The sequence below is a fragment of the Oncorhynchus nerka genome, unplaced genomic scaffold (assembly GCF_034236695.1).
Source record: "Oncorhynchus nerka isolate Pitt River unplaced genomic scaffold, Oner_Uvic_2.0 unplaced_scaffold_973, whole genome shotgun sequence".
NCBI lineage: Eukaryota > Metazoa > Chordata > Actinopteri > Salmoniformes > Salmonidae > Oncorhynchus > Oncorhynchus nerka.
Window position 1 is genome coordinate 38,818 of NW_027040316.1, and position 72,089 is coordinate 110,906.

The 72,089-nt window shown below is 43.6% G+C and overlaps 1 protein-coding gene across 1 annotated transcript; it reads right to left on the reverse strand.

The window, feature by feature from the left end:
• Positions 1–17,321: 17,321 nt before the first annotated feature.
• LOC135570449 (NLR family CARD domain-containing protein 3-like) lies at positions 17,322–50,020 on the reverse strand. Its single transcript, XM_065016459.1, has 9 exons — positions 49,878–50,020; positions 28,283–28,399; positions 27,951–28,035; positions 27,593–27,821; positions 24,421–26,191; positions 23,961–24,134; positions 19,794–19,967; positions 19,566–19,612; positions 17,322–19,129 (listed from the first exon to the last, which is right to left on the reverse strand). Exons 1-9 carry the CDS (start codon positions 50,003–50,005, stop codon positions 18,576–18,578), a joined length of 3,279 nt encoding a protein of 1,092 aa, XP_064872531.1. The 5' UTR covers positions 50,006–50,020; the 3' UTR covers positions 17,322–18,575.
• Between the last annotated feature and the right edge of the window lie 22,069 nt (positions 50,021–72,089).

Below are 72,089 nucleotides of genomic sequence, written 5' to 3' on the forward strand. Positions count from 1 at the left end.
TAAACGCCACAAATCTTATGATGCCCACCTAGCGTATCAGCTGCTAGTTTTTAGCATCTTTCCTGACTATCCTGGTGACTCTCGAATTACTTTAAAAAATGTATTTTGTAATTTTTATCAACTTCTGAAAAGTGACTCAGAACACTAATGCACACATTTTCCTTCTAAAAGACAAACCATTTTCTCTCTGACCTCTTTCTCCCCTCTTTCTCCCCTCTCTCTCCAGATGAAATCTCGCGTCTTGTGACGGCCGGCCGCCCAACAACCTGCCCGCTTGACCCTATCCCCTCCTCTCTTCTCCAGACCATTTCCGGAGACCTTCTCCCTTACCTCACCTCGCTCATCAACTCTTCCCTGACCGCTGGCTACGTCCCTTCCGTCTTCCCTTCCCACATCCGTCTCACTACAAATTTAATATAATTTATGGCTGAGCCAAGGTTTTCCGGTGTAGATAAGCATTCTAGCCAGTCTGAAGATATCGTTCATTCATTCCTACCAAGGAACAGACCGTCATTGTTCTAATCCTTGATTCATTCACACACATTATATTCAGTACTGGGATCAAGAATTAAAACTCATACATATACAACAACATATTAGTATTCTGATTAGTACATATACAGTAACATAATAGTATTCGGATTAGTACATATACAGTAACATAATAGTATTTTGATTAGTCAGTCCTGATTGTAATGTATACACAATTAGTCATCATTGATAAAAAATTCCCTTAACAGGTTGGAAGCAGGGATTGATCTCTCTTCTCAGGTGGAAAGTTGTATGAGACGTACCAGGAAGTGTCACCACGACATCAAGGCTCTGCACAGGAAATCAGACACGTACCAGGGAGTGTCACCACTACACCAAGGCTCTGCACAGGAAATCAGACACATACCAGGGAGTGTCACCACTACACCAAGGCTCTGCACTGGAAATCAGACATGTACCAGGGAGTGTTACCACGACACCAAGGCTCTGCACAGGAAATCAGACACGTACCAGGGAGTGTTACCACTACACCAAGGCTCTGCACAGGAAATCAGACACGTACCAGGGAGTGTCACCACGACACCAAGGCTCTGCACAGGAAATCAGACACGTACCAGGAAGTGTCACCACTACACCAAGGCTCTGCACAGGAAATCAGACACGTACCAGGGAGTATCACCACGACACCAAGGCTCTGCACAGGAAATCAGACACGTACCAGGGAGTGTCACCACGACACCAAGGCTCTGCACAGGAAATCAGACACGTACCAGGAAGTGTCACCACGACACCAAGGCTCTGCCCTGGAAATCAGACACGTACCAGGGAGTGTCACCACGACACCAAGGCTCTGCACAGGAAATCAGACACGTACCAGGAAGTGTGTCCACGACACCAAGGCTCTGCACAGGAAATCAGACACGTACCAGGAAGTGTCTCCACGACACCAAGGCTCTGCACAGGAAATCATCATATTAATGGTTGATGGCAGTGGGGAACCAAACCGTAGAGTTCAGTCTGCTTGTCCACAGACTGCTTTCAGGTACGGACACAAACATTTCATATTTGGTCATTTGGGCGAAGTATCTGTTTAAAACAGGTCTGGAAGAAAATGCCAACCTGTTTCCCAGGTGTTTGAGGGTTGGCCTCCCCAACCTGTTTCCCAGGTGTTTGAGGGTTGGCCTCCCCAACCTGTTTCCCAGGTGTTTGAGGGTTGGCCTCCCCAACCTGTTTCCCAGGTGTTTGAGGGTTGGCCTCCCCAACCTGTTTCCCAGGTGTTTGAGGGTTGGCCTCCCCAACCTGTTTCCCAGGTGTTTGAGGGTTGGCCTCCCCAACCTGTTTCCCAGGTGTTTGAACATCTTGTTATAAATATTCATTTAGAAAAATCTGATGAATATCAATATTCAGGTGGTTTCTGTCTACTAGTTGTAGATCAATATTCAGGTGGTTTCTGTCTACTAGTTGTAGATCAATATTCAGGTGGTTTCTGTCTACTAGTTGTAGATCAATATTCAGGTGGTTTCTACCTACTAGTTGTAGATCAATATTCAGGTGGTTTCTACCTACTAGTTGTAGATCAATATTCAGGTGGTTTATGTCTATTAGTTGTAGATCAATATTCAGGTGGTTTCTACCTACTAGTTGTAGATCAATATTCAGGTGGTTTCTACCTACTAGTTGTAGATCAATATTCAGGTGGTTTCTACCTACTAGTTGTAGATCAATATTCAGGTGGTTTCTGTCTACTAGTTGTAGATCAATATTCAGGTGGTTTCTACCTACTAGTTGTAGATCAATATTCAGGTGGTTTCTGTCTACTAGTTGTAGATTAATATTCAGGTGGTTTCTGTCTACTAGTTGTAGATCAATATTCAGGTGGTTTCTGTCTACTAGTTGTAGATCAATATTCAGGTGGTTTCTACCTACTAGTTGTAGATCAATATTCAGGTGGTTTATGTCTATTAGTTGTAGATCAATATTCAGGTGGTTTCTACCTACTAGTTGTAGATCAATATTCAGGTGGTTTCTACCTACTAGTTGTAGATCAATATTCAGGTGGTTTCTACCTACTAGTTGTAGATCAATATTCAGGTGGTTTCTACCTACTAGTTGTAGATCAATATTCAGGTGGTTTCTGTCTACTAGTTGTAGATCAATATTCAGGTGGTTTCTGTCTACTAGTTGTAGATCAATATTCAGGTGGTTTCTACCTACTAGTTGTAGATCAATATTCAGGTGGTTTCTGTCTACTAGTTGTAGATCAATATCCAGGTGGTTTCTGTCTACTAGTTGTAGATCAATATTCAGGTGGTTTCTGTCTACTAGTTGTAGATCAATATTCAGGTGGTTTCTGTCTACTAGTTGTAGATCAATATTCAGGTGGTTTCTGTCTACTAGTTGTAGATCAATATTCAGGTGGTTTCTGTCTACTAGTTGTAGATCAATATTCAGGTGGTTTCTACCTACTAGTTGTAGATCAATATTCAGGTGGTTTCTACCTACTAGTTGTAGATCAATATTCAGGTGGTTTCTGTCTACTAGTTGTAGATCAATATTCAGGTGGTTTCTACCTACTAGTTGTAGATCAATATTCAGGTGGTTTCTGTCTACTAGTTGTAGATCAATATCCAGGTGGTTTCTGTCTATTAGTTGTAGATCAATATTCAGGTGGTTTCTGTCAGCTAGTTGTAGATCAATATTCAGGTGGTTTCTACCTACTAGTTGTAGATCAATATCCAGGTGGTTTCTGTCTACTAGTTGTAGATCAATATTCAGGTGGTTTCTGTCTACTAGTTGTAGATCAATATTCAGGTGGTTTCTGTCAGCTAGTTGTAGATCAATATTCAGGTGGTTTCTGTCTACTAGTTGTAGATCAATATTCAGGTGGTTTCTGTCTACTAGTTGTAGATCAATATTCAGGTGGTTTCTGTCAGCTAGTTGTAGATCAATATCCAGGTGGTTTCTGTCTACTAGTTGTAGATCAATATTCAGGTGGTTTCTGTCTACTAGTTGTAGATCAATATTCAGGTGGTTTCTGTCTACTAGTTGTAGATCAATATTCAGGTGGTTTCTGTCTACTAGTTGTAGATCAATATTCAGGTGGTTTCTGTCTACTAGTTGTAGATCAATATTCAGGTGGTTTCTACCTACTAGTTGTAGATCAATATTCAGGTGGTTTCTACCTACTAGTTGTAGATCAATATTCAGGTGGTTTCTGTCTACTAGTTGTAGATCAATATTCAGGTGGTTTCTGTCTACTAGTTGTAGATCAATATTCAGGTGGTTTCTACCTACCAGTTGTAGATCAATATTCAGGTGGTTTCTGCCTAATAGTTGTAGATCAATATTCAGGTGGTTTCTACCTACTAGTTGTAGATCAATATTCAGGTGGTTTCTGTCTACTAGTTGTAGATCAATATCCAGGTGGTTTCTGTCTACTAGTTGTAGATCAATATTCAGGTGGTTTCTACCTACTAGTTGTAGATCAATATTCAGGTGGTTTCTGTCTACTAGTTGTAGATCAATATCCAGGTGGTTTCTGTCTACTAGTTGTAGATCAATATTCAGGTGGTTTCTGTCTACTAGTTGTAGATCAATATTCAGGTGGTTTCTACCTACTAGTTGTAGATCAATATCCAGGTGGTTTCTGTCTACTAGTTGTAGATCAATATTCAGGTGGTTTCTGTCTACTAGTTGTAGATCAATATTCAGGTGGTTTCTACCTACTAGTTGTAGATTAATATTCAGGTGGTTTCTGTCTACTAGTTGTAGATCAATATTCAGGTGGTTTCTACCTACTAGTTGTAGATCAATATTCAGGTGGTTTCTACCTACTAGTTGTAGATTAATATTCAGGTGGTTTCTGTCTACTAGTTGTAGATCAATATTCAGGTGGTTTCTGTCAGCTAGTTGTAGATCAATATTCAGGTGGTTTCTGTCTACTAGTTGTAGATCAATATTCAGGTGGTTTCTGTCTACTAGTTGTAGATCAATATTCAGGTGGTTTCTGTCTACTAGTTGTAGATCAATATTCAGGTGGTTTCTACCTACTAGTTGTAGATTAATATTCAGGTGGTTTCTGTCTACTAGTTGTAGATCAATATCCAGGTGGTTTCTGTCTACTAGTTGTAGATCAATATTCAGGTGGTTTCTGTCTACTAGTTGTAGATCAATATTCAGGTGGTTTCTGTCTACTAGTTGTAGATCAATATTCAGGTGGTTTCTGTCTACTAGTTGTAGATCAATATTCAGGTGGTTTCTACCTACTAGTTGTAGATCAATATTCAGGTGGTTTCTGTCTACTAGTTGTAGATCAATATTCAGGTGGTTTCTGTCTACTAGTTGTAGATCAATATTCAGGTGGTTTCTGTCTACTAGTTGTAGATCAATATCCAGGTGGTTTCTGTCTACTAGTTGTAGATCAATATTCAGGTGGTTTCTACCTACTAGTTGTAGATCAATATTCAGGTGGTTTCTACCTACTAGTTGTAGATCAATATCCAGGTGGTTTCTGTCTACTAGTTGTAGATCAATATTCAGGTGGTTTCTGTCTACTAGTTGTAGATCAATATTCAGGTGGTTTCTGTCAGCTAGTTGTAGATCAATATTCAGGTGGTTTCTGTCTACTAGTTGTAGATCAATATTCAGGTGGTTTCTGTCTACTAGTTGTAGATCAATATTCAGGTGGTTTCTGTCAGCTAGTTGTAGATCAATATCCAGGTGGTTTCTGTCTACTAGTTGTAGATCAATATTCAGGTGGTTTCTGTCTACTAGTTGTAGATCAATATTCAGGTGGTTTCTGTCTACTAGTTGTAGATCAATATTCAGGTGGTTTCTGTCTACTAGTTGTAGATCAATATTCAGGTGGTTTCTGTCTACTAGTTGTAGATCAATATTCAGGTGGTTTCTACCTACTAGTTGTAGATCAATATTCAGGTGGTTTCTACCTACTAGTTGTAGATCAATATTCAGGTGGTTTCTACCTACTAGTTGTAGATCAATATCCAGGTGGTTTCTGTCTACTAGTTGTAGATCAATATTCAGGTGGTTTCTACCTACTAGTTGTAGATCAATATTCAGGTGGTTTCTACCTACTAGTTGTAGATCAATATTCAGGTGGTTTCTGTCTACTAGTTGTAGATCAATATTCAGGTGGTTTCTGTCTACTAGTTGTAGATCAATATTCAGGTGGTTTCTACCTACCAGTTGTAGATCAATATTCAGGTGGTTTCTGCCTAATAGTTGTAGATCAATATTCAGGTGGTTTCTGTCTACTAGTTGTAGATCAATATTCAGGTGGTTTCTGTCTACTAGTTGTAGATCAATATTCAGGTGGTTTCTGTCTACTAGTTGTAGATCAATATTCAGGTGGTTTCTGTCTACTAGTTGTAGATCAATATTCAGGTGGTTTCTACCTACTAGTTGTAGATCAATATTCAGGTGGTTTCTGTCTACTAGTTGTAGATCAATATTCAGGTGGTTTCTGTCTACTAGTTGTAGATCAATATTCAGGTGGTTTCTACCTACTAGTTGTAGATCAATATTCAGGTGGTTTCTACCTACTAGTTGTAGATCAATATTCAGGTGGTTTCTACCTACTAGTTGTAGATCAATATCCAGGTGGTTTCTGTCTACTAGTTGTAGATCAATATTCAGGTGGTTTCTGTCTACTAGTTGTAGATCAATATTCAGGTGGTTTCTGTCAGCTAGTTGTAGATCAATATTCAGGTGGTTTTTCTAATTGTAGATCAATATCAGGTGGTTTCTGTCTACTAGTTGTAGATCAATATTCAGGTGGTTTCTGTCTACTAGTTGTAGATCAATATTCAGGTGGTTTCTGTCTACTAGTTGTAGATCAATATTCAGGTGGTTTCTGTCTACTAGTTGTAGATCAATATTCAGGTGGTTTCTGTCTACTAGTTGTAGATCAATATTCAGGTGGTTTCTACCTACTAGTTGTAGATCAATATTCAGGTGGTTTCTACCTACTAGTTGTAGATCAATATTCAGGTGGTTTCTACCTACTAGTTGTAGATCAATATCCAGGTGGTTTCTGTCTACTAGTTGTAGATCAATATTCAGGTGGTTTCTACCTACTAGTTGTAGATCAATATTCAGGTGGTTTCTACCTACTAGTTGTAGATCAATATTCAGGTGGTTTCTGTCTACTAGTTGTAGATCAATATTCAGGTGGTTTCTGTCTACTAGTTGTAGATCAATATTCAGGTGGTTTCTGTCTACTAGTTGTAGATCAATATTCAGGTGGTTTCTACCTACTAGTTGTAGATCAATATTCAGGTGGTTTCTGTCTACTAGTTGTAGATCAATATTCAGGTGGTTTCTACCTACTAGTTGTAGATCAATATCCAGGTGGTTTCTGTCTACTAGTTGTAGATCAATATTCAGGTGGTTTCTACCTACTAGTTGTAGATCAATATTCAGGTGGTTTCTACCTACTAGTTGTAGATCAATATTCAGGTGGTTTCTACCTACTAGTTGTAGATCAATATTCAGGTGGTTTCTGTCTACTAGTTGTAGATCAATATTCAGGTGGTTTCTACCTACTAGTTGTAGATCCTTATCATCTAACTCTACATCTATATAATATGATGTCTTTATGAGTTGTAAGTTCCCCTACCATCTCTACATAGATATAATATGATGTCTTGTAAGTCCTCCTACCATATCTACATAGATATAATATGATGTCTTTATGAGTTGTAAGTCCTCCTACCATCTCTACATAGATATAATATGATGTCTTTATGAGTTGTAAGTTCCCCTACCATCTCTACATAGATATAATATGATGTCTTGTAAGTCCTCCTACCATATCTACATAGATATAATATGATGTCTTTATGAGTTGTAAGTCCTCCTACCATCTCTACATAGATATAATATGATGTATTTATGAGATGTAAAGTCCTCCTACCATGTCTACATAGATATAATATGATGTCTTTATGAGTTGTAAGTCCTCCTACCATCTCTACATAGATATAATATGATGTCTTTATGAGTTGTAAGTCCTCCTACCATCTCTACATAGATATAATATGTCTTTATGAGTTGTAAGTCCTCCTACCATCTCTGCATGTGGCCAATACTAAAATGTCAGAAATAGTATTTGATTCCTGGAACATTTCATATCCAATGCTTATTTGTTGTACTGATTCAAACCTGTCCGTGATGAGCTGCAACAAATTCAAAGCCTCATATCATTCATGTTCAAAGACAGGAGTAGGAATATAAGGCTTCCAATATATGGTTACTGTAGACTGACATCACTGGGAAGAAGTGGAAAAATACAATACGTTTGGGGACAGTAGGTTTTCTTGCTGACAATCACAGTAATTACCCTGATCAGACTTACTGTATATTATAGACCATTGTTTAGAAGGAGATCAGACTAACTGTATATTATAGACCATTGTTAAGAAGGAGAATAGTTCCACTGATCAGACTTACTGTATATTTTAGACCATTGTTAAGAAGGAGAATATTTCCACTGATCAGACTTACTGTATATTATAGACCATTGTTAAGAAGAGATGTCCCCCACCGGTACCCAGCACCTCTCCTCCGGACCGTACCCCTCCCAGTCCACGAGGTACTGCAGGCCCCTCACATCGTGTATGCCGGGGACCCCTCGATGTCCAGAGGGGGGGGAGGGACCTCCGGTACCTCACTGTCCTGCAGGGGACCAGCTACCACCGGCCTGAGGAGAGACACATGAAACGAGGGGTTAATACGATAATAGGAAGGGAGTTGTAATCGATAACACACCTCGTTTATTCTCCTCAGGACTTTAAAGGGCCCTACACACTGCGGACCCAGCTTCCGGCAGGGCAAGCGGAGAGGTAGGTTTCGGGTCGAGAGCCAGACCCTGTCCCCCGGTACAAACACGGGGGCCTCACTGCGGTGGCGGTCAGCACTCCTCTTCTGCCGTCCACTCGCTTGTCGTAGAGATTCCTGGACGGCCCTCCAGGTCTCCTTGGAGCGCTGTACCCATTCCTCCACCGCAGGAGCCTCGGTCTGGCTCGGAGGCCATGGTGCCAGGACCGGCTGGTACCCCAACACACACTGAAAAGGGGACACGTTAGTAGAGGAATGGCGTAGTGAGTTCTGAGCCATTTCAGCCCAGGGAATGTATCGTGCCCACTCCCCTGGCCGATCCTGGCAATAAGACCGCAGAAACCTACCCACCTCCTGGTTCATTCTCTCCACCTGCCCATTACTCTCGGGGTGATAACCGGAGGTCAGGCTGACAGAGACCCCCAAGCGTTCCATGAATGCTCTCCATACCCGAGACGTGAATTGGGGGCCCCGATCAGAAACGATGTCCTCCGGCACCCCGTAGTGCCGAAAGACATGGGTGAATAATGCCTCCGCAGTCTGTATGGCTGTAGAGATACCGGGCAACGGGAGGAGACGGCAGGACTTAGAGAACCAATTCACAATCACTAGAACCGTGGTGTACCCCTGAGACGGCGGAAGATCGGTCAGGAAATCTATGGACAGATGTGACCATGGCCGCTGTGGAACGGGGAGGGGTTGTAGCTTCCCTCTAGGAAGGTGCCTAGGAGCCTTACTCTGAGCGCACACTGAACAGGAGGAGACATAACCCTTAACGTCCTTAGCCAACATAGGCCACCAATACCTCCCCTGAAGGGTCCCCACTGTCCTCGTCACCCCAGGTTGACCTGAGGAGGGTAGGACGTGAGCCCACCGAATCAGTTTGTCCCAAACACCAAGCGGCACGTACCTTCGCCCCGCTGGACACTGAGGAGACGCGGGTTCTGCCCGTAACGCCCGCTCGATGTCCGAGTCCACCTCCCATACCACTGGGGCTACCAGCTTTGAGGCGGGAAGGATGGGAGTAGGTTCGGTGGACCCATCCTCCGTGTCGTAAAGGCAGGACAATGCGTCAGCCTTCACGTTCTGGGAGCCCGGTCTATAAGACAAAGTAAACCGGAACCGGATGAAGAATATGGCCCACCTTGCCTGACGTGGGTTAAGTCTCCTAGCTGCCCGAATATACTCCAGATTCTGGTGGTCGGTCCAGATGAGAAAAGGATGCTTAGCCCCCTCAAGCCAGTGTCTCCACACCTTCAGAGCTCTAACCACCGCTAGCAACTCCCGGTCCCCCACATCATAGTTACGCTCCGCTGGGCTGAGCTTCCTTGAGAAGAAAGCGCAGGGGCAGAGTTTTGGTGGCGTACCCGAGCGCTGTGATAGCACGGCACCCACCCCAGCCTCGGACGCGTCCACCTCCACTATGAATGCTAGAGAGGAGTCCGGATGCGCCAACACGGGCGCATCAGTGAACAGCGCCTTCAACTTGTTGAATGCTCCGTCCGACTCTGCTGACCACTGCAACCACACCGGGCCCCCCTTCAGCAGTGAGGTGATGGGAGCCGCTATCTGGCCAAAACCCAGGATAAACCTCCGGTAGTAGTTGGCAAAACCCAAAAACCGCTGCACCTCCTTTACCGTGGTCGGAGTCGGCCAATTACGCACGGCCCTAATGCGGTCACCCTCCATCACTACCCCCGAGGTGGAAATGCGATATCCCAGAAAAGAGACGGCTCGTTTAGAGAACACGCATTTCTCAGCCTTGAAGTATAGGTCATGCTCCAGCAGTCTACCAAGCACCTTGCGCACCAGAGACACATGCGCGGTGTGAGTGGCCGAGTAGATCAGAAGGTCATCGATATAAACAACCACTCCCTGCCCGCACAGGTCCCTGAGAATCTCGTCTACAAAGGATTGAAAAATGGCTGGAGCATTTTTTAACCCATACGGCATGACGAGGTACTCATAGTGGCCTGATGTAGTACTAAATGCGGTTTTCCACTCGTCTCCCTTCCGAATACGCACCAGACAATACGCGCTCCTGAGATCCAGTTTTGTGAAGAACTGCGCTCCGTGGAACGATTCCACCGCCGTAGCGATGAGAGGTAGAGGGTAACTATACCCCACTGTGATGGCGTTTAGACCTCTATAATCGATACACGGACGCAAACCTCCCTCCTTTTTCCTCACAAAAAAGAAACTCGAGGAGACGGGTGAAATGGAGGGCCGAATGTACCCCTGTCCCAGCGACTCCGTTACATATGTCTCCATTGCCAACGTCTCCTCCTGGGACAGCGGGTACACGTGACTCTTGGGAAGCGCAGCGTCTACCTGGAGATCTATCGTACAATCCCTTCCCGGTCGATAAGGTGGTAATTTAGTCGCTTTCACTTTATTGAAAGCGATTGCCAAATCGGCATACTCGGGGGGAATGCACACTGTGGAACCCTGGTCTGGACCCTCCACCGACGTGGCACCGATGGAAACTCCCAAACACCTTCCAGAACACTCCTCTGACCACCCCTGGAGAACCCCCTGTCTCCACGAAATTTTAGGATTGTGCCGGGCCAGCCAGGGAGTCCCCAGCACCACTGGAAACGCAGGCAAATCAATAATAAAGAAACTGAGTAAAATAACATTCCCCTGCGTCACCATGTCCAGTGGGACCGTGGTCTCCCTGACCATCCCTGACCCTAATGGCCGGCTATCTAGGGAGTGCACGGGGAAAGGAGAATCTATCGGCACCAGCGGAACCCCTAACTTAAGGGCGAGTCCGCGATCCATAAAGTTCCCAGCTGCGCCTAAATCGACTAGCGCCCTATGCTGGGAAGAGGGAAAAAAGTGAAGGAAAAAGGTTAAGACAAACATGTGGCCAACAAGGGGTTCTGGGTGAGTTTGATGCTGACTCACCTGGGGTGACCGAGAAGCGTTCCGCCTGCCATCTCTACTCCCAGACGGACCCCCCCAGCACCGATCAGACGTGTGTCCTCTCCGACCACAGTTGGTGCAGGGAAGGCCTCCTCCTCCGGTATCCCTCGGCGCAGCCCCTCCCAACTCCATTGGAATGGGAGCGGAGGGGCTGGGTGGTGGAAAGCACAGGACCCTCTCTGAACGCCCGCGGGCAGCCAGCAGATTATCCAGTCGAATGGACATGTCAATCAGCTGATCCAGTAACAGAAGGTGTCCCGACACGCTAACTCCCGGCGGACGTCCTCTCGGAGACTACACCTGTAGTGGTCCATAAGGGCCCTGTCGTTCCACCCAGATCCGGCTGCCAAGGTCCGGAACTCCAGCGCGTAATCCTGGGCGCTCCTCCTCTCCTGCCTGAGATGAAATAGTCGTTCTCCCACTGCTCGGCCGTCTAGAGGGTGATCAAACACGGCACGGAAGTGGCGGGAAAACTCTGTGTAGTGCTCCGCGCTGAGTCTGGGCCATTCCAGACTGCGTTCGCCCACTCCAGAGCACGACCCAGGGTGCTGGAGTCGGGAGATGGGGAGTCCGGAACCGTGGGTGCCGAAGGTGGAGAGAGGAGACCACTCCTCTCCCATCTGTCCATTCTCTCCATCACTTGATCCATCGCGGATCCGATCCGATGGAGGACGGTGGTGTGGTGGAGAACCCGTTCCTCCATCGATGGGAGAGGGTTGGCTGCTGCTCCTGCTGACTCCATTCAATTTGATAGTTGCGGGATTCTGTAATGCTCCGGGTGTCGTGGGTGTGGAGTCAAATGCAGGAGACAGAGTTCAATGCTGTGCGTCTTTTAATAGCACCAATGCACCACAGGGTGCTCACAAAAGTTACGTTCCCAACCACAGGGAATCAAAATGTACAATGGAAAAAATCACGACCAGGCACGTACCTCTACAACAGAGCCGAAGGTTACATTGAAATAATCCCGCACAACAACAAGGCGGGCCGGCTGTCTAATAAAGACAAACTAATTAAACATGAACAGGTGCTACCACTAAACATACAAGGAGGGGGAGGAAAAACAATCAGTGGCAGCTAATAGGCCGGTGACGACGACCGCCGAGCGCCACCTGCCCGGGAAGGGGAAACACCCTCGGTCGGACTCGTGACACTTACTGTATATTATATACCATTGTTAAGAAGGAGATCAGACTTGGGATTATGTGTCACGTTCTGACCAAAGTTCTTGTGTGTTTTCCTTGTTTTAGTGTTGGTCAGGACGTGAGTTGTGTGGGCTTTCTATGTTGTGTGTCTGGTTTGTCTATTTCTATGTTTGGCCTGATATGGTTCTCAATCAGAGGCAGGTGTTAGTCATTGTCTCTGATTGGGAACCATATTTAGGTAGCCTGTTTTGTGTTGGGTTTTGTGGGTGGTTGTGTCCTGTGTCGGTGTTTGTGCCACACGGGACTGTTTTCGGGATTTCACTTTGTTACTTTGTTTCTGTTCATGTTCAGTTTTTCTCATTAAAAACCATGGAGACTTACCACGCCGCATATTGGTCCTCCGATCCTTCTCTCCTCGAAGAGGACGAAATCCCTTACATTATCTGAGAACAGCGCCCAGCAGACAAATCATTAGAAACGGTAACCAGCCAAGTAGACGAGTAAAACATGTCAGAAATGGCGATAAAATTAATAACTGACCTTTGATGTGATTCATATGGTTTCACTCACAAAACTCCCAGTTACCCAATAAATGTTTGTTTTGTTCAATCAAGTCCCTCTTTATTTCCAAAAAACTCAATTTTGTTAGCACGTTTTGTTCAGGAAAACACTGTATCAAACAACATCCAGTGAAATTGCAGAGCGTGAAACTAAACAAAACAGAAATTCTCATAATAACATAAAAGATACACATGTTATACACCAGCTTAAAGATAAACTTCTTGTTAATCCAACCGCTGTGTCAGATTTCAAAAAGGCTTTAATGCGAAAGCAAACCATGCTATTATCTGAGAACAGTGCCCAGCAGACAAATCATTACAAACAGTAAGCAGCCAATTTTTTTTTTAAAAAGTCAGAAATAGCGTTAGAATTAATCACTTACCTTTGATGATCTTCATATGGTTGCACTCCGAAGACTCCATGTGTCACACTCTGACCATCGTTTGCATTGTTTGTTTCCATGTTTTGTTTGGTCAGGGTGTGATACGAGTGGGCATTCTATGTTGTATGTCTAGTTTGTCTGTGTCTATGTGATGTTGCATGTTTGCACTCAGTGTTTGATAGCGGTCACGTTCGTCTTATTATTTTGTATAGTTTGTTCAGTGTACTTCGTGTTTTTTCCGTCATTCATTAAAATAATGTATTCAAACCACGCTGCGCTTTGGTCTCCTCACTACGACGTGCGTGACAGAATGACCCACCAACAAAGGACCAAGCAGCATGGTAAAAGGCAGCAGCAGCGATCGCAGGACTCATGGACTTGGGAGCAAATTCTGGACGGCAAAGGACCCTGGGCACAGCCAGGGGTATATCGCCGCCCCAAAGCAGAGCTGGAGGCAGCGAAAGCAGGGAGGCGCTGGTATGAGGAGGCAGCACGGCAGCACAGCTGGAAGCCCGAGAGGCAGCACCAAAAATGTCTTGGGGGGGTGCACTTGGAGCAGTCGGCGAAGTTGAGGGGTAAGTCTGAGATTGTGAAGGAGTTATTGGACAGATTGGAGGAGAGTGAACGGAGGGGAGATTATGAGACATTCGAGGAGTTGTTGACGAAATTGGAGGAGAGTGAAGAGAGAGAGCTGTTGGTTTGGCGTAGTATGCACGGCATTCGCCCTGAGGAGCGTGTTAGCTGTCCGATGCCACCTGTGTCAGTTCGTACTCAGCCTGAAACTTGTGTTAAAGTTCCGGGAAGATTTGATGCCGGCTATACACACCAGGTCTCCAGTACACCTTCACAACCAGGTGTGTCCTGTTCCTGCTCCTCGCACTCGCCCTGAGGTGCGTGTCCCCAGCCCGGTACCACCAGTGCTGGCACCTCGCACCAGGCCTACAGGGCGCCTCGCCAGTTCAGAGCGTCCAGCGACAGTACCCAGTCCAGAGGGTCCGGCAACAGTACCCAGCCCAGAGCGTCCAGCTACAGTACCCAGCCCAGAGTGTCCAGCAAAGGTACCCAGTCCAGAGCGTCCAGCAACAGTACCCAGTCCAGAGCGTCCGGCAACAGTACCCAGTCCAGAGCGTCCAGCAACAGTACCCAGTCCAGAGCGTCCGGCAACAGTACCCAGTCCAGAGCGTCCGGCAACAGTACCCAGTCCAGAGCGTCCGGCAACAGTACCCAGTCCAGAGCGTCCGGCAACAGTACCCAGTCCAGAGCGTCCGGCAACAGTACCCAGTCCAGAGCGTCCAGCAACAGTACCCAGTCCAGAGCGTCCAGCAACAGTAACCAGTCCAGAGCGTCCGGCAACAGTACCCAGTCCAGAGCGTCCAGCAACAGTACCCAGTCCAGAGCGTCCGGCAACAGTACCCAGTCCAGAGCGTCCGGCAACAGTACCCAGTCCAGAGCGTCCGGCAACAGTACCCAGTCCAGAGCGTCCGGCTACAGTACCCGGTCCAGAGCGCCCAGCAACAGTACCCGGTCCAGAGCGTCCTGCAACAGTCTACAGACCGGAACCTCCTACGACGGGTCGCAGTCCGGATCCGCCAGAGTCTCCCTCCAGTCCGGATCCGCCAGAGTCTCCCTCCAGTCCGGATCCACCAGAGTCTCCCTCCAATCCGGATCCGCCAGAGTCTCCCTCCAGTCCGGATCCGCCAGAGTCTCCCTCCAGTCCGGATCCTCCAGAGTCTCCCTCCAGTCCGGATCCGCCAGAGTCTCCCTCCAGTCCGGATCCGCCAGAATCTCCCTCCAGTCCGGATCCGCCAGAGTCTCCCTCCAGTCCGGATCCGCCAGAGTCTCCCTCCAGTCCGGATCCGCCAGAGTCTCCCTCCAGTCCGGATCCGCTAGAGTCTCCCTCCAGTCTGGATCCGCCAGTCTCCCTCCTGTCCTGAGCCGCCAGAGTCTCCCGTCTGTCCTGAGCCGCCAGAGTCTCCCATCTGTCCTGAGCCGCCAGAGCCGCCGGTCAGCCAGGAGCCGCCGGTCAGCCAGGAGCCAGCAGAGCCGTCAGCCAGCCAGGAGCTGCCAGAGCCGCCGGTCAGCCAGGAGCTTCCAGAGCCGTCAGCCAGCCAGGAGCTGCCAGAGCCGCCTGTCACGTCGGCGATGCCGGAATCGCCCTCCTGTCCGGATCTGCCCCTCTGTCCGGAGCTGCCCCTCAGTCCGGAGCTGCCCCTCAGTCCGGAGCTGCCCCTCAGTCCAGAGGCGCTCCTCAGTCCAATGGGGCCTTTGAATAGGGTCTAAGGTCCAAGGTCGGAGGCGAGGGTCGCCACTCTTAAGTGGCCCTTGAAGAGGGTAATGACTATGGTGGAGTGGGGTCCACGTCCCTCGCCAGAGCCGCCACCGTGGTCAGATGCCCATACAGACCCTCCCCTATAGGTTTAGGTTTTGCGGCCGGAGTCCGCATCTCAGGGGGGATACTGTCACACTCTGACCATGGTTTGCGTTGTTTGTTTCCATGTTTTGTTTGGTCAGGGTGTGATACGAGTGGGCATTCTATGTTGTATGTCTAGTTTGTCTGTGTCTATGTGATGTTGCATGTTTGCACTCAGTGTTTGATAGCGGTCACGTTCGTCTTATTATTTTGTATAGTTTGTTTAGTGTACTTCGTGTTTTTCGTCATTCATTAAAATAATGTATTCACACCACGCTGTGCTTTCACTGCGATGTGCGTGACACCATGTTACACAATATATGTTTGTTTTGTTCGATAAAGTCCCTCTTTCTATTCAAAAACCTCAGTTTTCTTGGTGCCTTTTGTTCAGTAATATATTGGAAAAAAGCGCGGTCACAACAGAAAGACGAAAAATCTAAAAAGTGCCATAAAAGTTTGTAAAAACATGTCAAAAGATGTTTAATTAAAATTAATCCTCAGGTTGTTTTTGTCATAAAGAATTGATAATATTTCAACCGGACAATATCTCCGTCAGTAGAAAAGGAGAAACAAGAAAGGCACGCTCCCAGTCACACGCTGGACTCATGTCTGGAAATTTCCACTGTCCACTCATTGAAAGTGCTGTATCTCCCTCATTTGTCAGGGTAAAAGCCTGAAACAATGCCTAAAAACTGGCCACATGTTGTGGAAGCCATACAGATCGTGAACTGGGTCATAAGTCTTTGTATGGTGTATAGGCTTTCAATGGTAAACAGACTTTCAAAATAATAGCACTTCCTGGATGGATTTTCCTCACGTTTATGCCTGCCATATCTGTTCTGTTATACTCACAGTCATTATTTTAACAGTTTTGGAAACTTTAGAGTGCTTTCTATCCAAATCTACAAATCATATGCATATCCTAGCTTCTGGGCCTGAGTAGCAGGCAGTTTACTTTGGGCACGCTTTTCATCCAAAATGCCGAATGCTACCTCCTACCCTAGTGAGGTTTAATGAGCGAACTAGGATGGACAATTTGTTCAGCACTTTTGAAATGTACAGCGACAGAATTCAGAACATGGGCTGTTTTTACAGTGTTCTCCCTGTACACCAAGTCCGAACCAGAGGATAAATAAAGGGGTCATATAAGTAGACAATGAAAGCTCTTACAATATTCAATGATTACATTTCTGTAAAACAGGTTATAGGCTACATGTGCACCACCAAGTCAGAACAGCAGGTGAAATTAAGAGGGGTAAATAGAGCAAATTCTTAGGGTGAGGCACATGGGCTACTAACATCTTACTACACAACATACACTTAGTATTACTTTCGTAGCTACAGTATACACATCTCCGTGGCATATTACATCATTTATGCAGCAGCATAGAAGACAGTTTTGGACTCACCTGGTTGTGCTGTGCTGTGCTGTGCTCCATTCGGAGCTTGTTTATTCCCGACTTCCCAGTTGTCTTGAACTCACTGAAGTCAAGTTTTCGCAGTTCTGAATTAACAGTTGCCTTACTCAATAAATCAAAAATGAAACCATGTTTGTATGCCGCTTTATTAATTCAATAATATATATTAAAAAAATTACATTGTTTGCAAACTGATATGTGTCACGTATTAATGCCAAAATAACATGCAAAACAAGCAAGCCACCATTTTTGGGTGGAATTTGATTTATGTTGGTAAAGATTTGGGGCTCATAACAGCTCCACCTGCCCTGGATGATGGGTCGCCACTGCACCCATAAGTGATTCGTTGAGAGCCCTGCAATAATGAGGCTGGTCGACCCCACACTCTTGAGTGTTGGGCCAAGAGCTCTGACATACAGAAACCAACAGAGGTCTCATATAGTAAACCTATAAATGCTTAGTCATGTCTGGTTCCACCACAACTGACTCAATGTGTCGAACCAACACATATCTAGTGGATGAGGTGGCCAACTAGTCAGAATCCTCTGTGTTCTCCTACGAGAACCAAGAACAGTCGGTTCTTAGAATAGAGGATGAGGAGAGACTTTGTTCGGAACAGACAAGATGTGAATTAGGTACAGAGTTATGTTAAAACAGCAATTTACACAACCAGAGTAACACGATTGTACACACCTATCATTTATATTAACCTTAAAGTAATGCTACTACATATTTTCCATACCAAACACCCTGGATAGAGAGGTTTACACACTAGAGAGATATTCATACCAAACACCCTGGATAGAGAGGTTAACACACTAGAGAGATATTCATACCAAACACCCTGGATAGAGAGGTTTACACACTAGAGAGATATTCATACCAAACACCCTGGATAGAGAGGTTAACACACTAGAGAGATATTCATACCAAACACCCTGGATAGAGAGGTTAACACACTAGAGAGATATTCATACCAAACACCCTGAATAGAGAGGTTAACACACTAGAGAGATATTCATACCAAACACCCTGGATAGAGAGGTTAACACACTAGAGAGATATTCATACCAAACACCCTGGATAGAGAGGTTTACACACTAGAGAGATATTCATACCAAACACCCTGGATAGAGAGGTTAACACACTAGAGAGATATTCATACCAAACACCCTGGATAGAGAGGTTAACACACTAGAGAGATATTCATACCAAACACCCTGGATAGAGAGGTTAACACACTAGAGAGATATTCATACCAAACACCCTGGATAGAGAGGTTTACACACTAGAGAGATATTCATACCAAACACCCTGGATAGAGAGGTTAACACACTAGAGAGATATTCTACATTGTTGCTCCAGTGTGTCTTACTGAACTATTAGAGTGAAATGTCATGTTGTGTTTGACACAGAGACACTGAGTCACCATCATACCAAATATGAATCCCTGGATAGATGGGCTCAGTGAATGTGGAGGTGAATGTGTTCAGGTGGGTCAGTGTGTCAGAGGAGGCTCTATAGAAGGACAGAGTGCCGGCTGGCCAGTCCAGATACACTCCTACTCTGTGGGAGCTGGAGGAGGGGACGTCTATGGTAGTGGGATTATTATTGTGCCAGGCAATGTAATTGTTGTCAGAGCAGTTCAGAATCCAGGACTTGTCATTAAATCCAAGACAACAGTCCTGAACCCCTCCTCTCCTGCTGATTCCTTTATATGTCACTCCTATATCAGCCCTTCTCCCACTCCACTCTACCTCCCAGTAACAGCGCCCAGTCAGACCCTCTCTACACAGCACCTGTCCACAGTCCTCAAATCTCTCTGGGTGATCAGGATACGGCTGCTTCTCTCTCCTACATGTCACCTTTCTGTTGTCCTCAGACAGAGAGAGGAGTCTGTTTACTGTGTTTAGGTCCAGTGTGAGATCACAGACATCTGATGGATGAAACCAGACACAATATTAGAAATCATCATCATTCACATTAGAATGTTAACTCACTTTTCACTAATTCATTTAATGTAGATGTTTCTAGGTATCAAAAGGAGAAGTTAAGGTAACTTGAGACTTGTTGAATGATCATTTGTTATACTGTATGGTAATATAAAACACACTTATTCCCATTAACACACACACACACACACACACACACACACACACACACACACACACACACACACACACACACACACACACACACACACACAGTCAAATCAACTCTTTGTAAACTTTGGTGTCCCTGATTTCTGCTTCTGTAGAACTACAGCTGATATTTAATATGACAAAATAAGTAATGATGGTGGTCTTTGACTTTGACTTAACTTAAATTAAGACTTATTCTTAGTCATATTCTTCACAGCAGTCAACACTCACATTTTCTAAGCCCAGGTTTCAATGTGTACTCTCCACCATGTTCCACACTGTAGTGGTAAGCAGAAGAACAGACAGTCATTGAGGGATACACCTGAACACACACACACACTCATGCACAAACACAGTCAGCAAATACCATTGGCCAAGTGGTGGTAAGAATGTTTGTCTTAACTTTTGTGATAAGTCCAACATGTCTGATATGAACATTGACATAAACCCTCTACATACTTGAGTTTCTCCAGTCTGCAGTGTGGATCCTCCAGTCCAGCAGAGAGCAGTCTGACTCCTGAGTCTCCTGGGTGATTGTAGCTCAGATCCAGCTCTCTCAGGTGTGAGGGGTTTGACCTCAGAGCTGAGACCAGAGAAGCACAGCCTTCCTCTGTGACTAGACAGCGTGACAGCCTGCAAAGAGTCAAATCATATTAAAACCACACTGCTATTCTTTGGTGGTGAAAATAGTGGCAGTATATTATTTTCAACATATTCAGATATATCAGTGTCCTGAAACCTTCCATATCTATTCATAAATGAATGTATCATTATTAGAAATAACAAATGATCAAAGTATTGCCTGCAGATAGAAACATGTATAGTACAAATATTATAGTAGACTGACCAGACCAGTTTAAAAATCAGTATCAGTCAGAAGACAGACAGTGAGGAATCAGATTTAGATTGTATTGAGTATACAGTCCACACCATATCTATTTAGACAGTGAGGTATCAGATGTAGATTGTATTGAGTATAGAGTCCACACCATATCTATTTAGACAGTGAGGTATCAGATTTAGATTGTATTGAGTATACAGTCCACACCATATCTATTTAGACAGTGAGGTATCAGATTTAGATTGTATTGAGTAAACAGTCCACACCATATCTATTTAGACAGTGAGGAATCAGATTTAGATTGTATTGAGTATACAGTCCACACCATATCTATTTAGACAGTGAGGTATCAGATTGTATTGAGTATACAGTCCACACCATATCTATTTAGACAGTGAGGTATCAGATTTAGATTGTATTGAGTATACAGTCCACACCATATCTATTTAGACAGTGAGGTATCAGATTGTATTGAGTATACAGTCCACACCATATCTATTTAGACAGTGAGGTATCAGATTTAGATTGTATTGAGTATACAGTCTACACCATATCTATTTAGACAGTGAGGTATCAGATTGTATTGAGTATACAGTCCACACCATATCTATTTAGACAGTGAGGTATCAGATTTAGATTGTATTGAGTATACAGTCCACACCATATCTATTTAGACAGTGAGGTATCAGATTTAGATTGTATTGAGTAAACAGTCCACACCATATCTATTTAGACAGTGAGGTATCAGATTTAGATTGTATTGAGTATATAGTATATAATTGAATTGTATTTAATGTATGTATTTGAATTGTATTGAGTATATATTTATTTATATTTATATATATATATATATAATGTCACCTTTTATTTGAGGGTATTTTAATCACTGTTAAGAAAAATAAAGTAAATAAATATAATAATTAAAAATGAAAACAATTTATGTTTCCAGTCTCCCCATTTGAAGAAGTCTTAAGTATTCTGAACAATTCACTCATGGTGTATTAAAATAGTCAACAATTTTTTTTGTCGTAAACTCGTTGGTTGCATTTGCAGTTTGTTTTGGTTGTGTTTTTGGTTGTGTTTTGCCCAATAATAAAATGGTGGATGATGAGTGGAGTAACTTTTCTGTCTAAGAGAGTAGATAACATGTTTCTAAACAATAATAAATTAATCCTGATGATGTCATGATTAACCTCTTCAGTCGACCCTCTACTTTTTTGAACATTCTGTTAAAAATCGCGCAACATTTCAGCGCCCTGCTACTCATGCCAGGAATATAGTATATGCATTTGCTTAGTCTGTGTGGATAGAAAACACTCAGACGTTTAAAAAACTGGTTAAATCACTGCTGTGGCTTTACCAGAACGGCATTTACATCGAAAAGCACAGGAAAAACTGATCACTGAAAATGGGGAAAATATATCCATGCGCTACTTGATCCCATTGATAAACGTGAACCACAATTAATTGCCTGAGGTTGCAGTACCTACAGCTTCCACAGGGTGTCTAGAGTCTTGTCATTTCCCTTCGAGTTTTTTCTTGGTCAAACACATACAGGACACCGTATCTAATCCGGTCTGGGACCGGATATTTTCGTTGAGTTTCTAGCCGGACATTTTTCCAGACGGACAGCTAATGATCTTTACATCGCCTCCTGATGAATTTTATCGCTTATTAACGTTTACTAATACCTAAAGTTGCATTACAAACGTATTTCGAAGTGTTTTGTGAAAGTTTATCGTCGACTTTTTGAATTTTAAAAAATGACGTTACGTTTTGAAACAATGTTTTTTTCGTTTATCACACAGTCTACATATAACGATATCTAGGCTTTATATGGACCGATTTAATCAAAATAAAGACCCAAATAGTGTTTATGGGACATCTAGGAGTGCCAACAAAGAAGATGGTGAAAGGTAATGAATGTTTTCTATTTTATTGTGCGGTTTGTGTAACGCCGAAATGCTAATTATTTTGTTTACGTCCCCTGTGGGTCTTTTGGGGTGTTGCATGCTATCAGATAATAGCTTCTCATGCTTTCGCCGAAAAGCATTTTAAAAATCTGACTTGTTGCCTGGATTCACAACGAGTGTAGCTTTAATTCGATACCCTGCATGTGTATTTTAATGAACTTTTGAGTTTTAACTAATACTATTAGCATTTAGCGTAGCGCATTTGCATTTCCAGAGCTCTAGTTGGGACGCAAGCGTCCCGAGTAGAAGCAACAGGTTAAGAAAAATCATGAAAGAGTCATGAATAATAATGAGTGAGAAAGTTACAGAGGCTACAACAAAGCATGCTAACCTCTCACCATTACCAATAACAGAGCTACAACAAAACATGCTAACCTCTCACCATTACCAATAACAGAGGCTACAACAAAACATGCTAACCTCTCACCATTACCAATAACAGAGACTACAACAAAACATGCTAACCTCTCACCATTACCAATAACAGAGACTATAACAAAACATGCTAACCTCTCACCATTACCAATAACAGAGACTACAACAAAACATGCTAACCTCTCACCATTACCAATAACAGAGCTACAACAAAACATGCTAACCTCTCACCATTACCAATAACAGAGGCTACAACAAAACATGCTGACCTCTCACCATTACCAATAACAGAGGCTACAACAAAACATGCTAACCTCTCACCATTACCAATAACAGAGGATACAACAAAACATGCTAACCTCTCACCATTACCACTAACAGAGGCTACAACAAAACATGCTAACCTCTCACCATTACCAATAACAGAGGCTACAACAAAACATGCTAACCTCTCACCATTACCACTAACAGAGGCTACAACAAAACATGCTAACCTCTCACCATTACCAATAACAGAGACTACAACAAAACATGCTAACCTCTCACCATTACCAATAACAGAGACTATAACAAAACATGCTAACCTCTCACCATTACCAATAACAGAGACTACAACAAAACATGCTAACCTCTCACCATTACCAATAACAGAGCTACAACAAAACATGCTAACCTCTCACCATTACCAATAACAGAGGCTACAACAAAACATGCTGATCTCTCACCATTACCAATAACAGAGGCTACAACAAAACATGCTAACCTCTCACCATTACCAATAACAGAGGATACAACAAAACATGCTAACCTCTCACCATTACCACTAACAGAGGCTACAACAAAACATGCTAACCTCTCACCATTACCAATAACAGAGGCTACAACAAAACATGCTAACCTCTCACCATTACCACTAACAGAGGCTACAACAAAACATGCTAACCTCTCACCATTACCAATAACAGAGGCTACAACAAAACATGCTAACCTCTCACCATTACCACTAACAGAGGCTACAACAAAACATGCTAACCTCTCACCATTACCAATAACAGAGACTACAACAAAACATGCTAACCTCTCACCATTACCAATAACAGAGGCTACAACAAAACATGCTAACCTCTCACCATTACCAATAACAGAGGCTACAACAAAACATGCTAACCCCTCACAGTTAACTAACTAACTACTAACTAACTAACTAATCACAAGCTTGATGTAATCACTGCAAGCAAAGAATAACAAAACACTAAACTTATGACTAAATTAATTTGTTCAAATAATTAAGACTAAATTATACAATTATAAAATATATATATATATATATGCTGGAGCATAGCACCAAATGTAAAACTGTAAGTTTCACTGTCCACATAAACACATGTGGATCTGGTGAACAGTTATCACTTGTTGACCAACTACAGGAATACTGACCTCAGAATCTCCAGTTTACAGTGGGGATTCCCCAGTCCAGCAGAGAGCAGCTTCACTCCTGAATCCTTCAGGTCATTGTTACTCAGGTCCAGCTCTCTCAGGTGTGAGGGGTTTGACTCCAGAGCTGAGACCAGAGAAGCACAGCCTTCCTCTGTGACTCCACAGTCTGACAGCCTGACAAAGAGATCATCATGACTTCACAAACACACTGTTAATTTAACACCAGTAGTGTAGAAGGACAATGGTAGATCCATTTGGTTTATTCTCTCAAACAACATATAGATTCATCTTCCGTTTCCTAGAATTGTATGGTCATATTGTTATACTAATGTGAAAATCAATGAATTTATTCAATATGTTATTCAATATAATATTATAGACATATTATAATACATATTTTTCTCTGAACTGAATATTTCTTCCTGATGATTAGTTCTTATATGTCATTGTATTTACTCACAGAGCAGCTCTGGAGGCTTTGACCACTGGCAGCAGCCTCAGAAGACCTTCCTCTGATCTGGAGTATTTCTTCAGGTCAAACACATCCAGCTCCTTTTCTGAAGTCAGCAACACAAAGACCAGAGCTGACCACTGTGCAGGTGACAGTTTGGCTTCAGAGAGACTTCCTGAACTCAGGTAGCTTTGGATCTCCTCCACTAGAGAATGGTCATTCAGTTCATTCAGACAGTGGAACAGATTGATGCTCCTCTCTGGAGAGGGATTCTCCCTGATCTTCTCCTTGATGTACTTGACTGTTTCTTCATGGCTCTGTGAGCTGCTTCTTGTCTTTGTCAGTAGACCTCGTAAGTGCTTCTGATTGGACTCCAGTGAGAGGCCCAGAAGGAAGCGGAGGAAAAGGTCCAGGTTTCCTGTCTCACTTTGTAAGGCTTTATCCACAGCACTCTTGTAGAAAGTAACTGCAGACTCGTCTTTTGTTTGCAGTTTGTCCATGAGATTCTCATTGTTGTTGATGAATGAGAGGAACACATATACAGCAGCCAGAAACTCCTGAATGCTCAGATGAACAAAGCAGTACACCTTGTCCTGGTACAGCACACATTCCTCTTTAAAGAGCTGTGTGCACAATCCTGAGTACACTGAGGCTTCATTGACATTAATGCCAGCCTCTTTCAGGTCTTCTTCATAGAAAATCAGATTGCCCTTCACAAGCTGTTGAAAAGCCAGTTTTCCCAGTGACAGAATGCTCTCTTTATTCCAGTGTGGATCTGTCTCTTCTTTCCCAAGATACTTTTCATTCTTCTGTTTGGTATGAAACACCACAAGGTGTGTGTACATCTCAGTCAGAGTCTTGGGCATCTCTTCTCTCTTATTTTCCAGCATGTGTTCAAGGACTGTTGCAGAAATCCAACAGAAGACTGGAATGTGGCACATGATGTGGAGGCTCCTTGATGTCTTTATGTGTGAGATGATTCTGCTGGCCAGGTCCTCATCACTGAATCTCTTCCTGAAGTACTCCTCCTTCTGTGGGTCATTGAACCCTCGTATTTCTGTTACCTGGTCAACACACCATGAAGGGATCTTATTGGCTGCTGCAGGTCGGGTAGTTATCCAGAGGAGAGCAGAGGGAAGCAGATTTCCCCTGATGAGATTTGTCAGCAGAACATCCACTGAGGTTGACTCTGTGACGTCACAACAGATCTTGTTCTTCTGGAAGTCTAGGGGCAGTCGGCACTCATCCAGACCATCAAAGATGAACAGAACTTTGTACTTGTCGTAGTTTGAGATTCTTGATTGTTTGGTTTCCATTGAGAAGTGATTAAGAAGTTCAATGAAAGTGTGTTTGTCCCCTTTCATCAAATTCAGCTCCCGAAAAGGGAATGAAAATACAAATTGGACATCCTGATTAGCTTTTCCTTCAGCCCAATCCAGAATGAACTTCTGCACAGAGACTGTTTTTCCAATGCCAGCAACTCCCTTTGTCAGCACAGTTCTGATAGGTTTGTCTTGTCCAGTTAAGGGTTTGAAGATGTCATTACATTTGATTGCAGTCTCTGGTCTTGCTTGTTTCCTGGTTGTTGTTTCAATCTGTCTCAGCTCATGTTCATTATTGACCTCTCCTGTTCCACCCTCTGTGATGTAGAGCTCTGTGTAGATCTTATTGAGAAGTGTTGGGTTTCCTTGTTTAGCGATCCCCTCAAATACACATTGAAACTTCTTCTTTAGATTAGATTTGAGTTCACGTTGGCAAATCACAGCAAGCTCATCTGAATCTAGAAATAACACAGAGGATATTAATATTACATCTGTTTTAATGTCTACAGTATTGTAGGACTGTTATAAAGTTTTACATTATAATAATGTATTCTCTTAACCTGTTGCTTCTACTCGGGACGCTTGCGTCCCAACTAGAGCTCTGGAAATGCAAATGCGCTACGCTAAATGCTAATAGTATTTGTTAAAACTCAAAAGTTCATTAAAATACACATGCAGGGTATCGAATTAAAGCTACACTCGTTGTGAATCCAGGCAACAAGTCAGATTTTTAAAATGCTTTTCGGCGAAAGCATGAGAAGCTATTATCTGATAGCATGCAACACCCCAAAAGACCCACAGGGGACGTAAACAAAATAATTAGCATTTCGGCGTTACACAAACCGCACAATAAAATAGAAAACATTCATTACCTTTCACCATCTTCTTTGTTGGCACTCCTAGATGTCCCATAAACACTATTTGGGTCTTTATTTCGATTAAATCGGTCCATATAAAGCCTAGATATCGTTATATGTAGACTGTGTGATAAACGAAAAAAACATTGTTTCAAAACGTAACGTCATTTTTAAAAATTCAAAAACTTTCACAAAACACTTCGAAATACGTTTGTAATACAACTTTAGGTATTAGTAAACGTTAATAAGCGATAAAATTCATCAGGAGGCGATGTAAAGATCATTAGCTGTCCGTCTGGAAAAATGTCCGGCTAGAAACTCAACGAAAATATCCGGTCCTAGACCGGATTAGATACGGTGTCCTGTATGTGTTTGACCAAGAAAAAACTCGAAGGGAAATGACAAGACTCTAGACACCCTGTGGAAGCTGTAGGTACTGCAACCTCAGTCAATTAATTGTGGTTCACGTTTATCAATGGGTTCAAGTAGCGCATGGATATATTTTCCCCATTTTCAGTGATCAGTTTTTCCTGTGCTTTTCGATGTAAATGCCGTTCTGGTAAAGCCACAGCAGTGATTTAACCAGTTTTTTAAACGTCTGAGTGTTTTCTATCCACACAGACTAAGCAAATGCATATACCATATTCCTGGCATGAGTAGCAGGGCGCTGAAATGTTGCGCGATTTTTAACAGAATGTTCAAAAAAGTAGAGGGTCGACTGAAGAGGTTAACTGACTGTATAAATGTGTAAATGTTTTCATAATGCATTACAGACTGGTGTGACTGATTATATTATTATTGGTATTATTGATGGTATTATTAATGTTCTCTCTCTCTAAATGAATCACCACAACACATCCCTGCTGCTACTTGATGAGGTCACTAGGTGTTGTGTTAAGGCTGCTACAATATCATTGAGTTACACAGCTACTTTAGCTGTACTTTAGCTACAGCTTTTAAATGTTATAAAACATCATTCAACATGAGGCAGACAGATCTTACATTTCTCCAGTGTGTCAGCAAGCTCCTTCTGGTTCATTTTCCTCAGGATGTGCAGTGTGATCTTCAGAGCCCCCTCTCTGGCACTGCTCTCCTGCTTCTCATCTTCAGCGTCCACCACTTCCTTATCCTGCTTCTGACTCTCAAAGCCTTCTGGGAATTCTGGACTAAGAATCCTCTTGAACATCTTCAGCTCGTTCTTCACAAATGTCATAATTTTATCTTCAAGCATCTGGAATAAATTAAGTAAATAAGTTAAGCAAGAGAATAAATGCTTTCTCATTAACACATTAATGAATGATTGACAGATCAACTTTACTTGAGGTAAACAAAAACAAATGTACATAACAGGACCACATACACTGAATATGGAGGCCAGGTCTGTTTGATGACTCTGGGAAGACTGACCACTGAGAATCTCTGACTCTGATCTCTCCTGTTGGTTTCTGTGGACAAAACATTAGATTACATCTCCTCATCCAGGGAGTACACACACACACACACACACACACACACACACACACACGGAGGGAATGTTGTGTTTGTTTAATTGTTTTAGGACTATGAGAATGGACAAAAGGATTAGCATATGGATTATGAAAACAACAACAATAAATGGGAAAATGGGAGAGGAGAAATGACTAGAGACAGTGTTGTTTAACTCACTGACCAGGACCCATGAGTTCTTCTTACCTTTGTTCAGTAGAAAAGTCTCCCTCTCTAAAGTTTATAGGTAGATACATAGACAGGTCACTCTTCATGGACACACAGCTGGGAACAGGGGAGGCTGGTCTCTCCTGCTTGATTGGGCTTCAACACAACAGAGACAAACATTACATCTCTCATCTACTCTGAGCTCAGATGGGGAAACATAAGAAGAGTTTCACAAATAGAACTGACTTCCAGACGTTAGTTAACGGCGCGAGCAGTGTGTCATTTTTAATGACGAGATTAATTTATCGACGCGAGCGTTGTGGTCAGTCTGTCAGCCCCGCTAAAAGGCTGGTGTCGTTACTCTGCCTTCTCCGGGGGATGTTGAGGTAAATTTACTAACCGGGAGGGTTGAATTATGTAATTTATTAGAGGGCTGGAAGACGCACTCTCGAGGTTGTTTACTCACAATATCAGATATTAAGATGATTTTTATAATGAATGTATACTGAGGTTGATGTTCTGACTAGTGATTATTTACCTGGGGTTCAATACCTGCTATTGAGGCGCCCTGAAAATAATATTCAAAAGTTCGGTCCTTGGACACAGAGGGTTTAAACACTAAAGTTACCGTCCATCTAGTGAAGAGAGGAGAACCGGACAGAGGTAGCCAGCATCCGTCAACGAGAGAGGGAGAAGCCTCACCGGGATTTAACAGGTGGAAGAAACAACCGGGGAGCCGGTGATGATGTAGTGGTAGCCATGGTAACTAGGATGCTGCTGGTAGAGTAGCTAGCTAGATTACCGAGCTGTACCGACTAGCTTGGTTAGTTAGCAGGTCGTTCGTCTGTCCCTCCTCTCGATGATGAATCCGGTGAAACACAAATTGAAACAAGGATAGAGAGTGAAAAGGATCTGTCTACACTCATACTGTCCCTGACCGTAAAGAAAAAAGCAAATTGAACAATAAACTTCGGTGTCTCAACACTGTAACAAACTCCGTCGTTATTCCCCAAGATCACCTCAGTCCACTCTGCGCGTAACCGGCTTGGCGCCACACCGAACGTGGACGCGGACAGTTCTGTACGGGGACGCGGACAGTTCTGTACGGGGACGCGGACAGTTCTGTACGCGATATTTAAGACACCTGGTGAGCTGTCCTAAGTAGTTAAGAGTTAACAGCAGGTGTCTTGATAATACTATAGAATAATACAGTGAGTCAGTGGTTCCTGAGCCACATGTAATTGCATTGTAGTAGTTAAAAGAATGTTTTATATTTCTATATGATCAATCCATTAATAATATAGACCAACATGCAACAGTATGTCTTGTGCTTTTGGCAATGATTTATGTATAATAATTATGTATAACAAGTGATACCATGTATGTCTGTGGCGGCAGGTAGCCTTGTGGTTAGAGTGTAGAGGTGGCAGGTCGCCTTGTGGTTAGAGTGTAGAGATGGCAGGTAGCCTTGTGGTTAGAGTGTAGAGGTGGCAGGTAGCCTCATGGTTAGAGTGTAGAGGTGGCAGGTAGCCTAGTGGTTAGAGTGTAGAGATGGCAGGTAGCCTTGTGGTTAGAGTGTAGAGATGGCAGGTAGCCTAGTGGTTAGAGTGTAGAGGTGGCAGGTAGCCTCGTGGTTAGAGTGTTGGGCCAGTAACCGAAAGGTTGCTAGATTGAATCCCTGAGCTGACAAGGTAAAAATCTGCCCCTGAACAAGGCAGTTAACCACTGTTCCTAGGCAGACATTGTAAATAACATCTGCTAACCATGTGTATGTGACCAATAACATCTTCTAACCCTGTGTATGTGACCAATAACATCTGCTAACCCTGTGTATGTAACCAATAACATCTGCTAACCCTGTGTATGTGACCAATAACATCTGCTAACCCTGTGTATGTGACCGATAACATCTGCTAACCATGTGTATGTGACCAATAACATCTGCTAACCATGTGTATGTAACCAATAACATCTGCTAACCATGTGACCAATAACATCTGCTAACCCTGTGTATGTAACCAATAACATCTGTTAACCCTGTGTATGTGACCAATAACATCTGCTAACCCTGTGTATGTGACCAATAACATCTGCTAACCCTGTGTATGTGACCAATAACATCTGCTAACCCTGTGTATGTAACCAATAACATCTGCTAACCATGTGTATGTGACCAATAACATCTGTTAACCCTGTGTATGTGACCAATAACATCTGCTAACCCTGTGTATGTGACCAATAACATCTGCTAATCATGTGTATGTGACCAATAACATCTGCTAACCCTGTGTATGTGACCAATAACATCTGCTAACCCTGTGTATGTGACCAATAACATCTGTTAACCCTGTGTATGTGACCAATAACATCTGCTAATCATGTGTATGTGACCAATAACATCTGCTAACCCTGTGTATGTAACCAATAACATCTGCTAACCATGTGTATGGGACCAATAACATCTGTTAACCCTGTGTATGTGACCAATAACATCTGCTAACCATGTGTATGTGACCAATAACATCTGCTAACCATGTGTATGTGACCAATAACATCTGCTAACCCTGTGTATGTGACCAATAACATCTGCTAACCCTGTGTATGTGACCAATAACATCTGCTAACCCTGTGTATGTGACCAATAACATCTGCTAACCCTGTGTATGTGACCAATAACATCTGCTAACCCTGTGTATGTGACCAATAACATCTGTTAACCCTGTGTATGTGACCAATAACATCTGCTAACCCTGTGTATGTAACCAATAACATCTGCTAACCCTGTGTATGTGACCAATAACATCTGCTAACCCTGTGTATGTGACCAATAACATCTGCTAACCATGTGTATGTGACCAATAACATCTGCTAACCCTGTGTATGTAACCAATAACATCTGCTAACCCTGTGTATGTGACCGATAACATCTGCTAACCCTGTGTATGTGACCGATAACATCTGCTAATCATGTGTATGTGACCAATAACATCTGCTAACCCTGTGTATGTAACCAATAACATCTGCTAACCCTGTGTATGTGACCGATAACATCTGCTAACCATGTGTATGTGACCAATAACATCTGCTAATCATGTGTATGTAACCAATAACATCTGCTAACCCTGTGTATGTGACCAATAACATCTGCTAATCATGTGTATGTAACCAATAACATCTGCTAACCATGTGACCAATAACATCTGCTAACCCTGTGTATGTAACCAATAACATCTGTTAACCCTGTGTATGTGACCAATAACATCTGCTAACCCTGTGTATGTGACCAATAACATCTGCTAACCCTGTGTATGTGACCAATAACATCTGCTAACCCTGTGTATGTGACCAATAACATCTGCTAACCCTGTGTATGTAACCAATAACATCTGCTAACCATGTGTATGTGACCAATAACATCTGTTAACCCTGTGTATGTGACCAATAACATCTGCTAACCCTGTGTATGTGACCAATAACATCTGCTAATCATGTGTATGTGACCAATAACATCTGCTAACCCTGTGTATGTGACCAATAACATCTGCTAACCCTGTGTATGTGACCAATAACATCTGTTAACCCTGTGTATGTGACCAATAACATCTGCTAATCATGTGTATGTGACCAATAACATCTGCTAACCCTGTGTATGTAACCAATAACATCTGCTAACCATGTGTATGGGACCAATAACATCTGTTAACCCTGTGTATGTGACCAATAACATCTGCTAACCATGTGTATGTGACCAATAACATCTGCTAACCATGTGTATGTGACCAATAACATCTGCTAACCCTGTGTATGTGACCAATAACATCTGCTAACCCTGTGTATGTGACCAATAACATCTGCTAACCCTGTGTATGTGACCAATAACATCTGCTAACCCTGTGTATGTGACCAATAACATCTGCTAACCCTGTGTATGTGACCAATAACATCTGTTAACCCTGTGTATGTGACCAATAACATCTGCTAACCCTGTGTATGTAACCAATAACATCTGCTAACCCTGTGTATGTGACCAATAACATCTGCTAACCCTGTGTATGTGACCAATAACATCTGCTAACCATGTGTATGTGACCAATAACATCTGCTAACCCTGTGTATGTAACCAATAACATCTGCTAACCCTGTGTATGTGACCGATAACATCTGCTAACCCTGTGTATGTGACCAATAACATCTGCTAACCCTGTGTATGTGACCGATAACATCTGCTAATCATGTGTATGTGACCAATAACATCTGCTAATCATGTGTATGTGACCAATAATATCTGCTAACCCTGTGTATGTGACCAATAACATCTGCTAACCCTGTGTATGTGACCAATAACATCTGCTAACCCTGTGTATGTGACCAATAACATCTGCTAACCCTGTGTATGTGAACAATAACATCTGCTAACCCTGTGTATGTGACCGATAACATCTGCTAACCCTGTGTATGAGACCAATAACATCTGCTAACCCTGTGTATGTGACCGATAACATCTGCTAACCCTGTGTATGTGACCAATAACATCTGCTAACCCTGTGTATGTGACCAATAACATCTGTTAACCCTGTGTATGTGACCAATAACATCTGCTAATCATGTGTATGTGACCAATAACATCTGCTAACCCTGTGTATGTAACCAATAACATCTGCTAACCATGTGTATGGGACCAATAACATCTGTTAACCCTGTGTATGTGACCAATAACATCTGCTAATCATGTGTATGTGACCAATAACATCTGCTAACCATGTGTATGTGACCAATAACATCTGCTAACCATGTGTATGTGACCAATAACATCTGCTAACCCTGTGTATGTGACCAATAACATCTGCTAACCCTGTGTATGTGACCAATAACATCTGCTAACCCTGTGTATGTGACCAATAACATCTGCTAACCCTGTGTATGTGACCAATAACATCTGCTAACCCTGTGTATGTGACCAATAACATCTGTTAACCCTGTGTATGTGACCAATAACATCTGCTAACCCTGTGTATGTAACCAATAACATCTGCTAACCCTGTGTATGTGACCAATAACATCTGCTAACCCTGTGTATGTGACCAATAACATCTGCTAACCCTGTGTATGTGACCGATAACATCTGCTAACCCTGTGTATGTGACCAATAACATCTGCTAACCCTGTGTATGTGACCGATAACATCTGCTAATCATGTGTATGTGACCAATAACATCTGCTAATCATGTGTATGTGACCAATAACATCTGCTAACCCTGTGTATGTGACCAATAACATCTGCTAACCCTGTGTATGTGACCAATAACATCTGCTAATCATGTGTATGTGACCAATAACATCTGCTAACCATGTGTATGTGACCAATAACATCTGCTATTCATGTGTATGTGACCAATAACATCTGCTAATCATGTGTATGTGACCAATAACATCTGCTAACCCTGTGTATGTGACCAATAACATCTGCTAACCCTGTGTATGTGACCAATAACATCTGCTAACCCTGTGTATGTCACCAATTTGATTTATATCTGGGACTACATTTGTTTATGTGTTGGCTTTATGTGTTGTGTTTGTAAACTCCAGCTCAGATGATTGAGCTAAAAACCCTTAAAGTATCTGTCTAGTGTTTACAGGTTTATATGAAATCTGACCTAAAATGTATTAAAATATGAGTGAAATAGTTTTCCTTCTAATAATTGGTAATTAAGTTATTAATTTATCATTTTATTTCACCTTTATTTAACCAGGTTGGCCTATTAAGGACAAGTTTAAATTTACAACTGCGACCTGGCCAAGATAAAGCAAAGCAGACAAAAACAACAATTTAGAGTTACACATGGGATTAGCAAACGGACAGTCGGTAACACAATAGAAAGGGATTAGCAAACGGACAGTCGGTAACAATAGAAAGGGATTAGCAAACGGACAGTCGGTAACACAATAGAAAGGGATTAGCAAACGGACTGTAACACAATAGAAAGGGATTAGCAAACGGACAGTCGGTAACACAATAGAAAGGGATTAGCAAACGGACAGTCGGTAACAATAGAAAGGGATTAGCAAACGGACAGTCGGTAACACAATAGAAAGGGATTAGCAAACGGACAGTCGGTAACACAATAGAAAGGGATTAGCAAACGGACAGTCAGTAACACAATAGAAAGGGATTAGCAAACGGACTGTAACACAATAGAAAGGGATTAGCAAACGGACAGTCAGTAACACAATAGAAAGGGATTAGCAAACGGACAGTCAGTAACAATAGAAAGGGATTAGCAAACGGACAGTCGGTAACAATAGAAAGGGATTAGCAAACGGACTGTAACACAATAGAAAGGGATTAGCAAACGGACTGTAACACAATAGAAAGGGATTAGCAAACGGACAGTCGGTAACACAATAGAAAGGGATTAGCAAACGGACAGTCAGTAACACAATAGAAAGGGATTAGCAAACGGACAGTCAGTAACACAATAGAAAGGGATTAGCAAACGGTCAGTCAGTAACAATAGAAAGGGATTAGCAGACGGACAGTCGGTAACAATAGAAAGGGATTAGCAAACGGACAGTCGGTAACACAATAGAAAGGGATTAGCAAACGGACAGTCGGTAACAATAGAAAGGGATTAGCAAACGGACAGTCGGTAACAATAGAAAGGGATTAGCAAACGGACAGTCGGTAACACAATATAAAGGGATTAGCAAACGGACAGTCAGTAACACAATAGAAAGGGATTAGCAAACGGACAGTCAGTAACACAATAGAAAGGGATTAGCAAACGGACAGTCGGTAACACAATAGAAAGGGATTAGCAAACGGACAGTCGGTAACACAATAGAAAGGGATTAGCAAACGGACAGTCGGTAACACAATAGAAAGGGATTAGCAAACGGACAGTCGGTAACACAATAGAAAGGGATTAGCAAACGGACAGTCGGTAACACAATAGAAAGGGATTAGCAAACGGACAGTCGGTAACACAATAGAAAGGGATTAGCAAACGGACAGTCGGTAACACAATAGAAAGGGATTAGCAAACGGACAGTCGGTAACACAATAGAAAGGGATTAGCAAACGGACAGTCGGTAACAATAGAAAGGGATTAGCAAACAGACAGTCGGTAACACAATAGAAAGGGATTAGCAAACGGACAGTCGGTAACAATAGAAAGGGATTAGCAAACGGACAGTCGGTAACACAATAGAAAGGGATTAGCAAACGGACAGTCGGTAACACAATAGAAAGGGATTAGCAAACGGACAGTCGGTAACACAATAGAAAGGGATTAGCAAACGGACAGTCGGTAACACAATAGAAAGGGATTAGCAAACAGACAGTCGGTAACACAATAGAAAGGGATTAGCATACGGACAGTCAGTAACACTATAGAAAGGGATTAGCAAACGGACAGTAACACAATAGAAAGGGATTAGCAAACGGACAGTCGGTAACACAATAGAAAGGGATTAGCAAACAGACAGTCGGTAACACAATAGAAAGGGATTAGCAAACGGACAGTCGGTAACACAATAGAAAGGGATTAGCAAACGGACAGTCGGTAACACAATAGAAAGGGATTAGCAAACAGACAGTCGGTAACACAATAGAAAGGGATTAGCAAACGGACAGTCGGTAACACAATAGAAAGGGATTAGCAAACGGACAGTCGGTAACACAATAGAAAGGGATTAGCAAACGGACAGTCGGTAACACAATAGAAAGGGATTAGCAAACAGACAGTCGGTAACACAATAGAAAGGGATTAGCAAACGAACAGTGTGTAACACAATAGAAAGGGATTAGCAAACGGACAGTCAGTAACACAATAGAAAGGGATTAGCAAACGGACAGTCAGTAACACAATAGAAAGGGATTAGCAAACGGACATTCGGTAACACAATAGAAAGGGATTAGCAAACGGACTGTAACACAATAGAAAGGGATTAGCAAACGGACAGTCGGTAACACAATAGAAAGGGATTAGCAAACGGACAGTCAGTAACACAATAGAAAGGGATTAGCAAACGGACAGTCAGTAACACAATAGAAAGGGATTAGCAAACGGACAGTCGGTAACACAATAGAAAGGGATTAGCAAACGGACTGTAAACACAATAGAAAGGGATTAGCAAACGGACTGTAACACAGTAGAACAATCTATGTTCAGTGTGTGCAGATGTAGTACGATTAGGGAATTAAGGCAATAGATAGGCCATAGTGGTGTTGGCTTTGGGGATGACCAGTGAAATATACCTGCTGGAGCACATGCTACAGGTGGGTGTTGCTATGGTGACCAGTGAGCTGAGATAAAGCGTGGCTTTACCTAGCAAAGACTTACAAATGACCTGGAGCCAGTGGGTTTGGCGGCGAATGTGTAGTGAGGACCAGCCAACAACAGCATACAGGTCACAGTGGTGGGTAGTATATGGGGCTTTGGTGACAAAACGGATGGCACTGTGATAGACTGCATCCGATTTGCTGAGTAGAGTGTTGGAGGCTATTTTGTAAATTACAGTCGGTAGGCTAGTCAGTTTTACGAGGGTATGTTTGGCAGCATGAGTGAAGGAGGCTTTGTTGCGAAATAGGAAGCTGATTCTAGATTTAATTTTGGATTGGAGATGCTTAATGTGAGTCTGGAAGGAGAGTTTACAGTCTAACCAGACACCCAGGTATTTGTAGTTGTCCACGTATTCTAAGTCAGAACCGTCCAGAGTAGTGATGCTAGTCAGGTGGGCGGGTGCAGGCAGCGATCAGTTGAAGAGCATTCAGTTTTACTTGGGTATGAGTTAACAGAATACAACCTTTTAAAAGTTAGATTTTTACAACCTTGTCTGTTTTGTGCTCTGGGATTTGTAGAACCTGTGTTTAACATTTTGAACACAAACACGCTATTTGTATCAATATCAGGAGTATTTACTCTGTGATTAGAAACCTGGTATATACCAGGAGTATTTACTCTGTGATTAGATACCTGGTATATACCAGTAGTATTTACTCTGTGCTTAGATACCTGGTATTACCAGTAGTATTTACTCTGTGCTTAGATACCTGGTATATACCAGGAGTATTTACTCTGTGTTTAGATACCTGGTATTTACTCTGTGTTTAGATACCTGGTATATACCAGGAGTATTTAATCTGTGATAAGATACCTGGTATATACCAGGAGTATTTATTTTTTCAGAAAATTATCTAAATTAGCTTTTATTGTTTAGAGAAATGATGAAAAAGATTTGTGTTTCTTTTCCACTATCTAATCACGGCATGGGGTTGTTCAATGACAGACATGCATTTGTTTAAAATCTATCACTTGATGGTTTCCTTTCAAAAAGACAAATAAACATGTTTTTTTCTTAAGTGCTACATATCTGTCTAACTCTCAGAGAAATCAGTAGTACTGCTAGGTTTTATACAGTAATAATATATATCTGCCTCACTCTCAGAGAAATCAGTAGTACTGCTAGGTTTTACACAGTAATAATATATATCTGCCTCACTCTCAGAGAAATCAGTAGTACTGCTAGGTTTAACACAGTAATAATATATATCATATATATATATCAGTCATACAGTCAAATGTAACAAATAACTGCATTTTTAATAAAGAACTGTACAAATGATACACGTGTGCCTCAGACCACTAGAACAGCTGAGTAATCTACCACCTGCCTCAGACCACTAGAACAGCTGAATAATCTACCACCTGCCTCAGACCACTAGAACAGCTGATTAATCTAACACCTCAGACCACTAGAACAGCTGAGTAATCTAACACCTGCCTCAGACCACTAGAACAGCTGAGTAATCTACCACCTGCCTCAGACCACTAGAACAGCTGAGTAATCTAACACCTGCCTCAGACCACTAGAACAGCTGAGTAATATAACACCTGCCTCAGACCACTAGAACAGCTGAGTAATCTAACACCTGCCTCAGACCACTAGAACAGCTGAGTAATATAACACCTGCCTCAGACCACTAGAACAGCTGAGTAATCTAACACCTGCCTCAGACCACTAGAATAGCTGAGTAATCTAACACCTGCCTCAGACCACTAGAATAGCTGAGTAAACTAACACCTGCCTCAGACCACTAGAACAGCTGAGTAATCTAACACCTGCCTCAGACCACTAGAACAGCTGAGTAATCTAACACCTGTCTCAGACCACTAGAACAGCTGAGTAATCTAACACCTGCCTCAGACCACTAGAACAGCTGAGTAATCTAACACCTGCCTCAGACCACTAGAACAGCTGAGTAATCTAACACCTGCCTCAGACCACTAGAACAGCTGAGTAATCCAACACCTGCCTCAGACCACTAGAACAGCTGAGTAAACTAACACCTGTCTCAGACCACTAGAGCAGCTGAGTAATCTAACACCTGTCTCAGACCACTAGAACAGCTGAATAATCTACCACCTGCCTCAGACCACTAGAACAGCTGAGTAATCTAACACCTGCCTCAGACCACTAGAACAGCTGAGTAATCTACCACCTGCCTCAGACCACTAGAACAGCTGAGTAATCTAACACCTGCCTCAGACCACTAGAACAGCTGAGTAATCTACCACCTGCCTCAGACCACTAGAACAGCTGAGTAATCTAACACCTGCCTCAGACCACTAGAACAGCTGAGTAATATAACACCTGCCTCAGACCACTAGAACAGCTGAGTAATCTACCACCTGCCTCAGACCACTAGAACAGCTGAGTAATATAACACCTGCCTCAGACCACTAGACCAGCTGAGTAATCTACCACCTGCCTCAGACCACTAGAACAGCTGAGTAATCTAACACCTGTCTCAGACCACTAGAACAGCTGAGTAATCTAACACCTGCCTCAGACCACTAGAACAGCTGAGTAATCTACCACCTGCCTCAGACCACTAGAACAGCTGAGTAATCTAACACCTGCCTCAGACCACTAGAACAGCTGAGTAATCTACCACCTGCCTCAGACCACTAGAACAGCTGAGTAATCTAACACCTGTCTCAGACCACTAGAACAGCTGAGTAATCTAACACCTGCCTCAGACCACTAGAACAGCTGAGTAATCTACCACCTGCCTCAGACCACTAGAACAGCTGAGTAATATAACACCTGCCTCAGACCACTAGAACAGCTGAGTAAACTAACACCACTCGTAGATCAGCTGAGTGAGTCGTTAGATCATTTTTTGCCCTTCCGCATGACTTTATACACAGAAGATCTCTGCTAAACATAGAATCACATGGTTTATCAGTCTCTCTGTGACACCGATAAATTCAGAACAAAGTTGACAATGTCTTTGCAATTGATTCAAACAAGGGACTTCTACAAATTTGCTTCAAATGAAAACCGAGATGACTGCATTAAACTATGAACTGTTGGCTTTAGGCCTATTTCAATCATATTGTTCAGTATATTGAGTTCTATTTTGCTACTTGTAGGCTACTCTGTAATTTGTCTCAATATATTTAATGATGTGTAACATGAACACAATGTCAAATCTGGGATTTACTGGATTTTAATTGGGTAAGCATTAGAATAAGTCTCCTCAATCTTTGAAACTATAGGTGATAATAGAAGCTAATCTGTGGTCAGTATTGTGACATAATTATAATGTTAAGGAAATATTTGAATGGAGAAAGCTGATCTGAGAGCAGTGCTCCCTTTCTTTCTATACTATCAGTATTGATACATGATCTGGACGTGATACCTTGTTGTGCTGCTGATCCAGTTTCTACTGGTTTGCCTGATGATATGGGACTCTGCCCTGTTCACCAGACGTGCTACGTTGCCCTTAAACCTTGGAAATACAAAATAAAAATAATGAGACTATAAGGAGAACCAGTACTGAGTCAATGTGCAGGGTACCAGGTAGTTGAGGTAATAATGAGACTATAAGGAGTACCAGTACTGAGTCAATGTGCAGGGTAACAGGTAGTTGAGGTAATAATGAGACTATAAGGAGAACCAGTACTGAGTCAATGTGCAGGGTAACAGGTAGTTGAGGTAATAATGAGACTATAAGGAGAACCAGTACTGAGTCAATGTGCAGGGTACCAGGTATTTGAGGTAATAATGAGACTATAAGAAGTACCAGTACTGAGTCAATGTGCAGGGTACCGGGTAGTTGAGGTAATAATGAGACTATAAGGAGAACCAGTACTGAGTCAATGTGCAGGGTACCAGGTAGTTGAGGTAATAATGAGACTATAAGGAGAACCAGTACTGAGTCAATGTGCAGGGTACCAGGTAGTTGAGGTAATAATGAGACTATAAGGAGTACCTGTAACAATACAGAGGCGGATGCAAGATGCAAGCAACGATGGTTTAATGAATACAGGTTACAGCAGCAACAGGACAGACAGACTGTACTCAGACGGAATCCGACCCAGGGACTAGGGCGCATCCTCCTATGTGAGCGTGCTGAGAAACCCAGGGGAGAGTGTCCGGATGGGTAGGAAGGAGCACAGCAGATAATCCACACAAGGGCGGCGAGAGATGAGTACGGACACACGACACAACCTCAGGGAAGTAACAACGATCTGACAACAAGAAACACTGGTTACAGAACATATAAAGGGAAGATAAGTGATTCCAGCTGGCGCAGACAATCAGGCCGAGATTGGGAACCACGCCCACACAAACACGGGGAGAGAGAGAGAGAGAGAGAAAAGGAAAAGGAGGCAGTGGATTCATGAACCGTGACAATACCCCCCTAGGAACGCCTCTTGGCGTTCCCAGGCGAATTTACCTGTCGATTGAAATCATCGATAAGGGAGTGATCCAGAATGTCCCTAGCAGGTACCCAACTTCTCTCCTCCGGGCCGTAACCCTCCCAGTCCACCAGGTACTGGAATCCGCGTCCCCTCCTTCTAGAGTCCAAAATACGATTGACAGAAAAGGTGGGTTCCCCATCAACAAGTCGTGGCGGCGGGGGAACCGGGACCGGTGGGTTAATGCGTGCCTGAAACACAGGTTTTATTTTAGACACATGAAAGGTAGGATGAATTCTCCTATACGCCGGAGGAAGCTGGAGCCGGACCGCCACCGGACTAATGATCCTGGTGGCTTTGAACGGGCCGATAAATTTGGGGGCAAGCTTGTTCGAAACGGATCGGAGTGGAATGTTCTTAGTAGAAAGCCACACTCTTTGGCCAACGACGTATACCGGAGGCTTCGACCGGTGGCGATCGGCCTTAGTCTTGGTGCGCGCCCCCACCAGGAGAAGAGTCTCACGGGCTCTGCTCCATGCGCGACGGCACCTCTGGATGAAAGCGTGAGCGGAGGGAACAGACACCTCGGACTCCGTACTGGGAAAGATAGGTGGCTGGTAACCTAAACTACACTCAAACGGAGAGAGACCCGTGGCTGCCACTGGCAACGAATTGTGAGCGTACTCAACCATAGAGAGTTGTTGACTCCAGGAAGAGGGATTCTTAGAAACCAAACATCGCAACACTCTCTCCAAATCTTGGTTGGCCCTCTCCGCTGACCGTTGCTCTGGGGATGAAACCCTGAAGACAGGCTGACACTCGCTCCCAGTAACCTACAAAACTCTTGCCAAAACTTGGACACAAATTGGGGCCCCTGTCAGAAACTACGTCCATCGGCAGACCATGTAAGCGAAAGACGTGATCCACGACAGTTACCGCTGTCTCCTTGGCAGATGGTAATTTAGGCAAGGGAATAAAATGAGCCGCCTTCGAGAACCGGTCCACCACGGTCAAAACAACAGTCTTGCCCTGGGAGGGCGGGAGGGCGGTAACAAAATCTAGCGCGATGTGGGACCAGGGTCTCGAAGGGACCGACAGCGGTTGGAGTAACCCATCTGGGGGTCGATTAGAAGTCTTCCCAGTGGCACAAACCGAGCAAGCCAAGACAAAACTGTGAATGTCACGAGCCATCAGTGGCCACCAAAAGCGTTGCTTAACCAAAAAGCTAGTGCGACTGACTCCTGGATGACACGCTACGTTGGAGCAATGCCCCCACCGAATAACATCGGACCGACACCCCTCCGGAACAAACAACCGATTAGGCGGGCAACCGGGCGGAGGCGTTACCCCTTCTAAGGCCGTTTTGACCCTCGATTCAACCTCCCATGTGAGTGTGGAGACCACTAGGGTCCCGGGTAGGATGCACTCGGGAGTGGATGGGCGTTCGGAATGGTCAAAAATGCGAGAAAGGGAATCGGGTTTGACATTCTTGGAACCCGGGCGATACGAGAGAGAGAAGTCAAAACGTCCGAAAAAGAGTGCCCACCGCGCCTGCCTGGAGTTGAGTCGCTTGGCGGTTCTGATATATTCCAAATTTTTGTGATCGGTCCAAACTATAAAAGGTACCCCGAACCCTCTAACCAATGGCGCCACTCCTCCAGTGCTAACTTCACTGCCAACAACTCTCTGTTGCCAATGTCGTAGTTGCGTTCCGCAGGTGATAACCGATGGGAAAGGAACGCGCAAGGGTGCATCTTGTCGTCAGAAGAGGAACGTTGGGAAAGTACCGCACCTACCCCCACCTCTGAAGCGTCCACCTCCACCACGAACTGACGCGAGGGATCGGGAGCTATGAGGATGGGAGCCGAAACAAAGCGGCTCTTGAGTTTGACGAATGCAGCCTCGGCTGTATCGGACCACCTGAACGTCACTCTGGGGGAGGTTAAGGCGGTAAGAGGAGCGACTATCTGGCTAAAGTTGCGAACGAAACGCCGGTAGAAATTGGCGAATCCCAGAAACCTCTGTAGGGCCTTACGGGAATCTGGGCTTGGCCAATCCACCACAGCCTTAACCTTGTCAGGATCCATGCGAATACCTTCAGTCGAGACGATGTAACCTAGGAATGGAACGGATTGTGCATGAAAAATGCATTTCTCCGCCTTGACAAAAAGTCCATTCTCCAACAACCTCTGAAGCACTCGTCTGACGTGCTGAACGTGTTCCTGGAGAGAAGAAAAATCAGTATGTCATCCAGGTAAACATATATGAACTGATCAATCATATCTCTCAGCACGTCATTTACGAGTGCCTGGAAAACCGCTGGGGAGTTGGATAGCCCAAAAGGCATGACCAAATATTCGAAGTGCCCTCTGGGGGTGTTAAACGCGGTCTTCCATTCGTCCCCCCTTATGCGAACCAAATGATATGCATTACGTAAATCCAACTTAGTGAACACGGATGCTCCCTGTAACCTTTCAAAGGCTGAGGACATCAACGGTAAGGGATAGGTATTTTTCACTGTGATGTTATTCAACCCACGGTAATCAATGCAAGGACGCAGAGATCCGTCCTTCTTCTCCACAAAGAAGAACCCCGCCCCGCTGGAGAAGAGGAAGGACGAATGAATCCAGATGCCAGAGAACCAGAGATGTATCTCTCCATAGCCTCCCTCTCAGGAACAGAGAGTGAATATAACTTGCCTTTAGGCGGAGACTCACCTGGCAATAATTCTATTGCACAGTCATAGGGACGATGCGGAGGAAGAGAAGCAGCACGGGACTTACTGAACACCTCCTTCAGGTCGAGGTATTCAACGGGCACGTTAGACAAATCCACCGCCTCCTCTAGAAACACAGAATCAGACACAGACGAACAAGCAGACACTAAACAGGACTCAAGACATTTGTTACTCCACATGGATATAGAATTATGACCCCAGTCATCTCTGGGGTTGTGTTGGGTGAGCCAAGGGTGGCCGAGAACTAATGGTGCAAGGGGTGAGTCCATAAGTAGAAATGATAGTGTCTCAGTGTGATTGCCAGAAGTGATGAGTGTGATAGGTTCAGTGGTGTGAGAAATGTTGGGTAGTTCTTGACCATTGAGAGCGTTGACGGATATCTTGTGCGTGAGTGAGGTGATAGGAATCTGGAGTTTGTGAGCGAGCTTGAAGTCCATGAAATTACCCTCTGCTCCTGAGTCCAGTAAGGCTTGGGTGTCGTGCGTGTGGTTGGCCCATCTTAGTCTTACCGGGAGGAGAGTAGATGATGAGGTCTTCTCTGTGGTGACACCACCCGATAGTAGCCTCATTCTTACTACCGGGCCTAATCTTTTACCGGGCAGGAGTGGATAAAGTGGCCCGCTCTACCACAGTAGAGACAGAGTCCTTGGGATCTCCGCCTCTCCCTCTCTTCCCGGGAGAGGCGAGCTCTCCCCAGCTGCATGGGTTCGTGAGCGGAGGTTGAACTGGCCGTGTTCCCGCCGCTGGCATGCCAGCCCTCCGTGTCGTTATACGGTCTGTTAGGGCATGCTCGGCGGCCAACACGACTCAGACGAGCGTCGACCCTCAAGGCTAGTTCCACTAGTCCATTTAAACTCCTGGGAAGGTCCAGAACATAAATCTCCTTCTGGATCCGGTCCTCCAGCCCATGCAGGAACATGTCCCACTGCGCCTCCTCGTTCCACTGACACTCTGCGGCCAGAGTGCGGAATTGGATGGAGTATTCCGATACTGAACGGTCTCCTTGGCGAAGGTCAGCGAGTAGTCTGGCCGCCTCCCTACCCGCCACGGCCCGATCGAAGACCCTTCTCATCTCCTCGGAGAGTGTCTGGAAAGAGGTGCAGCATGGGTCCTGGTTCGCCCACACCGCCGTTCCCCAAAGAGCCGCTTTGCCTGATAGCAGTGTAAGTACGAATGCTACCTTAGACTGTTCACGGTTGAAGGTCCGTGGCTGCAACGAGAAATGCATGGAACATCTCGTAAGAAAAGCTCTGCAATAGTCAGGATCACCTGAATAACCCTCTGGTGTCGGTAGCCGTGGCTCTAGCTGGGAATCCGGCTCTGGCGGGGCGGGTTGAACTGCCGGTGTAGGTGGCGCAGCGAGACCCCTCAGATGTTGTAATTGTTGGGTCAGCTGGGATACCTGCGTCGCAATGGCTTGTACTTCCCGACCTGTGCTGGAGATGTTCTCCTCTTGTTGATCCATTCTCGTGATACTACGGGAAATGAATTCGGTCAGACTCGTTGAACTCGCTGCATCCATGGTCTGGTCAGATCGTTCTGTAACAATACAGAGGCGGATGCAAGATGCAAGCAACGATGGTTTAATGAATACAGGTTACAGCAGCAACAGGACAGACAGACTGTACTCAGACGGAATCCGACCCAGGGACTAGGGCGCATCCTCCTATGTGAGCGTGCTGAGAAACCCAGGGGAGAGTGTCCGGATGGGTAGGAAGGAGCACAGCAGATAATCCACACAAGGGCGGCGAGAGATGAGTACGGACACACGACACAACCTCAGGGAAGTAACAACGATCTGACAACAAGAAACACTGGTTACAGAACATATAAAGGGAAGATAAGTGATTCCAGCTGGCGCAGACAATCAGGCCGAGATTGGGAACCACGCCCACACAAACACGGAGAGAGAGAGAGAGAGAGAAAAGGAAAAGGAGGCAGTGGATTCATGAACCGTGACAGTACCAGTACTGAGTCAATGTGCAGGGTACCAGGTAGTTGAGGTAATAATGAGACTATAAGGAGTACCAGTACTGAGTCAATGTGCAGGGTACCAGGTAGTTGAGGTAATAATGAGACTATAAGGAGTACCAGTACTGAGTCAATGTGCAGGGTACCAGGTAGTTGAGGTAATAATGAGACTATAAGGAGAACCAGTACTGAGTCAATGTGCAGGGTACCAGGTAGTTGAGGTAATAATGAGGCTATAAGGAGAACCAGTACTGAGTCAATGTTGTGTTTGTTTAATTTTGTTTTAGGACTATGAAAATAGACAAAATGATTAGCCTATGGATTATGAAAACAACAACAATAAATGGGAAAATGGGAGAGGAGAAATGACTAGAGACAGTGTTGTTTAACTCACTGACCAGGACCCATGAGTTCTTCTTACCTTTGTTCAGTAGAAAAGTCTCCCTCTCTAAACACCTCAGGTAGATTCATAGACCAGTCACTCTTCATGGACACACAGCTGGGAACAGGGGAGGCTGGTCTCTCCTGCCTGATTGGACTTCAACACAACAGAGACAAACATTACATCTCTCATCTACTCTGAGCTCAGATGGGGAAACACAAGAGTTTCATTCCATAACGCTATATATCAATTGTCAGAAATGTTCGTAAATTAACTTTTATTGTTTAAAGAAGTTAAGTTTATGTTAAGTTATGTTTTTTTGCTAAATGAGGAGATGCCACGTGGGTACCTGCTTCTCTAAACCAATGAGGAGATGCAGCGCGATCTGCGTCACAAATAGAACTGACTTCCAGACGTTAGTTAATGGCACGAGCAGTGTGTCCAGACGTTAATGACGAAATTCATTTATCGACGCGAGCGTTGTAGTCAGTCTGTCAGCCCCGCTAAGAGGCTGGTGTCGTTACTCTGCCTTCTCCGGGGGCATGTTGAGGTAAATTTACTAACCGGGAGGGTTGAATGATGTAATTTATTGGAGGGCTGGAAGACGCACTCACGAGGTTGTTTACTCACAATATCAGATATTAAGATGATTTTTATAATGAAGGTATACTGAGGTTGAGGTTCTGACTAGTGATTATTTACCCGGGGTTCAATACCTGCTATTGAGGCGCCCTGAAAATAATATTCAAAAGTTCGGTCCTTGGACACAGAGGGTTTAAACACTAAAGTTACCGTCCATCAAGTGAAGAGAGGAGAACCGGACAGAGGTAGCCAGCATCCGTCAACGAGAGAGGGAGAAGCCTCACCGGGATTTAACAGGTGGAAGAAACAACCGGGGAGCTCCATCGGTCCACAAGAAATGCAGACAGCCGGTGATGATGTAGTGGTAGCTATGGTAACTAGGATGCTGCTGGTAGAGTAACTAGCTACCTTACCGAGCTGTACCGACTAGCTAGGATAACTAGGATGCTGCTGGTAGAGTAGCTAGCTAGGTTACCGAGCTGTACCGACTAGCTAGGATAACTAGGATGCTGCTGGTTGAGTAGCTAGCTAGATTACCGAGCTGTACTGACTAGCTAGGATAACTAGGATGCTGCTGGTAGAGTAGCTAGCTAGATTACCGAGCTGTACCGACTAGCTAGGATAACTAGGATGCTGCTGGTAGAGTAGCTAGCTAGATTACCGAGCTGTACCGACTAGCTGGATAACTAGGATGCTGCTGGTAGAGTAGCTAGCTAGATTACCGAGCTGTACCGACTGGCTAGCAGGTCGTTTCTGTCCCTCATCTCGATGATGATGAATCCGGTGAACCACAAAATGAAACAAGGACAGAGAGTGAAAAGGATCTGGCTACACTCATAATGTCCCTGACCGTAAAGAAAAAAAGCAAATTGAACAATAAACTTCGGCGTCTCAACACTGTAACAAACTCCGTCGTTATTCCCCAAGATCACCTCAGTCCACTCTGCGCGTAACCTGACAATCTCCTTGGCGCCACACCGAACGGGGCGGACAGTTCTGTACGGGGACGCGGACAGTGCAGCACAATCAACTAAACCCAGTCTTTACAGTGGGTTACATTAGTAATATTAATTATGTATTATTATGTAAAACAAACATTCTATGTTTTTTTATAACAATATTTTGAGATCTGGGTCCATATCCACAAAGTGTCTCAGAGGAGAAAATTGGTCGTATAAGTGCTGATGTAACGGATGTGAAACGGCTAGCTTAGTTACCGGTGCGCGCTAAATGGCTTTTCAATCGGTGACGTCACTTGCTCTGAGACCTTGAAGTAGTGGTTCCCCTCTGCAAGGGCCGCGGCTTTTGTGGAGCGATGGGTAACAATGCTTCGAGGGTGACTGTTGTTGATGTGTGCAGAGGGTCCCTGGTTAGTGCCCGGGTATGGGCGAGGGGACGGTCTAAAGTTATACTGTTACACTGAGAATAAAGACATTTTACACTTATGGGTATAAGTGGGTGGGTAACTATGCATGAAGTCTCTAGTCCCACCTAGTCGGCAGATATTTAGGACACCTCGTGAGCTGTCCTAAGTAGTTAAGAGTTAACAGCAGCTGTCCTAAGTAGTTAAGAGTTAACAGCAGCTGTCCTAAGTAGTTAAGAGTTAGCAGCAGGTGTCCTAAGTAGTTAAGAGTTAACAGCAGGTGTCCTAAGTAGTTAAGAGTTAACAGCAGCTGTCCTAAGTAGTTAAGTGTTAACAGCAGCTGTCCTAAGTAGTTAAGAGTTAACAGCAGGTGTCCTAAGTAGTTAAGAGTTAACAGCAGGTGTCTTGATAATACTATAGAATCATGCAGTGAGTCAGTGGTTCCTGCTCCACATGTAATTGCTTTGAGTAGTTAAAATAATGTTTTGATATTTGATATGATCAATACATTAATAATATAGACCTACATGCAACAGTATGTCTTGTGCTTTTGGCAATGATTTATGTATAATAATTGTAATAAGTCATACCATTTACCACAGCAATTTGACTTCATTTTTGCTGATTAACTCAGGTTTTCGCCCAGCGGCTAAGGAGTTGGTGCTGTGGCCAAAAGGTGGCTGGTTCAAATCCCGGGCCGGGAAAAAAACACCAGAAGTGATCTGATGACTGGAAGGCTGCTTCATTCACATCCTCTAAACATTAACCTTCCATTGATCAGAACTCTAGAGGTTCTTCTTCACTGAACCAAAAATATATATATAATGTTTTAGTGGTTCCATATATTAAGGAAGTGATAGAAGCCTTTTTGGTTCTATAAGGACCCTTCTGTTCTAAGAGTGTATAATAATAAACACGTTGTTCTTCTGATTATTTAATTATCTACATCATGTTATTTCAAGTTCTCCTTTTGGAGCGCAACATCATGTTGTTAAAAAATAATCCTAAATTGTGCATGGATATAAATTTGTCAATTGAAGGAATCTAGGGCGTAATATGTGTTAGATGAAAATGAACATTGAATGCAACGTTGTAGGCAACATTATTGGCAGGGACTTGATGCCTACTATGTCAAAGATATTTAGAGTTGTTAAACAGAAGTGTAGATATAACGGTTATATTGTCTAAAAGATGCATTCTATTATATTAGGCAATAATTCAGAATAGGCAAAGTGGTCGTGTCATGTGAAAATTCTATCAAATGTCTTACATTGTACATTGCAACGAGTACAGTCAGGGTGCCGCGAACCCCTGCAGAACCTCCACAGACCCCGGATTGAGAACCCCTGCAGTACCTCCACAGACCCCGGATTGAGAACCCCTGCAGTACCTCCACAGACCCCGGTTTGAGAACCCCTGCAGTACCTCCACAGACCCTGGATTGAGAACCCCTGCAGAACCTCCACAGACCCCGGATTGAGAACCCCTGCAGTACCTCCACAGACCCCGGTTTGAGAACCCCTGCAGTACCTCCACAGACCCTGGATTGAGAACCCCTGCAGAACCTCCACAGACCCCGGATTGAGAACCCCTGCAGTACCTCCACAGACCCCGGATTGAGAAATACCTCCACAGACCCCGGATTGAGAACCCTGATTTAGCAGATGCTCTTATCCAGAGTGATTTACAGTAAGTGCTTTCATCTTAATTAAGATAGCTACGTGAGTATATATATATATATGTATATATATATATATAAATACCCATCTAAAATCTATTAGTTAAAAATCTGAGAACAGTAATATTGAAGCAACCATTTCTGATTAAAAAACAAATGTGAACATTTTGGAAATAAACTCATAATAATGTATCAAAAATTGTCATCTCACCTCTTAGATTTGGTGTCATGTTCCCCAGAGAGACTCATTTTAGAGGCAGGGCCCCCCTCCTTTCTCTCCCCAGAGAGACTCATTTTAGAGGCAGGGCCCCCCTCCTTTCTCTCCCCAGAGAGACTCATTTTAGAGGCAGGGACCCCCTCCTCTCTCTCCCCAGAGACACTCATTTTAGAGGCAGGGCCCCCCTCCTCTCTCTCCCCAGAGAGACTCATTTTAGAGCACTGACCCCTAAACAGAGATCCATCATGTTGTTTGTGGTTAACACAGTAATTATTTAAAGTCAATTGTTATCATTTATTAATTATCTCTTATTAAACATTTACTAACAGACACAGAAACAATCAGATGATTTAATGCATCACATGAAAACGTAGTGGTGACATTTCATCTCCATGGTAACTGTCTGTAATAATAATAAGTCACTGTTTGTTAAGGTAGTTATAGACAGTACAGCAACAATAATAATAATAAGTCACTGTTTGTTAATAATAATAATAATAATAATAATAATAAGTCACTGTTTGTTAAGGTAGTTATAGACAGTACAGCAACAACAATAATAATAATAATAATAATAATAAGTCACTGTCTGTTAAGGTAGTTATAGACAGTACAGCAACAATAATAATAATAATAATAAGTCACTGTTTGTTAAGGTAGTTATAGACAGTACAGCAACACAAGGCCATGTCTCACAATTATTTTTATTAATTAAAAGTAGGCTATTTATTGTCTTTCAATCTGTTATTTTCTAAATGTATCTGAAAGTATGTGAGAATACAGACAGAAGGGCTAAAACGGACATGATTGATCTGAGGGGGAAATCATTGATCCATTCAGAAAGTTTATTTGCAACAAGTAAGAGATGTTATATTATGTAAAGTAGACTAGGTTATAATGTATAGTAGTGGGTTGTTAGTGATGTGTTATATTATGTAGACTAGGTTATAATGTATAGTAGTGGGTTGTTAGTAATATGCAGATAGACTATAAGTTCACATAATGTTATAGTCCTTCCAGTAGCAGGACAGAGAATGTACTGTATATAACCTACATATCATAGATGACCAGCCTAAACCTGTTTACAGAAACCATCAGGTTTGTCAGCATGATAAGTGATTATAGCTCCAACCTACTCTGACTATTGAATGTCTGACATCGACTAACCTTATAATAGTTTGTAGAAAGACGAGATGTCAAATGGTCAAAGGAGAACACAAGACAGGTGTTTTGCTACAGATGTAGGATCTTAATTTGAGACAGTTTACCACAGCAGAAAAATTATGTGGATTATAATTAACCTTTTAAAGTGGAAAGTGGAAATGACAAACTTCAGAAGCCTTTTAAAACAAATACACTACAAGTTTTAGTTTTCCTGCAGGGTGATCAAATTCAGATCCTACATCTGTACAGAGATAATGTCTTTATCTGAAAAACGATGTTTGAGTTATTAGCAATGAAGTTGCAACTGTCAGCTGCTGTAAACCTCTGTGATTGGATGTTATAGACCCCAATCTGAACAGTTTCTTCCCCGTGGTTACAGCCTTTAGCTCTATGCTCAGTCTACCTAGTTCAATATATTGTTATAGACCCCAATCTGAACAGTTTCTTCCCCGTGGTTACAGCCTTTAGCTCTATGCTCAGTCTACCTAGTTCAATATATTGTTGTTCGTAAACTTTGTACAAACTCCACCGCCTGTATTCTGTCTCTTAATGTTTTCTTTCACAAGCAGCACCATGTCACCATGTTAAATAATGTGTTCAGATGTAGGATCTTTCCAACTCTGAGGACATGTCATTGTGATGTCATTTATTACATTCCAACCTGTTGATGAAGGCAACTAGAAGGCTGAACCCAGAAGACAACTCTAAATCAACACTTACTGATATTATCCTAAAATCCTTTCACTCGTATTATTGTGTCTCTTTGTTCAACGAATGTCGGGCAGCCTGTGCTGTTAATATAGTTCAAAACAGCGGGCAGGGAGGTCAACAACCTACGTATTGCACCAATAGGGTTAACCCACATGGTGGGAATTGTTACCTGGCTCACACAAAAGCATGTCTCAGACACCACTTCTGACACCAATGTAGCAAACAGCGGGGCAGGGAAGTGAACCCAGGTTGCATGTGTTAAAGGTGAACAACCTACGCATCGCACCATTGGCATCAATTGGGTAACTTGGTTGGAATTGTGACGTGGCTCATTTAGAAAGGAGTGAGGATCACTACATTGTAGAGGAACTATGATACAATTACATTATCATATACTAACATTACACCATACATTTAATGTATCTACTGTTAGGAGTGTTTTACTGTCATTCACTATACTAACATTACACCATACATTTAATTTATCTACTGTTAGGAGTGTTTTACTTCACTATACTAACATTACACCAGACATTTAATTTATCTACACACTTTACAATAATCCCTGGCAGGATTCTCACCTTGTAGCCTGAATTCACAACCAGAACATGTCAAGACATTGAGATATTTTCTGTTCTGTTCTGTATATTCTGATGGATGAGGCCTAAACTGGAATGTGAAGCTAACTGAAGCTGGCTAACTTTAGAAAACCAGTATATCTAGCTAGTATCATAGTTTACCCCTCAGGCTACGTTCAGGTTTCAGCATCAGGCAGGTATCAACATGCCGAGTCGTAGGCTACAACCTGGGTTGTATTCATTAGTTTACTCCACAGCCAACAGTATTAAATGGCACTAATGAACACACACAACCTGTTTTGAGGAAGTGTAAGTTGTTGTTAGTCTCTCCACAATATTTATTTGTCTCTTTCACACAAAAGGACTATTGTAACACTGTCCACCAAAAATATAATCAACTATATGAAAACACATAACAATATCATCAAGTATATGAATACACACAACAATATCATCAACTATATGAATACTCATAACAATATCATCAACTATATGAATACACACAACAATATCATCAACTATATGAATACACATAACAATATCATCAACTATATGAATACACATAACAATATCATCAACTATATGAATACACATAACAATATCATCAACTATATGAATACACATAACAATATCATCAACTATATGAATACACATAACAATATCATCAACTATATGAAGTTACTTTCATTTGCTCTGCTCATTTACATATCAGGTTCTGCCTGTTCTCTCTCTCTCCCTCTCTCTTTATAGCTCTTACAATGTGTCTTGGCATACATTCTACAACTGTCTGGAAATCTATTCTTCTGTCTCTCTCCATCACTTTCTCTGTGTCGTCTGTTGCTGTCTCTGTGTCTTTTCTGGTGTCTCTCTCCATCATATCCTATTCTGTTGTTGCTGTCTCTGTGTCTTGTCTGGTGTCTCTCTCTATCGTATCATATTCTGTTGCTGTCTCTGTGTCTTGTCTGTTGTCTCTCTCCATCATATCATATGCTGTTGCTGTCTCTGTGTCTTGTCTGGTGTCTCTCTCCATCATATCATATTCTGTTGTTGTCTCTGTGTCTTGTCAGATGTCTCTCTCTATCATATCCTATTCTGTTGCTGTCTCTGTGTCTTGTCTGGTGTGTCTCTCCATCATATCCTATTCTGTTGTTGTCTCTGTGTCTTGTCTGGTGTCTCTCTCCATCATATCATAGTCTGTTGCTGTCTCTGTGTCTTGTCTGTGTCTCACTCCATCACCAGAAAATGTTGAGGGTTAGGCCTGCTACAATACAACATTCACAACATGACAACACAACTACATAACACCATTAAATACAGTTGAGGGTTACTACAATACAACATGACAACACAACTACATAACACCATTAAATACAGTTGAGGGTTACTACAATACAACATGACAACACAACTACATAACACCATGAAATACAGTTGAGGGTTACTACAATACAACATGACAACACAACTACATAACACCATTAAATACAGTTGAGGGTTACTACAATACAACATGACAACACAACTACATAACACCATTAAATACAGTTGAGGGCTACTACAATACAACATGACAACATGACAACACAACTACATAACACCATTAAATACAGTTGAGGGTTACTACAATACAACATGACAACACAACTACATAACACCATTAAATACAGTTGAGGGTTACTACAATACAACATGACAACATAACTACACAACACCATTAAATACAGTTGAGGGTTACTACAATACAACATGACAACACAACTACATAACACCATTAAATACAGTTGAGGGTTACTACAATACAACATAACAACACAACTACATAACACCATTAAATACAGTTGAGGGTTACTACAATACAACATGACAACATGACAACACAACTACATAACACCATTAAATACAGTTGAGGGTTACTACAATACAACATGACAACACAACTACATAACACCATTAAATACAGTTGAGGGTTACTACAATACAACATGACAACACAACTACATAACACCATTAAATACAGTTGAGGGTTACTACAATACAACATGACAACACAACTACATAACACCATTAAATACAGTTGAGGGCTACTACAATAGAACATAACTACATAACACCATTAAATACAGTTGAGGGTTACTACAATACAACATGACAACACAACTACATAACACCATTAAATACAGTTGAGGGTTACTACAATACAACATGACAACACAACTACATAACACCATTAAATACAGTTGAGGGTTACTACAATACAACATGACAACACAACTACATAACACCATTAAATACAGTTGAGGGTTACTACAATACAACATGACAACACAACTACATAACACCATTAAATACAGTTGAGGGTTACTACAATACAACATGACAACACAACTACATAACACCATTAAATACAGTTGAGGGTTACTACAATACAACATGACAACACAACTACATAACACCATTAAATACAATTGAGGGTTACTACAATACAACATGACAACACAACTACATAACACCATTAAATACAGTTGAGGGTTACTACAATACAACATTCACATAGTGACAACACAACTACATAACACCATTAAATACAGTTGAGGGTTACTACAATACAACATGACAACACAACTACATAACACCATTAAATACAGTTGAGGGTTACTACAATACAACATGACAACACAACTACATAACACCATTAAATACAGTTGAGGGTTACTACAATACAACATGACAACACAACTACATAACACCATTAAATACAGTTGAGGGTTACTACAATACAACATGACAACATGACAACACAACTACATAACACCATTAAATACAGTTGAGGGTTACTACAATACAACATGACAACACAACTACATAACTCCATTAAATACAGTTGAGGGTTACTACAATACAACATGACACCACAACTACATAACACCATTAAATACAGTTGATGGTTACTACAATACAACATGACACCACAACTACATAACACCATTAAATACAGTTGATGGTTACTACAATACAACATGACAGCACAACTACATAACACCATTAAATACAGTTGGAATGTAGTTAGAACTCAAAGTGTTTCCATCAAATAGAAAAACAACAATAAATCTGGATCAACACATTTAGATTTCTAGATGCTGTACTTTGCTGTTTCATTACCCAGACAGCTGTTTAAGGTCAGACCAAGGCAGAGTGTAGTATCAGTACTTAGGGGTCAAAGGTCAGATCAGTGGTCACGGTGTCGTTGTAGGACAGTAGTTCAGGTGGCTGTTTGTCTTTGTAGGACAGTAGTTCAGGTGGCTGTTTGTCTTTGTAGGACAGTAGTTCAGGTGGCTGTTTGTCTTTGTAGGACAGTAGTTCAGGTGGCTGTTTGTCTTTGTAGGACAGTAGTTCAGGTGGCTGTTTGTGTAGATGCTGTTTGTCTCTGTAGGACAGTAGTTCAGGTGGCTGTTTGTCTTTGTAGGACAGTGGTTCAGGTGGCTGTTTGTGTAGATGCTGTTTGTCTTTATAGGACAGTAGTTCAGGTGGCTGTTTGTGTAGATGCTGTTTGTCTTTGTAGTACAGTAGTTCAGGTGGCTTTTTGTCTCTGTAGGACAGTAGTTCAGGTGGCTGTTTGTCTCTGTAGGACAGTAGTTCAGGTGGCTGTTTGTCTCTGTAGGACAGTAGTTCAGGTGGCTGTTTGTCTTTGTAGGACAGTAGTTCAGTTGGCTGTTTGTCTTTGTAGGACAGTAGTTCAGGTGGCTGTTTGTCTTTGTAGGACAGTAGTTCAGGTGGCTGTTTGTCTTTGTAGGACAGTAGTTCAGGTGGCTGGCCTTGCATTTAGTCTGCCTCCTGTCCCTCCCATCGGCATGGTTACAACATCCTGAAAACAATGACTCCATACTTTGCTGAAAGCTGTTCTGCCAGTTCATGTCCTTCAAGACTAGAATGTTCCAATGTGGTTAGCCAAAGACATGACAAGATAGTTCACACATGCATCTTTCAGGGTAACTGTCAAACAGACATGTCACATTTCTGGTTCGTCCATAACTTGTTTCCTGCTTGTAGCAGGCTGTGTTAACAGGAATCCTCATCTCTAACTAGAAGTCATTTTCTTCATGTTGGTTAGCTTTTAAAGTGTTTTATTGTCACAGACATCAGATTGGTTCAGTGAAATGTGTTGTTTTACAGGGTCAGTCATAGTAGTGTGATAGGTGTTGTTTTACAGGGTCAGTCATAGTAGTATGATAGGTGTTGTTTTACAGGGTCAGTCATAGTAGTATGATAGGTGTTGTTGTACAGGGTCAGTCATAGTAGGATGATAGGTGTTGTTGTACAGGGTCAGTCACAGTAGTATGATAGGTGTTGTTGTACAGGGTCAGTCATAGTAGTATGATAGGTGTTGTTGTACAGGGTCAGTCATAGTAGTATGATAGGTGTTGTTGTACAGGGTCAGTCATAGTAGGATGATAGGTGTTGTTGTACAGGGTCAGTCATAGTAGTATGATAGGTGTTGTTGTACAGGGTCGTAGTAGTCTGGTGACCATGGAGCAAATTAGATGTAAGTGTCTTGCTTAAGGGCACATCGACAGACTTTTACCTTGACGGGTCAGGTTTTCAAACCAGAGATACCAGTTACTGACCACCACCACTCTAACCACTAGTCTATCTGACCATACCAGTTACTGACCACCACCACTCTAACCACTAGTCTACCTGACCATACCAGTTACTGACCACCACCATTCTAACCAATAGTCTATCTGACCATACCAGTTACTGACCCACCACTCTAACCACTAGTCTATCTGACCACCACCACTCTATCCACTAGTCTATCTGACCATACCAGTTACTGACCCACCACTCTAACCACTAGTCTATCTGACCATACCAGTTACTGACCCACCACTCTAACCACTAGTCTAACTGACCATACCAGTTACTAACCCACCACTCTAACCACTAGTCTATCTGACCATACCAGTTACTGACCCACCAACAGTCTAACCACTAGTCTATCTGACCATACCAGTTACTGACCCACCACTCTAACCACTAGTCTATCTGACCATACCAGTTACTGACCCATCACTCTAACCACTAGTCTATCTGACCATACCAGTTACTGACCCACCACTCTAACCACTAGTCTCTCTGACCATACCAGTTACTGACCCAACACTCTAACCACTAGTCTATCTGACCATACCAGTTACTGACCCACCACTCTAACCACTAGTCTATCTGACCATACCAGTTACTGACCCAAAACTCTAACCACTAGTCTATCTGACCATACCCGTTACTGACCCATCACTCTAACCACTAGTCTATCTGACCATACCAGTTACTGACCCAACACTCTAACCACTAGTCTACCTGACCATACCAGTTACTGACCCACCACTCTAACCACTAGTCTACCTGACCATACCAGTTACTGACCCACCACTCTAACTACTAGTCTATCTGACCATACCAGTTACTGACCACCACTCTAACCACTAGTCTATCTGACCACCACCACTCTATCCACTAGTCTATCTGACCATACCAGTTACTGACCCACCACTCTAACCACTAGTCTATCTGACCATACCATACCAGTTACTGACCCAACACTCTAACCACTAGTCTATCTGACCATACCAGTTACTGACCACCACCACTCTAACCACTAGTCTATCTGACCATACCAGTTACTGACCACCACCACTCTAACCACTAGTCTACCTGACCATACCAGTTACTGACCACCACCATTCTAACCAATAGTCTATCTGACCATACCAGTTACTGACCCACCACTCTAACCACTAGTCTATCTGACCACCACCACTCTATCCACTAGTCTATCTGACCATACCAGTTACTGACCCACCACTCTAACCACTAGTCTATCTGACCATACCAGTTACTGACCCACCACTCTAACCACTAGTCTAACTGACCATACCAGTTACTAACCCACCACTCTAACCACTAGTCTATCTGACCATACCAGTTACTGACCCACCAACAGTCTAACCACTAGTATATCTGACCATACCAGTTACTGACCCACCACTCTAACCACTAGTCTATCTGACCATACCAGTTACTGACCCATCACTCTAACCACTAGTCTATCTGACCATACCAGTTACTGACCCACCACTCTAACCACTAGTCTCTCTGACCATACCAGTTACTGACCCAACACTCTAACCACTAGTCTATCTGACCATACCAGTTACTGACCCACCACTCTAACCACTAGTCTATCTGACCATACCAGTTACTGACCCAAAACTCTAACCACTAGTCTATCTGACCATACCCGTTACTGACCCATCACTCTAACCACTAGTCTATCTGACCATACCAGTTACTGACCCAACACTCTAACCACTAGTCTACCTGACCATACCAGTTACTGACCCACCACTCTAACCACTAGTCTACCTGACCATACCAGTTACTGACCCACCACTCTAACTACTAGTCTATCTGACCATACCAGTTACTGACCACCACTCTAACCACTAGTCTATCTGACCACCACCACTCTATCCACTAGTCTATCTGACCATACCAGTTACTGACCCACCACTCTAACCACTAGTCTATCTGACCATACCAGTTACTGACCCACCACTCTAACCACTAGTCTAACTGACCATACCAGTTACTGACCCACCAACAGTCTAACCACTAGTCTATCTGACCATACCAGTTACTGACCCACCACTCTAACCACTAGTCTATCTGACCATACCAGTTACTGACCCACCACTCTAACCACTAGTCTATCTGATCATACCATACCAGTTACTGACCCAACACTCTAACAACTAGTCTATCTGACCATACCAGTTACTGAAACCACCACTCTAACCACTAGTCTATCTGACCATACCAGTTACTGACCCACCACTCTAACCACTAGTCTATCTGACCATACCAGTTACTGACCCACCACTCTAACCACTAGTCTATCTGACCATACCAGTTACTGAAACCACCACTCTAACCACTAGTCTATCTGACCATACCAGTTACTGACCCACCACTCTAACCACTAGTCTATCTGACCATACCAGTTACTGACCCAACACTCTAACCACTAGTCTATCTGACCATACCAGTTACTGACCCACCACTCTAACCACTAGTCTATCTGACCATACCATACCAGTTACTGACCCAACACTCTAACCACTAGTCTATCTGACCATACCAGTTACTGACCACCACCACTCTAACCACTAGTCTACCTGACCATACCAGTTACTGACCACCACCATTCTAACCACTAGTCTATCTGACCATATCAGTTACTGACCCAACACTCTAACAACTAGTCTATCTGACCATACCAGTTACTGACCCACCACTCTAACCACTAGTCTATCTGACCAGTTACTGACCCACCACTCTAACCACTAGTCTATCTGACCCAACACTCTAACCACTAGTCTATCTGACCATACCAGTTACTGACCCACCACTCTAACCACTAGTCTATCTGACCATACCATACCAGTTACTGACCCAACACTCTAACCACTAGTCTATCTGACCATACCAGTTACTGACCACCACCACTCTAACCACTAGTCTATCTGACCATACCAGTTACTACTCTAACCACTAGTTACTGACCACCACCACTCTAACCACTAGTCTATCTGACCATACCAGTTACTGACCCACCACTCTAACCACTAGTCTATCTGACCACCACCAGTTACTAACCACTAGTCTATCTGACCATACCAGTTACTGACCCACCACTCTAACCACTAGTCTATCTGACCATACCAGTTACTGACCCACCACTCTAACCACTAGTCTACTGACCCACCACTCTAACCACTAGTCTATCTGACCATACCAGTTACTGACCACCACCACTCTAACCACTAGTCTATCTGACCACCACCACTCTAACCACTAGTCTATCTGACCATACCAGTTACTGACCCACCACTCTAACCACTAGTCTATCTGACCATACCAGTTACTGACCCAAGACTCTAACCACTGACCCACCACTCTAACCACTAGTCTACCTGACCATACCAGTTACTGACCACCACCACTCTAACCAATAGTCTATCTGACCATACCAGTTACTGACCCACCACTCTAACCACTAGTCTATCTGACCACCACCACTCTAACCACTAGTCTATCTGACCATACCAGTTACTGACCCACCAACAGTCTAACCACTAGTCTATCTGACCATACCAGTTACTGACCCACGACTCTAACCACTAGTCTATCTGACCATACCAGTTACTGACCCACCACTCTAACCACTAGTCTATCTGATCATACCATACCAGTTACTGACCCAACACTCTAACAACTAGTCTATCTGACCATACCAGTTACTGAAACCACCACTCTAACCACTAGTCTATCTGACCATACCAGTTACTGACCCACCACTCTAACCACTAGTCTATCTGACCATACCAGTTACTGACCCACCACTCTAACCACTAGTCTATCTGACCATACCAGTTACTGAAACCACCACTCTAACCACTAGTCTATCTGACCATACCAGTTACTGACCCACCACTCTAACCACTAGTCTATCTGACCATACCAGTTACTGACCCAACACTCTAACCACTAGTCTATCTGACCATACCAGTTACTGACCCACCACTCTAACCACTAGTCTATCTGACCATACCATACCAGTTACTGACCCAACACTCTAACCACTAGTCTATCTGACCATACCAGTTACTGACCACCACTCTAACCACTAGTCTACCTGACCATACCAGTTACTGACCACCACCATTCTAACCAATAGTCTATCTGACCATACCAGTTACTGACCCACAACTCTAACCACTAGTCTATCTGACCACCACCACTCTATCCACTAGTCTATCTGACCATACCAGTTACTGACCCACCACTCTAACCACTAGTCTATCTGACCATACCAGTTACTGACCCACCACTCTAACCACTAGTCTAACTGACCATACCAGTTACTAACCCACCACTCTAACCACTAGTCTATCTGACCATACCAGTTACTGACCCACCAACAGTCTAACCACTAGTCTATCTGACCATACCAGTTACTGACCCACCACTCTAACCACTAGTCTATCTGACCATACCAGTTACTGACCCACCACTCTAACCACTAGTCTATCTGACCATACCAGTTACTGACCCACCACTCTAACCACTAGTCTATCTGACCATACCAGTTACTGACCCACCACTCTAACCACTAGTCTATCTGACCATACCAGTTACTGACCCACCACTCTAACCACTAGTCTATCTGACCATACCAGTTACTGACCCACCACTCTAACCACTAGTCTATCTGACCATACCAGTTACTGACCCACCACTCTAACCACTAGTCTATCTGACCATACCACAGTTACTGACCCACCACTCTAACCACTAGTCTATCTGACCATACCAGTTACTGACCCACCACTCTAACCACTAGTCTATCTGACCATACCAGTTACTGACCCACCACTCTAACCACTAGTCTATCTGACCATACCAGTTACTGACCCACCACTCTAACCACTAGTCTATCTGACCATACCAGTTACTGACCCAACACTCTAACCACTAGTCTACCTGACCATAACCACTAGTCTATCTGACCATACCAGTTACTGACCCACCACTCTAACCACTAGTCTATCTGACCATACCAGTTACTGACCCACCACTCTAACCACTAGTCTATCTGACCATACCAGTTACTGACCAGTTACCACCACTCTAACCACTAGTCTATCTGACCACCACCACCACTCTAACCACTAGTCTATCTGACCATACCAGTTACTGACCCACCACTCTAACCACTAGTCTATCTGACCATACCAGTTACTGACCCACCACTCTAACCACTAGTCTATCTGACCATACCAGTTACTGACCACCACCACTCTAACCACTAGTCTATCTGACCATACCAGTTACTGACCCACCACTCTAACCACTAGTCTATCTGACCATACCAGTTACTGACCCACCACTCTAACCACTAGTCTATCTGATCATACCATACCAGTTACTGACCCAACACTCTAACCACTAGTCTATCTGACCATACCAGTTACTGAAACCACCACTCTAACCACTAGTCTATCTGACCATACCAGTTACTGACCCACCACTCTAACCACTAGTCTATCTGACCATACCAGTTACTGACCCACCACTCTAACCACTAGTCTATCTGACCATACCAGTTACTGAAACCACCACTCTAACCACTAGTCTATCTGACCATACCAGTTACTGACCCACCACTCTAACCACTAGTCTATCTGACCATACCAGTTACTGACCCAACACTCTAACCACTAGTCTATCTGACCATACCAGTTACTGACCCACCACTCTAACCACTAGTCTATCTGACCATACCATACCAGTTACTGACCCAACACTCTAACCACTAGTCTATCTGACCATACCAGTTACTGACCACCACCACTCTAACCACTAGTCTACCTGACCATACCAGTTACTGACCACCACCATTCTAACCACTAGTCTATCTGACCATATCAGTTACTGACCCACCACTCTAACTACTAGTCTATCTGACCATACCAGTTACTGACCCAACACTCTAACTACTAGTCTATCTGACCATACCAGTTACTGACCCACCACTCTAACCACTAGTCTATCTGACCATACCAGTTACTGACCCACCACTCTAACCACTAGTCTATCTGACCATACCAGTTACTGACCCACCACTCTAACCACTAGTCTATCTGACCATACCAGTTACTGACCCACCACTCTAACCACTAGTCTATCTGACCATACCAGTTACTGACCCACCACTCTAACCACTAGTCTATCTGACCATACCAGTTACTGACCCACCACTCTAACCACTAGTCTATCTGACCATACCAGTTACTGACCCACCACTCTAACCACTAGTCTATCTGACCATACCAGTTACTGACCCACCACTCTAACCACTAGTCTATCTGACCATACCACTAGTCTACCAGTTACTGACCCAACACTCTAACCACTAGTCTATCTGACCATACCAGTTACTGACCCACCACTCTAACCACTAGTCTATCTGACCATACCAGTTACTGACCCACCACTCTAACCACTAGTCTATCTGACCATACCTGACCACTCTAACCACTAGTCTATCTGACCATACCAGTTACTGACCCACCACTCTAACCACTAGTCTATCAGACCACCACCACTCTAACCACTAGTCTATCTGACCATACCAGTTACTGACCCACCACTCTAACCACTAGTCTATCTGACCATACCAGTTACTGACCCACCACTCTAACCACTAGTCTATCTGACCATACCAGTTACTGACCACCACCACTCTAACCACTAGTCTATCTGACCACCACCACTCTAACCACTAGTCTATCTGACCATACCAGTTACTGACCCACCACTCTAACCACTAGTCTATCTGACCATACCAGTTACTGACCCACCACTCTAACCAACCACTGACCCAGTTACCACCTAACCACTACCACTAGTCTACCTGACCATACCAGTTACTGACCCACCACTCTAACCACTAGTCTATCTGACCATACCAGTTACTGACCCACCACTCTAACCACTAGTCTATCAGACCACCACCACTCTAACCACTAGTCTATCTGACCATACCAGTTACTGACCCACCACTCTAACCACTAGTCTATCTGACCATACCAGTTACTGACCCACCACTCTAACCACTAGTCTATCTGACCATACCAGTTACTGACCCACCACTCTAACCACTAGTCTATCTGACCATACCAGTTACTGACCCACCATACCAGTTACTGACCCAACCACTCTAACCACTAGTCTATCTGACCATACCAGTTACTGAAACCACCACTCTAACCACTAGTCTATCTGACCATACCAGTTACTGACCCACCACTCTAACCACTAGTCTATCTGACCATACCAGTTACTGACCCACCACTCTAACCACTAGTCTATCTGACCATATCTGACCATACCAGTTACTGACCCACCACTCTAACCACTAGTCTATCTGACCATACCAGTTACTGACCCACCACTCTAACCACTAGTCTATCTGACCATACCAGTTACTGACCCAACACTCTAACCACTAGTCTATCTGACCATACCAGTTACTGACCCACCACTCTAACCACTAGTCTATCTGACCATACCAGTTACTGACCCAACACTCTAACCACTAGTCTATCTGACCATACCAGTTACTGACCCCACCACTCTAACCACTAGTCTATCTGACCATACCAGTTACTGACCACCACCATTCTAACCAATAGTCTATCTGACCATACCAGTTACTGACCCACAACTCTAACCACTAGTCTATCTGACCACCACCACTCTATCCACTAGTCTATCTGACCATACCAGTTACTGACCCACCACTCTAACCACTAGTCTATCTGACCATACCAGTTACTGACCCACCACTCTAACCACTAGTCTAACTGACCATACCAGTTACTAACCCACCACTCTAACCACTAGTCTATCTGACCATACCAGTTACTGACCCACCAACAGTCTAACCACTAGTCTATCTGACCATACCAGTTACTGACCCACCACTCTAACCACTAGTCTATCTGACCACCACCACTCTATCCACTAGTCTATCTGACCATACCAGTTACTGACCCACCACTCTAACCACTAGTCTATCTGACCATACCAGTTACTGACCCACCACTCTAACCACTAGTCTAACTGACCATACCAGTTACTAACCCACCACTCTAACCACTAGTCTATCTGACCATACCAGTTACTGACCCACCAACAGTCTAACCACTAGTCTATCTGACCATACCAGTTACTGACCCACCACTCTAACCACTAGTCTATCTGACCATACCAGTTACTGACCCATCACTCTAACCACTAGTCTATCTGACCATACCAGTTACTGACCCACCACTCTAACCACTAGTCTATCTGACCATACCCGTTACTGACCCATCACTCTAACCACTAGTCTATCTGACCATACCAGTTACTGACCCAACACTCTAACCACTAGTCTACCTGACCATACCAGTTACTGACCCACCACTCTAACTACTAGTCTATCTGACCATACCAGTTACTGACCTATCACTCTAACCACTAGTCTATCTGACCATACCAGTTACTGACCCACCACTCTAACCACTAGTCTATCTGACCATACCAGTTACTGACCCACCACTCTAACCACTAGTCTATCTGACCATACCAGTTACTGACCACCACCACTCTAACCACTAGTCTATCTGACCATACCAGTTACTGACCACCACTCTAACCACTAGTCTATCTGACCATACCAGTTACTGACCACCACCACTCTAACCACTAGTCTATCTGACCATACCAGTTACTGACCCACCACTCTAACCACTAGTCTATCTCTGACCACCACCACTCTAACCACTAGTCTATCTGACCATACCAGTTACTGACCCACCACTCTAACCACTAGTCTATCTGACCATACCAGTTACTGACCCACCACTCTAACCACTAGTCTATCTGACCATACCAGTTACTAACCCACCACTCTAACCACTAGTCTATCTGACCATACCAGTTACTGACCCACCACTCTAACCACTAGTCTATCTGACCATACCAGTTACTGACCCACCACTCTAACCACTAGTCTATCTGACCATACCATACCAGTTACTGACCCACCACTCTAACCACTAGTCTATCTGACCATACCAGTTACTGACCACCACCACTCTAACCACTAGTCTACCTGACCATACCAGTTACTGACCACCACCACTCTAACCACTAGTCTATCTGACCATACCAGTTACTGACCCACCACTCTAACCACTAGTCTATCTGACCACCACCACTCTATCCACTAGTCTATCTGACCATACCAGTTACTGACCCACCACTCTAACCACTAGTCTATCTGACCATACCAGTTACTGACCCACCACTCTAACCACTAGTCTAACTGACCATACCAGTTACTAACCCACCACTCTAACCACTAGTCTATCTGACCATACCAGTTACTGACCCACCAACAGTCTAACCACTAGTCTATCTGACCATACCAGTTACTGACCACCACTCTAACCACTAGTCTATCTGACCACCACCACTCTAACCACTAGTCTATCTGACCATACCAGTTACTGACCCACCACTCTAACCACTAGTCTATCTGACCATACCAGTTACTGACCCACCACTCTAACCACTAGTCTATCACCACCATACCAGTTACTAACCACTAGTCTATCTGACCATACCAGTTACTAACCCACCACTCTAACCACTAGTCTATCTGACCATACCAGTTACTGACCCACCAACAGTCTAACCACTAGTCTATCTGACCATACCAGTTACTGACCCACCACCTAACCACTAGTCTATCTGACCACCACCAATCCACTAGTCTATCTGACCATACCAGTTACTGACCCACCACTCTAACCACTAGTCTATCTGACCATACCAGTTACTGACCCACCACTCTAACCACTAGTCTAACTGACCATACCAGTTACTAACCCACCACTCTAACCACTAGTCTATCTGACCATACCAGTTACTGACCCACCAACAGTCTAACCACTAGTCTATCTGACCATACCAGTTACTGACCCACCACTCTAACCACTAGTCTATCTGACCATACCAGTTACTGACCCATCACTCTAACCACTAGTCTATCTGACCATACCAGTTACTGACCCACCACTCATAACCACTAGTCTATCTGACCATACCAGTTACTGACCCATCACTCTAACCACTAGTCTATCTGACCATACCAGTTACTGACCCACCACTCTAACCACTAGTCTATCTGACCATACCAGTTACTGACCCACCACTCTAACTACTAGTCTATCTGACCATACCAGTTACTGACCTATCACTCTAACCACTAGTCTATCTGACCATACCAGTTACTGACCCAACACTCTAACCACTAGTCTACCTGACCATACCAGTTACTGACCCACCACTCTAACTACTAGTCTATCTGACCATACCAGTTACTGACCCGACACTCTAACCACTCGTCTATCTGACCATACCAGTTACTAACCCATCACTCTAACCACTAGTCTATCTGACCATACCAGTTACTGACCCACCAACAGTCTAACCACTAGTCTATCTGACCATACCAGTTACTGACCCACCACTCTAACCACTAGTCTACCTGACCATACCAGTTACTGACCACCACCACTCTAACCAATAGTCTATCTGACCATACCAGTTACTGACCCACCACTCTAACCACTAGTCTATCTCTAACCACTAGTCTATCTGACCATACCAGTTACTGACCCACCACTCTAACCACTAGTCTATCTGACCATACCAGTTACTGACCCACCACTCTAACCACTAGTCTATCTGACCATACCAGTTACTGACCACCACCACTCTAACCACTAGTCTATCTGACCACCACCACTCTAACCACTAGTCTATCTGACCATACCAGTTACTGACCCACCACTCTAACCACTAGTCTATCTGACCATACCAGTTACTGACCCACCACTCTAACCACTAGTCTATCTGACCATACCAGTTACTAACCCACCACTCTAACCACTAGTCTATCTGACCATACCAGTTACTGACCCACCACTCTAACCACTAGTTCTACCTGACCATACCAGTTACTGACCCAACACTCTAACCACTAGTCTATCTGACCATACCAGTTACTGACCACCACCACTCTAACCACTAGTCTATCTGACCATACCAGTTACTGACCACCACCACTCTAACCACTAGTCTACCTGACCATACCAGTTACTGACCACCACCATTCTAACCAATAGTCTATCTGACCATACCAGTTACTGACCCACCACTCTAACCACTAGTCTATCTGACCACCACCACTCTATCCACTAGTCTATCTGACCATACCAGTTACTGACCCACCACTCTAACCACTAGTCTATCTGACCATACCAGTTACTGACCCACCACTCTAACCACTAGTCTAACTGACCATACCAGTTACTAACCCACCACTCTAACCACTAGTCTATCTGACCATACCAGTTACTGACCCAACACTCTAACCACTAGTCTATCTGACCATACCAGTTACTGACCCACCACTCTAACCACTAGTCTATCTGACCATACCATACCAGTTACTGACCCAACACTCTAACCACTAGTCTATCTGACCATACCAGTTACTGACCACCACCACTCTAACCACTAGTCTACCTGACCATACCAGTTACTGACCACCACCATTCTAACCAATAGTCTATCTGACCATACCAGTTACTGACCCACCACTCTAACCACTAGTCTATCTGACCACCACCACTCTATCCACTAGTCTATCTGACCATACCAGTTACTGACCCACCACTCTAACCACTAGTCTATCTGACCATACCAGTTACTGACCCACCACTCTAACCACTAGTCTAACTGACCATACCAGTTACTAACCCACCACTCTAACCACTAGTCTATCTGACCATACCAGTTACTGACCCACCAACAGTCTAACCACTAGTCTATCTGACCATACCAGTTACTGACCCACCACTCTAACCACTAGTCTATCTGACCACCACCACTCTATCCACTAGTCTATCTGACCATACCAGTTACTGACCCACCACTCTAACCACTAGTCTATCTGACCATACCAGTTACTGACCCACCACTCTAACCACTAGTCTAACTGACCATACCAGTTACTAACCCACCACTCTAACCACTAGTCTATCTGACCATACCAGTTACTGACCCACCAACAGTCTAACCACTAGTCTATCTGACCATACCAGTTACTGACCCACCACTCTAACCACTAGTCTATCTGACCATACCAGTTACTGACCCATCACTCTAACCACTAGTCTATCTGACCATACCAGTTACTGACCCACCACTCTAACCGCTAGTCTATCTGACCATACCCGTTACTGACCCATCACTCTAACCACTAGTCTATCTGACCATACCAGTTACTGACCCAACACTCTAACCACTAGTCTACCTGACCATACCAGTTACTGACCCACCACTCTAACTACTAGTCTATCTGACCATACCAGTTACTGACCTATCACTCTAACCACTAGTCTATCTGACCATACCAGTTACTGACCCAACACTCTAACCACTAGTCTACCTGACCATACCAGTTACTGACCCACCACTCTAACTACTAGTCTATCTGACCATACCAGTTACTGACCCGACACTCTAACCACTCGTCTATCTGACCATACCAGTTACTAACCCAGCACTCTAACCACTAGTCTATCTGACCATACCAGTTACTGACCCACCAACAGTCTAACCACTAGTCTATCTGACCATACCAGTTACTGACCCACCACTCTAACCACTAGTCTACCTGACCATACCAGTTACTGACCACCACCACTCTAACCAATAGTCTATCTGACCATACCAGTTACTGACCCACCACTCTAACCACTAGTCTATCTGACCACCACCACTCTAACCACTAGTCTATCTGACCATACCAGTTACTGACCCACCACTCTAACCACTAGTCTATCTGACCATACCAGTTACTGACCCACCACTCTAACCACTAGTCTATCTGACCATACCAGTTACTGACCACCACCACTCTAACCACTAGTCTATCTGACCACCACCACTCTAACCACTAGTCTATCTGACCATACCAGTTACTGACCCACCACTCTAACCACTAGTCTATCTGACCATACCAGTTACTGACCCACCACTCTAACCACTAGTCTCTCTGACCATACCAGTTACTAACCCACCACTCTAACCACTAGTCTATCTGACCATACCAGTTACTGACCCACCACTCTAACCACTAGTCTATCTGACCATACCATACCAGTTACTGACCACCACCACTCTAACCACTAGTCTATCTGACCATACCAGTTACTGACCACCACCACTCTAACCACTAGTCTATCTGACCATACCAGTTACTGACCACCACCACTCTAACCACTAGTCTACCTGACCATACCAGTTACTGACCACCACCATTCTAACCAATAGTCTATCTGACCATACCAGTTACTGACCCACCACTCTAACCACTAGTCTATCTGACCATATCCCAGTTACTGACCATACCAGTTACTGACCCACCACTCTAACCACTAGTCTATCTGACCATACCAGTTACTGACCCACCACTCTAACCACTAGTCTATCTGACCATACCAGTTACTGACCCACCAACAGTCTAACCACTAGTCTATCTGACCATACCAGTTACTGACCCACCACTCTAACCACTAGTCTATCTGACCATACCAGTTACTGACCCACTCTAACCACTCTAACCACTAGTCTATCTGACCATACCAGTTACTGACCCACCACTCTAACCACTAGTCTATCTGACCATACCCGTTACTGACCCATCACTCTAACCACTAGTCTATCTGACCATACCAGTTACTGACCCAACACTCTAACCACTAGTCTACCTGACCATACCAGTTACTGACCCACCACTCTAACTACTAGTCTATCTGACCATACCAGTTACTGACCTATCACTCTAACCACTAGTCTATCTGACCATACCAGTTACTGACCCAACACTCTAACCACTAGTCTACCTGACCATACCAGTTACTGACCCACCACTCTAACTACTAGTCTATCTGACCATACCAGTTACTGACCCGACACTCTAACCACTCGTCTATCTGACCATACCAGTTACTAACCCATCACTCTAACCACTAGTCTATCTGACCATACCAGTTACTGACCCACCAACAGTCTAACCACTAGTCTATCTGACCATACCAGTTACTGACCCACCACTCTAACCACTAGTCTACCTGACCATACCAGTTACTGACCACCACCACTCTAACCAATAGTCTATCTGACCATACCAGTTACTGACCCACCACTCTAACCACTAGTCTATCTGACCACCACCACTCTAACCACTAGTCTATCTGACCATACCAGTTACTGACCCACCACTCTAACCACTAGTCTATCTGACCATACCAGTTACTGACCCACCACTCTAACCACTAGTCTATCTGACCATACCAGTTACTGACCACCACCACTCTAACCACTAGTCTATCTGACCACCACCACTCTAACCACTAGTCTATCTGACCATACCAGTTACTGACCCACCACTCTAACCACTAGTCTATCTGACCATACCAGTTACTGACCCACCACTCTAACCACTAGTCTATCTGACCATACCAGTTACTAACCCACCACTCTAACCACTAGTCTATCTGACCATACCAGTTACTGACCCACCACTCTAACCACTAGTCTATCTGACCATACCATACCAGTTACTGACCCAACACTCTAACCACTAGTCTATCTGACCATACCAGTTACTGACCACCACCACTCTAACCACTAGTCTATCTGACCATACCAGTTACTGACCACCACCACTCTAACCACTAGTCTACCTGACCATACCAGTTACTGACCACCACCATTCTAACCAATAGTCTATCTGACCATACCAGTTACTGACCCACCACTCTAACCACTAGTCTATCTGACCACCACCACTCTATCCACTAGTCTATCTGACCATACCAGTTACTGACCCACCACTCTAACCACTAGTCTATCTGACCATACCAGTTACTGACCCACCACTCTAACCACTAGTCTATCTGACCATACCAGTTACTGACCCAACACTCTAACCACTAGTCTA

Bases quoted from the DNA above. Each gene is read 5' to 3' on its own strand.
- LOC135570449 (XM_065016459.1), bottom strand. From the start codon at position 50,005: ATGAGTCTCTCTGGGGAGAGAAAGGAGGGGGGCCCTGCCTCTAAAATG. The intron at 28,036-28,282 runs GTAAGAAGAACT...TTTTGTCCACAG, and splicing joins GACTTTTCTACTGAACAAAG to AAACCAACAGGAGAGATCAG. The intron at 19,130-19,565 runs GTGAGTGTTGAC...TTCATCCATCAG, and splicing joins GAAACCTGGGCTTAGAAAAT to ATGTCTGTGATCTCACACTG.